General features: G+C 57.4%; 2 long non-coding RNA genes across 4 annotated transcripts; both read right to left on the minus strand.

The window, feature by feature from the left end:
* Nucleotides 1-2,402: 2,402 nt before the first annotated feature.
* Nucleotides 2,403-9,151, minus strand: LOC123479028 (uncharacterized). Of its 3 annotated transcripts, none has more exons than XR_006654483.2 (5): nucleotides 8,441-9,151; nucleotides 7,886-8,266; nucleotides 7,436-7,544; nucleotides 7,028-7,188; nucleotides 2,403-3,093 (listed from the first exon to the last, which is right to left on the minus strand). It is a non-coding gene; the product is annotated as an uncharacterized lncRNA (long non-coding RNA). The 3 variants fall into 3 exon arrangements; XR_006654485.2 differs by lacking the exon at nucleotides 2,403-3,093 and adding an exon at nucleotides 4,340-4,499; XR_006654484.2 differs by lacking the exon at nucleotides 2,403-3,093 and adding an exon at nucleotides 5,337-6,443.
* A 19,582-nt stretch (nucleotides 9,152-28,733) lies between these two features.
* Nucleotides 28,734-30,834, minus strand: LOC123479074 (uncharacterized). Its single transcript, XR_006654571.2, has 3 exons — nucleotides 30,735-30,834; nucleotides 29,467-29,610; nucleotides 28,734-29,014 (listed from the first exon to the last, which is right to left on the minus strand). It is a non-coding gene; the product is annotated as an uncharacterized lncRNA (long non-coding RNA).
* Nucleotides 30,835-69,802: the final 38,968 nt, after the last annotated feature.

The raw sequence follows: 69,802 nt of genomic DNA on the forward strand, positions 1-69,802 counted from the left end.
GATGTCAGCCCTATACGGGAGTGTGTTTGAATTAAAGTAATTACAGCTGAGAGCACAACAGAGCCTCCTCGTCGTCAATCACCCTTCACCAACACCGGAACGCAGCTTGTGAGCTGCCGCCCGTGGGGAGGAGCGAGGAGGTGCTTGCTGTAGATTCCTCTGGAAACCCAGATGTCCCCCCACGAAGAAGCCCCTGTGTGGGACAGGCCTCCGGGGCCACGGCACCTGCTGGACCGCGGGGATGGTCACTCAGTCCGGGGATACATCTCGTCCTCCTCTGGTCAGCCACTCTGATGGAGATGACCTGCTGTTGTAATGACGCTGTAAGAACCCCCAAAGCCAACTTCTTTGTCCCCTGTCCCTTTTGGAACCCTGACTCTGAAATCACAGAGGACCCAGTGCCAGTGTCCCCGCGGTTCAGAGGACGATTAAGGACCCTGCCAGTCCCCGTTCATGCTGGTTCCTGAGGTTTGAGTTTTTCCCGGAACTTGGAACCCATCTAGCCTTGATGGAAGCCCCCAGGATAGGGGGCAGGGTACTGAAAGCACTTACAGGCGCCCAGAGGGGTGGGGACAGAGCAGGAGGAGGGCCTGAGGGGTCACAGAGACCAGGTAGAGGAGGGTTTTCTGGGCCCGGAGCTGGGCCCTGGCCGGCGGGAGCCCCTCTCCCCGACACTGGGCTTCCTGCTGCTGGGTGGGGTGGAGCATCCAGACTGTTCAGAGCCCTCCGAACAAATGCCCCATCCCCCCCGGGCCTCCTCCTTCTGCCCCTGCTCATCCAGCCCCAGTGTGGGACTCAGTTTGGGGCGGTCAGGTGCCCTGCAATGTCTCAGGGTCATGAGGTGCAGAGTGTGGGTCAACCGTCTTGCTGTCCACTGGGCGGGCATTGTGTCTACCGAATTCATGTCCACCTGGAACTTCCGAAGGAGACCCTGTTTGAGAAAAGGGTCACTACAGACGCACTTGAGATAAGGGTTCGAGATGAGATCATCCAGGATTTTGTGGGGGCCCTACATCCAATGACTGGCGTTCTTAGCAGGGAGAGGACAGGGAGACTGGAGACACAGACAGAAGGGAGACGCGGGAAGAAAGGCCATGCGACAGTGGAGCAGAGATCGGAGTGGTGCATCTACCGGCCAAGGGACGTAAGGGCCACAGCTGCCACCAGAAGCTGGGGAACAGGCCTGGAACAGATTCTCAGTCAAGGCCTTGGGAGGGTCCCAGCCTGGCCCACACCTCAACCTGGGGCTTCTGGTCCCCAGAGCCGTGAGGGAATCGTCTTCCGTTGTCCGAAGCCCCTGGTTGGTGGGAATCGGTTACAGCAGCCCCGGCAACTGCCTTGCACAAATATGTACCAAGTGCCTCTCCTGTGTCGGGAGCCCTGGAGGCGATGTTGAGACCAGACCGTGTGTGTTCCCGTCTGGTTATGCGGCTGCTTGGGGCTTCAAAGGCGAGTGTCCCAGGAGCGGGAGATGGAGCTGGAGGCCTCTCCTGACCTGGCCTCAGAAGGCACGCAGCCCCACTTCTGCCACAGGCTGCGGGCCCCTGTGAGTCCTGAGCATGCTCTGAACCGCCCCAACATGGGGGGGGGGCGTCAATTACACACTCTGCTTTAAGGAATGTGGGTGGGTGTTCTTCTCCCTCTGTCTCCCCAACCCCAAACTGTGCCCCGAATGTGAGAGGGGACACATGCTCCAATAGTTCAGAAGCCAGCCAACTTCTGGGGTTATTCCCTGGGCCGAGCGCCCACTAGCGGAGAAGGCCACTCATTCATCCATCCACTCATCCACCCATCCACCTACCCACCCACCCACCCATCCACCCACCCATCCACCCACCTGGAACATGTTTTCTGAGCCTCCTGCACACTGGGTGCTGTCCGAAGCCTGGGGACCTGTGTACACACCCTGTTCTCATCCTGTTGTGATTCCAGCAGCAGAAAGCAGACAAGAAACTAGCAAATAAGACGACTTCAAATAGTAATAAGTACTGGAAAAAAATAAAATGTTGGGGAGCAGCAGGGGCAAGGGGTGCTTCAGTGGGGCCTGCGAGGTGGGTGGCAGCATCTCCTCTAGGGCCCCTGGCGTGGGGTTGGGGTTTTGTCCTAAATGGGATGGTGGATCCCCAGGGTTTCTGCTCAGGAGTGAAGCCCCCACTCTAGGGACCAGGGCTGGGGGTGTAGGGTGGGCACAGCTAGCCCAGGGCCTGGCTCAGAGGGTTGGCGCGGGCGTCTGCGGGGGTGTGTGCTGAGCGATTGGTTTAATTACGGCAGCACCGGGCACAGCTTCCCGTTAATAATGCAGTGAATTTCAGAGGCAGATTAAATTCTATAAAGGAATCAATTGCCTGGGAAGGAGAAGCAACGTCGCGGTGCAGAACAGTCAGTACATTATGGGTCTTTTATTAGGTAGCAGCCCGTGGCGGTGGGCAGGCAGCCTCGCGCGAACGCTTGCACGTGAGACACGCAGGAAGTGCATCCATCAGCGCGTCAGCCACACGCGAGGGCGGGACTGGCCGCAGGAAGGGTGGGGCTGGGCCATGGCCCGTGCCCACCCAGAGTCCCGTGGACATGCCTCTGAAAGCGTTACTTTCTTAGTGGTGTCAGAAGAGGCCACAAAATGAGCTCAGGGGTCCTGCTGGCTGTTTGTCCATCTGTGAGGTGCCTGACCCCAGGCAGGGAGGCCTGCAGAAGGATGTCCCTGGTCCTCCCCAAGGGAGGGGCAGGCCAAGGGACCAGCTGCCCTGGCTGACCTTGCTCTTGGCTTCAGGGGCATAAACCCAGTCCATTGATCCCTCGCCGTGCCGTCTTGGTCTTGGGTTCCAACTTGGCGGGAACTGTAATGAGGTGCTGGGGGTGGGGGACATGGGCTTGGCAGTGCTGCTTGGAGACAGGGAGCTGGCAGGAGGGGGTGCCATGTGGGTGCATCTGGCCTCTGGTGCGAAGAGGTCAGGGGTGCTGCTCGACACCCTCCCACGCACAGAACCGCCCACAGTGGGGACTGTTTCAGCTGCCAAGTGTTGGCCCTGCTGAGCTCGATTCGACCCTGTGGCCCAGGCAGCTGTGTCATGTGTCTCTGTCCCTCACTGTTCACACCTGTAAACAAAGGATAAGCTGGTGCCCACCTGAGTTTCTCATGGCACAAGTGAGCTCACACACGCAGGGCATTTAGAATCAACGTGACCTCGGCAGCTGCATGTGTATCATTTGTAAGTCATTGTGCATGTATTGTGTGTGGTGTTCAAAGATTTTATTCTGATAGGAATCCACCGTAAGAAAACACTGGAAGCGCTGGAATCAATGGATCGATAGAGAGGGAGAGAGCGAACTTAGTAGTGATGGCAGGTAACACTTTTTCAGCGCCAGGCGTCTGCTGAGTGTGCCTTACAGGCCGGAAGCCGGTAACTGTCCGAGGACTCGGAGGGGGGGGGCTGGTATAGGTGCTCCCCACCTGCCTGTGGCTGCGTGCTCAGTACTGCTTGATTGCAGGTGCCTTAGGACTGGCGCAGGCAGGTCTGAAGATCAGGTGGGAGTACTGACCTCACAGGGGGTACTCAGGAGACACCCCCGAGGGAGGCAGGACTGGAGACTGGGTCTGAGTGCCAGAGCCGCCAGAACGCCTGGGGTCGCATGGAGTCCCCAGAGCCAGGGGGCTTCTGAATACTTCCCCGGCTCTCTCAGGGTCCAGGGCATCTGAGTAGAAAATGCGGTCCGTCCACGTTGTCACTCACAAGGCCTCAGTGGAAGCCCGGTCTGCGTGTGCTGTGAGCTCAGGGGCAGGGGCAGGGACGGCGGCAGGGAAGGTGAGGAGCGTGTTCCCCTGCCCAGTGATCCAGAAACTCTAGGAATCCCCCCTGTAAAGCTGATTGCCGCGGGTGGGAGAGCTGCCGGCCTTGCCCAGCCCAACAGGAGGGCCTGTAAGGCGGAAGCTATTGTTACTTTGCCTTCCCCTCACGCTCGGTGAGCGCGCTCACCGAGCTTCCCCTGCAGGTCCCAGCCCTTCTCCTGAACGAAGAGCATGGTCCCCTCAGGTGCCCGTGTCGGAGGGAGACTGACCGGCATTTCACATCCACAGGGGCTGCTCCTGAGACGGGGAGGAGAGGCAGCCAGAGCGGCAAAGGGCTCGCAAAGTGGGGCCTGGGGTCCCCGCCCCGCCTAGGGTGCGTGGGGGCTCTGGGCCCCAGGGTGAGCCGGCTTGGTCTCCTGTTTCAGGTTCTCAGCAGCGGGGCTGGCAAAACTCAGTAAAAGACAAGAGGCCGATGTCAGCCAGCGACGCGTATTCTTGATGTGTGATCAAAGGAAATCACGGGCGGCCCAAGTGGCTGTTTTAACTCAGCGTGGGGACAGACACAACGTGCAGAGGTGGTGGTTTTATACATTCTGCCATCAGAAAGCCCTGCTTTCAAATGTTTGCCTTCCAATTAAGAGACCCGAAGCGTCCCGTTCTATTGGCAGCCACAGAGGATGGAGCCCCCAAGAGGGAAGCAGCTGGCACCTGGGATCTGGGACATAGAGAATCAAGAGAGAAGCGGGAGCTGCTGCTTCCTGTCTCCCCCAGATCCCTCCTGGGGGCGCTGACTCGTTTGTTTGTTCGATCATTAGATGGTCACTGGCTGACCCCCCCCCACGCTCCCCCATTCATCGGCTCGTCCATTCATTCATTCATTCATTCACCCATTCTTCGTGTCGCTGTTGCGCCGACTAATCCAGGGCTGTCCTTACTCACTGTTCCAGCCGACATTTACGAGCTGCTGTGCACCAGACACGGGCAGTGCAGGAGAAAGGCCAAGGTCAAGACCCAGATCCTGCCCTCAGTGAGCACCCTGGTGTGTCCCCTGTTCTCCGCGCCTCCCACGTCCCTGAGTCGGGTTCTGGTCCCGGGCCTGTGCCACACACAGCCACCCAGAACGCTCACGGCTCTGTGTCCCCCGGAACAATTGACAGACGCCCCGCTGGAGTTGCCATCTGAACGTAAGCCCACCCCCTCTTTGTAAATCTTGGAAAACCTTGTAGTCAGGTTGTGTGAGTCCTTTGAATTTGTTCAAGATCGTTCAGGTTTTCTATCTAGGTCCTTGGGCTTCCATATAAATGTTAGAATCAGTTTATCAACTTCTACCAAAAAATTCTCGCTGGGATTTTAATTGGGGTTGAATTTTCTCTATAGAGCCATTTAGAGGGAATTGGTATCATGAATATTAACTCTTCCAACTCAAGATTGTGGTATTTCTCTTCATTTATTTAAGTCGTTTTTATTTTCTCTCAACAATTTTCTTAGTTTTCTATGTAGAGTTCTTATACATCTTTTGTTAAATTTATTCCTAAGTATTTTATTGTTTTGATTCTATTGTAAATGGAATTGTTTTAAATATTTCATTTTTCTACTGCTAACATATAAATATTCAATTGATTTTTATATACTGACTTTATATCCTAACACCTTTATAAATTCATTTAGTTGATCTGGTAGTTTCTTTCAAAATTATTCCTTAGGATGTCCTGTGTAAACAATCACGTCATCTGTTGGTGAAAGACAGTTTTATTTATTCCCTTTAATTGGATACCTTTTATTTCTTTTTCTTGCCTTATGGTGCTGGCTGGGACGCCAGTACAGTGTTGAACTGACGTGATGCGGAGCATCTCTCCCTGTTTCCGTCAGATTTCACTGTTAGGCACAACGTTAGCTGAGGTTTTTTGCAGAAACCTTTTGTGAGATTGATGGCATTTGCTTCTGTTTTCTGTTTTGCTCAGAGTTCTGATTACAGATCGATGGTGAATTTCATCCGGTGCTTCTTCTACAACTGTTGAGATGACCACCTGATTTTCTTTCCTTGTCGTCAATGCGGTGAGTCACACTGATTGATTTTAGGGCCTTCGACCAGCCTTGCATTCCTGGGGTAAAACCCACCCGCTCGGGAGGCATCATCCATCCTGTATATTGATGGATGGATTTTGCTAAATAATTGTAAAGGATTTTTGTACCTGTGTTCATGGAAGGTGTGGGTGTATACATTTCTTTTCTTGTAATGTCATCTGGTTTCAAGGCAATGCTGGCCTCATAACATGAGTTGAGAAGTAGTCCCCCCTCTTAAATTTTTGGGGAAAGTTTGTACAGAATGGGTATTGTTTCTTCCTTAAATGTTTGTCAGAATTCACGAGTGAAGCTGTCTGGCCCTGGATTTGTTCCTGTGGAAAGGTTCTGACTAAGAATTTAACTTCTAAAGTACCTATAGGGTCATTCGGACTATTTCCTCTTGAGTAACCTTTCATAGTTTGCATTTTTCCAGAACTTTGTCGATTGCCTCTACGTCATCAAAGTGATTGGCAGACAGTCACTCATAATATTTCTTTATCATTCTTTAATATCTGTAGAGTCGGCAACGATGGCCCCTCGTTAGTTCCTGCCATTGTTCATCAGTTTTCTCTATTTTTTATCCTAATCGGTCAGGCTAGGATTTAAAAAAAAATAATTTTAATAATCTTTTCCAAAAATTCACTTTTGGTGTCTTTGACTTCTCTTTTTTTTAATTCATCCTCTATTGAAATGGATTGCTCGTAGCTATTGTAATAATTTTGTCTTTCTTTTGGATCCAGTCTGACCGTCTTTGACTTTTAATTGGAGGCTCAGACCCCCATATTTGATGTGGTTATTGATACGGATTCAAGCCTCCGGTCTCGCTGTTCGTTTTCTGTTCCTTCCACCAGCTCTTACGTCTTGCCCCGTTTCCTGACGTAGTAGTGCTTGAGGATCTTGTTACGACTCGATTTCACATCTACTAGTTTACTTGCTTCTCTCTCTTTCCCTCATTTAGTGGCTGCTCTAGTGTTTATAAAATGTGTCTTTAACTCATCACAACTTAACTGCAGAGAGTACTGCCCCCCTTCGCATGTTCTTTAACACTTCATGACTTTCTATTTCCCTCCTCTTATGCTTTGAGTTTTTGTTGCTGCGTGTTTTATTTATGCGTATATGGCAACATCCACAATATAAAATATAAAAGTACAGAAATATTAAACAGTGCTTCATCCTTACCCTCTTGTTCGTCATATCCGAGGCTCTTCGTTCCCTCGTTTCCACCCAAGTTTCCCCTTTTGGGGGGCTCTTATTTTCCTTCTGCCTGAAGGACTTTCGTTAACCGCTCTCGGGGTACAGTTCTGTGGGTGATGAATCATCTCGGTGTCCCTTGCCCTCGTCTGTGAGAGATACAACAGTAAGTACATTCCTGTCGCTTTAACCCGCCCAGGCTGTGACTGACACGTCTTCTGATAACAGACCATTGCGTGGAGCTGGTCTGAGTGAGTCTCTGTCCCTTTTAACCAGAGGGAAATTCTTAGCCATCATGCTCCCTTGCTTCCTTCCCATGCCTTTGGGAGGCTGCTTCCTCCTGACCTGTCAGTCCACCCACGCCTGCTCCCCTCACCAGCCCCCACCCTCTCTCACCTGTGGCCCACTCCCTGGGCATGACCTGCTCCCTGGGCGTGCTGTGACCCTGGGGGACATCGGCTCCTTCTTCCCCCGGCACCAGCATCTGCATCACTACGTCAGCTCCCTGGGAGGAGAGGCAGGTGGGAGTGTAGCCGGGCGCCTCCACAGTAGGTGACGGGCAGACGCCCATCTGGGATGGTGGATGGTTTGGGGAGGGGGCATGGTGACCCTGTCTGTGGGTCCGAAGCCAGTCAACCTGGCTGAGTCTAGAAAGGCCAAGTGGGCCTGGGCCCCAGGGCCCTTCCCCTCCCCCCGCAGCCTCTGCCTTTGGAGCCGAGCCCTTCATCCGCCAAAAGCAAACCCGAAGTGAAGGCCCCCCAGGACTCAGGATTATGGACACTTACAACTAGTGCCGAATAAACAAGACAAAATTATATGCAATTACTCCTAAAGTCATTCACTTACACCGGTAATTGACCCGTGCCCCCTTTAATCTTTTGCTCCTTTGAAATCCAGCCTCAGGGACCGTCGTGGTTATTGATGTTTGTCCCGGTGCGGGCTCTGGGGGTGTGAGGCTTCGGTTAAGACGTCTTCGAAGGGAACAGCCACTTGAGAAAGATGCGACATTCGCACCCAGGGTGATGGGAGGCAGGGTGGGGCCGTGGCGGCCTACATGCTCCTGGGCTGGATAACAAGTGTGGTGATGATGGTGGTGGTGATGGTGACGATGGTGACGATGGCAGTGGCACAGAGAGCTACCAGTGGCTCAGCAGGTGCTACAAATTAATCCTCTTAACAGACTTCAGAGAGGAATGCCGCCCTTGGCCGCCTCCTACTGGAGGGAACCTGCATCAGGAAGAGCAGCCTTTAGGTGCTGAAGCCAAGCGGGACCTCTCGTCTGTGGGAGCCTCAAACCCCACCCTGCTGCCCTCGGCTGGGTGGCCATCGCCTACTCCGTGCAAAGAGGCCCCCCCAAGGATGCCACCTGTGCACGTACCCCTGGATTAGTTATGCCCTTACCCCTTGGTTTTCTCGTCTGCAAAAGGAGGCTCACAGCCCCCACCTCCTTGCGTGCGGTTATAGAGATGTGTGTGCCTCTCCCCCTCCCTTCCACGAGAGCCTGGGATGAAGGGCTTCTGCAGAGGGCGTCCATTCTCCTCCTCACCCCGAAAGGTAGAAATGGGAGAAACTGCTAACTTTTTATCTTACCCCTTTGGGTGTTGCCTCAGCCAGTGCTTCAAAGGTGGTTAAAAAAAAAAAAAGGACAAATAAAGAAAAACAGAACACAGGACTAGTTCTGTGCGGGAGTTACGAATCTTCCTGGGTGCATGGTTGATTTCGCTTCACAGCATGTTCTCAGGTTTCCTCCTTGTTGTCGCACGTGACAGGGTTTCCTTCTTTTTAAAGACTGGATACTATTCCATCGTATGATGGATCACAGTTCCTGTGTGCAAGCACTTCTCCCAAGAAGACATGCAAATGGCCGACACACAGGAAAAGATGCCAAACACCGCTAATCGCCGGGGAATGCAAATCAAAATCTCTGTGAGATCCCAGCTCACACCCAGCAGCATGGCTACTATAAAAAAAAAAAAACCCAAGCAATGGCCAGCGTTGGAGGGGAGGAGGGGAGGCCTCACAGTACTTACGGGAACGTGACCACTCCAGAAAACAGTATGGAGATTCCTCAGAATATTAAAAATGGAAGTACAATGCGGCCCAGCACCAGCTGTAAAGATACTGTGCGACCCCTTCCCCCCCCCCCCCCTTCCGGCAGCCAAGGACAGGCAGAGGCGAAGGTGTGTGCCCTGAGTCCCGACCCTGTTACCGCAAATGAGTCGAGAGTGAGTGGGATTGGAGGGCTGCCTTCTCAGATCTGCCACGGGAGCTGTCCCTGGAGAAAATGAAGGGTCGGCTCCTCCTGCAAGGCTTGCTTTGAAGACGATCAGAAAGGGGAGCTTCCTCCGAGGACGTCCAGCGGATCCTGAGTCTCCAGATCTCAGCGGGGGCCACACCTGCCCTTGGTCCCCCTGCCGTCCTGCTGCGGCTGCCCTTGAGCAGCTCCAGTGAGTGGCTTCTGCTATGATCCCGCCCTCCCCCCCTTCCTAGCCATTAATGCCTGCAGCCCACATTCTTTCTACCCTTGGGGACTCCCCCCTCCTGGAGAGCGCTCACATCCCAACACCTGCCTTTCTCTTAGGCCTCTTGTCTAATCAGGCGCCAAGCCTGCCCATGCTTCCTGCGAATCCCCTCTTGAATCCCTCCCTTCCCCCCCGCCTGATCCGAGACCTGTGCAGGCACCATTCTTGCCCAGATTCAGTGTCAGCTTCCTCCTGGTCCCTAACCTGCCTTTGGGAGGAGCAGCCCAGGCGGGTCCCTTTTCCAAAAGCACGGTGGGCTCTGCGTCCTCCTGGAGGGAGCTGCCACCCACCCACCCCTTCCTTCTCGGCGACCCGGTTGCCTCTTTGCACCTGGTCACTCACCCAACTGCCACTCCCAGGCCAGCCTCCTGCTCCCATCCCTGTCATTTCCTAGCTAACATCCTGTCCTCTGTTTCAAGCTGGGTTGCTCTTCAGCCCCCAGCCCATCCTCCACCCCCCACCCCCCAGGTTCCAGACCACCCACAAGAACCCAGCCGCCCTCCTCCCCCCGGAGTTCCTCACCAGTGCTTCCGGGCCAGGCAGGTAGTCAGCGCTCAGTCCACGCTGGCCTGATACACCAGTTGAATAAATTACCTCCGGCTCGTTTTCTGGCTCCCCTGATTCGGTGAGGAAGTACTGCTTTCTGCTCTGACCTGTGGGCTGGGCCGGTTCAGCCGAGCCTCAGATCCCATTACGTGGAGGGGGAGGGAGGGAGGGGGCGGAGGGCTCAGTCTGGCCGTTTAAGGAGGTTAACACCGAGGGGAATGTTCTGCCTCTAATTGTGCCCGTGTTAGTCACAGCCAGCTGCTGGGGGCTGCCTGTTAGGATGTGTTAATTGGGTAATTACTGAGGAGGGGGAGGCTGCCCTGGAAGCGTTGTCGTTGTTTTTGAACTGAGGTATGAAACAGAAATGGGAGCGGTGAGAAAGACTCCCCGCAGCCGTGGGGTGTGAGCTGCTGTCTCCCAGCCCCCGAGTCTCCCCTCCCCCCAGGGGAGTGGTCCCAGTACCTGGAGGGGCCCGGGGTGGAGGACAACGCCTCTTTCCTGGAGAAACAGGATTGGAGCTTACACTTTCTGAGGACTCTTACGGCAGCCAGAAGATTTCAGACCCCCAGGCCCAAGCCCTGCCAGGAGGCTTCCTCTCCCCTTGGTGCCCCAACTGCTTACCTCGGTTCCGTCTCTCTCCCCTGACTGTGCCCGCCACACACACCGCAGTGACGGCTCAGACACCAGGTGCTGCCCAAGACGAGCGGGGTGCTGTGTGGGCACTGCTGGCTCATTGTATTGGGGTCTGCAACACCAACAACACTGCGGGCGCGGCCCGGGGCTCTACAGACCCACCCAGCAGGCAGGCCGGGGGCTCGGCCCCGTCCGCCTGGGCAGCCCAGCGGGGTCTGTCTTCCCGCCTGCCGATTACCGCTGGCCTCTCCGCTTTTCTCCCGGCGCCCCCAGCGGCAGGGACCCCAGGTGAAGGCTCTGCTCTCTTACCGGGGCCGCTCCAGCAGCCTGATGAAGCCTCTCCCTTCGGCAGGGCTCTGTCCCCTCCAAGCCTCTCCCTCTGCCACCAAGGCCACGGATGTTGGGACCGGACAGACTCAGGTTACCATCCCAGTGGCAAAAGCCGAAGTCCGCCCGGTGGCCCTGCCGGACCTGCACTGACCAGGCCCCCACAGCTCTGGCCTCCCCCTCACTCTGCTCCAAATGGCGGGGCGGGGGTGCTGCTCTGGATGCTAGGGTCTGTGTAAGCTCCCGGGGTTAACGGGTGTCCGATGTGCAGCCAGGCTTGAAAGCCAGAACCTCCAGGCTGAAGTTCAAGGCCATTCTTTGGTACTTCTGTGACCTGGCCGAGGTCTCCCTCCCCATCACTCCTCACTCTCCCCACCCATGCGCTGAAGCCACATCCAGGTGCAATCCCAGCTGTCTCCTCGATGCCTGTGTACTGACTGGTCCTGCAGAAAGAACCTCCGTGGTTACCACTGGGGGTGTTTCCCCCAGCCCTCGCTGCCTCCCTTCTGCCCCTGGGCAAACGCTTACCAGTTCCTTTTGGCTCCCTGTCTCCCTGGTCCTCTAGGCCAATCCCCAGTCTACATTCCAGCCATCCGTTGACAGGCTCTGATTATGAGGCGCCGTGGTGCCCAGGGACCTGGGTTCACGCCTTAGCTTCCCCACTTAGGTCTCCTGACTGTGGGGAAGTCACAGGACAGCCCTGAGCCTCGGTTCCCTCCTCCGTGAGCCCAACCACTCACTCAGCCCGTCTTCACTGAGCACCTACTCTGCGCCATGCATTGCAAACCCACCTTCCCGTTGGCTCCTCACCGAGTGTGAGGCCACGCGTGACACCAGCAGAAGCCCACTCCACCCTCACAAGTCACGGACCTCGTCCAAATTCCTCACACCCCAGCCCCGTGCCCTGCGCCTCAGGTCTGTCTCCGCCCGGCAGGTGTGACGCCTACTGTGTGCAATGTGGGAGGGCCAAGGTAACTTCTACCTGCCCAGCGCTGAGAAGCAGGGAGACCTCCACACACACCAGCTGTCATTGTCATCTGCATCTTATCGAGAATCTCCCTCCGTGGGGAGAGATGGGGTCTTCTACTGCCAGTTTCGTGGGACCCTTGAGAAGGTTAAATGAGACGATGCATGTACAGCTTGGCCCATAATAAATTAATAACTTAGCCCCCCTCCCTCCCCACCTGCTCCCTACCCCACCCCGGGCCAGATTCCTTGGGGGCCGGGTTCCGTGGGGACAAAGAGCACATCTGTCCTGCACCTAGCTGAGTGGCACAGATTTGGGACTCGGTGCCTTTCAGGATGATGAAACCCCCGTTTCCGGTGCTGCCTTCCTATCTCCTGTGAGGCCAGCATCTTCCTCCTCAACTCACCCATCTTTCCATTCGTCTAACTGTTACAGAGCAAGGGGTGGGGGGTGGTTCACGATAAATTATTACAGAAAGGATCTCCCTTTCTGTCTCTGGAGGTTCCTCCCCCCACGCCCACCTGCTAGGTTCGCAATGCCCGCCGCCAGAGGAAAGACATCTCTCAATGCCAGAGACTGGTGAAAAGGAAAGGAATTATTTATGTAAAAGTTATACAGACTTAGAGTAATGACCTAATGTCTTCAATAAGATACTAAAGTCCTCTAGAATACCCACAAATGCACAGTCCTTCCCTCTCCCTGTGCCCAGTCCAGGGTACCGTGTCTCAGGAAAAGAAGTAGAAGTCTGTGGTTCAGGCTCCCGGCACCATCAGCTGTGTGGCTGCTGCAATCTCCAGTTAATCCAAAGCCATGTGGCACCTTCTCATGGCCCACCAGCAAGAGCCCTTTCTCCCGTTTTCTTCTTGGCAAAGTCTTTCCTGCTGCCTAAGCTGTGTGGCAAAAAGAAGCACTCCAAAACCTCGTGGTCCTCTTCCTTTCCCTTCATCAAAACCGCGTGGACCTCTATCTATCTACTTGCTTCAGAACCTCATGGTTCTCTTTTCCCCTCAGAACCTCGTGGTCCTCCTATTCACTCCAGAACCGTGTGGCCCCCTATTTACTTCAGAACCATGTGGTCTTCCCTTCCTATGGCTGCTGGTCTAGGTTTAAATCCCAGTGCCCATCTTCCTTTGCAGCCTCATTTCCGACTCCTCCTACAGTCAGCTACACCTGCCAGCATCCCCGTATTCTTCCAGCTTTACTGGGCTGCCATAGTAAGTCTGGGCAGGTGTGGCCCCATGGCATGGAGCCAATCATCTCCAAGCTCTCACGCAGGCCCTGTAACCAAGGGGAGTTGCTTCCCAGTCCCATCCTGGGTGGAAGTCACTCCCATTCCCCTGGCTCGAAGCATGGCCACAGCTATTTAATATATCCATGAAACCAGTTAAAGGTTATAGATATGTTAAATGACCATGCCAGGGGTTAGCTGCAAAGCTGTTGCTACCCAAAACAGCTCTGAATGACCCTGTTCCATGTGTCCCATCCCCCCTGGCTCAGGCTTGTGGGGGTGAGGACATCCTACATACATTTTTCTAATATTTCCTGGACACCCCGAGTCCTGGACCCCATCACAAATCCCTTCTTGGGGCCCTCCTCTTGGCTGCACCCTGCTTCATAACCACCCACCCGGCCACCCGAACAACCGCGTGTGCCGGGCGCTTTCTGGAGCTGAGCCCGTCCAGTGGGGGGAGGGGGGAGACAGAGACCTGCCTGCAGAGAGAACCCAGGCGGGGAGCACAAATACAGAAGGAGAGGGGCTGCCGTGCTTTCCTCCCCCAGGGGCAGGGGGGGGGCTGCCTCCCGCAGTGTTGAGAAGAGTCCTCTCGGAGAAGGTGACGTTTGATCATTTTGGAAGTAATGTATGTGTCTGTTAACCCTGCAGAACAGAACATTCTCCCATAAGCATCGCTCAGGAACCACGCCGCCCCACAGCCGTCTCTCGTCTTTGTGGTTAGATATACAGACTTGGGTCGTGCTTCTGAAAATGTAACGCTGCACTCCGTCGCTTTGTAGCTCCGTTTATGTTTTTCCATTCCCCGTGTATCCGTATATGTAATAAGAACTTTTAAATATCGGCACCAGAACTATATATGAGGTTTTTCCACCTTTGCAAAGAAAGTGCGTGTTGTTGTACAAATTCTAGAAAATTGTGATAAGGAAAAAAATATATACAAATAATTTATAACCCTACCACTTAACATATTGGTCTATATCTGTTCCATTTTTTCCTTTCTTATTAAAGGCTGGCCACTGTCCAGGAGTTTGCAATTATGCCGGTCGGATGGGTGAAAAGTCACATTTTATTGTCTCCCTTTGTGTGTCTTTAATGACGCCTGAGGCTGAGCATCTTCCCGCACATTTGGCCTTGGGCCTTGATTTTCCTGGGGTGATGTAAGCATTCGTATCGGCAGATGGCAGTGCCATCTCCCGTGGAGTCCTGCGCACACCTCCAGCTGTGCTTCCCCTCCGTGGTGGCAGCGGCGTGAGTGGCGTTAGTGGCGAGAAGGCCCAGTCCCTGCCTCCAGCTGGAGCCCAGGGAGCTGGCGTTCCCTGCCCTCGTAGGGCATTTTCCAACAGGGAACCATCCTTTCCGTGGAAAGAGCAAAGAATTTGAATCAAGAAAACCTACTATATCTCAAGCCACTGTGTCTTCACTGAAAATGCAAAGTGACGCCAGAGAGGCAAGTAAGTTGATTGCGGCAGCATTAGTGTCTGGCCGGCGAGCTCGGTTCTGTGTTTAAAGCGGTGCCTTGGCACTTGGGAAACAGGAAGACGGATGGAGGAAGCGGAGAGCCACCCCGTGCGAGGGGGGCCGTTCCACTGTGTGGGCTTAGCAGTGCCTCCTGGCATGTTTGTTAGTAAAGACAGAGCTGAGGCAGCACACAGCGGTTTTGCTCCCGCCCGTCGCCTCTCTCCAGAGAAATGTTATCGGAATCATAGTGCATTTCCAGGTCTGATGAAGCTGCAGTAACACAAGCATTTTATGCAAATGTGTTGTGGTGGGAAGAAGAGCTTGTCACGTACCATAAATCTTAAGGTAACCGAAGCCCTCGTTACGCCTCGGTTTTAACACATCCTGATCGGAGGCAATTATTTTGGACCAACAGACTGCCTTTCACGGAAGTTTGTCTCTGCTTGAAGCTAGAGTCTGCTTACTAGCACGGATTTGTGGCGTGTGATGATGACCGGCCATCCCAGATGGCCATGAGCATGGCCTTGGAAGGAGCTGAAGGCTCACCCATTCATCATTTATCCATCCAGTTACCCCTCCCTCTACCCATCTATCCCCCATCATCCTCCACCCACCCACCCACCCATCCACCCTCCACCCATCCACCCATCCATCCCCTATCCATCCTCCACCCACCCACCCACCCATCCATCCCCCATCCATCCATCCCCCATCCATCCTCCACCCATCCATCCCCCATCCATCCTCTACCCATCCATCCTCCATCCACCCACCCACCCACCCATCCACCCATCCCCATCCAGCCAGCCAGCCATCTGTGCTTCTGAGAGTCAGGATAGTGGGTGCCATGGATGGGAAGGGGCACTCTGGGCTGAGGCTCTGGGGCTGGAGTGATTGAGATGAGAATCTTTGCTCTGCCACCTACCACCTGGATGACCTTGGGCAGGCTTGTTAACCTCTTTTAGCTCCACTTTGCTCATCGGCAAAATGGCGAAGATAATGTTTGTTGAGAGAATCAAGGGGGAGAGGGCGTGTAAAATGCTTAGCATAGTGCGGGCCGGGCATCACACATAGTCAGTACGTTTTACAGCTTTTGTTTATGTAACAACAAAGCCACAACTGCCTGGTCCTTAGGAAGCCCAGGTGGGAAGGGCCGAGCAGGCGTGTGTGTGTTGGGAGCAGGGATGCCCTGTGGCCTGGAAGGGGCTCGTGGTCCATCGAGTTGGTGTGTGGGTGGCTCTCTCCGTACACAGTCCACAGGGAGCCTGCCGAGACCCTTCAGTGGAACTGTCACCATCCTGGTCCCTCTGTTGTACCTGTGATCCTCCTTTGCTGTGAGGGAGGTGACTCCTTCCTGGAAGGTGGTCTCCCGGGGGTGCTTTCACAGGCCTGCAGCTCTGCATTGCCCCTTGCAGCCCTGCTCCAGCTCACCTTGGCCCCAGGACCCAGGGGGCTGCACTCACAACACTGCAGCCCACCTGGAGATCCCTACTGGCCCCTGGGATGGGACCGGCATGGGGCCGGTGGCAGGGATGGCTCCTGGGCAGACAAGAACAGCCCCTCTGGAATGGGGAGCGGTGCCCCCAGTGACCCTAATGTCTCAGGAGTATGCAGCAAGCTGGGGGCAGTCAGGTGGGAGGCTCACTTTCAGTGGGGAAATCGGGAAGGCTTCCGGGACCTTGAAGGACTGGCTGGTGTTGACTGTACCCGTGAGTGTGGCGCGGCCCAGCCTTCGGCGGCACCTGTCCCATCCTGACCTCTCACATGTCCTCTCCTGCCCCGACAACCAAACCCCACTAGTGTGTCACAGGAGCAGAACGGGACCGCCCCCCCTCACAAGCATTGCCCCAACGATGCTTTCACCTTGCCCCCAGTCCCTCTGCTCTCAGGCACTCTGGAAGTAAAACCAGGAAAGAGGAAGGAAAAGCTCAAGCAGAGACATTTGGAAGGTGAGGGGGGTAGGAAAGAAGTGACAGCAGAGCCATGGGGTAGCCTCCAGCCACACTTTTCAAACTTCTTAAACTCAGACTCACAGGCAGACGCAGGTTCTACAAAGCAGCCCAGGCTCCATAGACACGTCTGCGAACCTGCGAGTCATCTCGTGAAACGCGACCCTTTCCGTGTGGGAGGCACACTGATGCTTTCTGTTCTGTGTTTTAGACTCCGCCCACTGAGGCGATGCCATCGAGGGGCCCCGTGGGTAAGTGGGAGCCCCTCCTGCAGTCACGTGGGCAGAACCGGGTGGGGAGGTGCCGCGGGTGGTCAGGTGCACACACAGCCGTTCCGTGTGGGGGCGCAGCCGAATTCACTTCCAGTTTTCTCTCCAGGCCCCCAGCCCCTCCGGGGCGCCCTTTCCCACCCCTGGCCTGCCTCCTGGGTGGTCCTTTCTTTGGCTGTGAAATATCAGAGCCAAGGAAGGGTCTCAGGAGCCCCTGAGAGGTGGCTTTGCTAACTCCCACAGAGCCAGCTCAGTAGGGCGGACAGTCTGTCCCCTCAGGGGACTGTGTGTCCCCCAGGTAGCACCTTCTGCCCAGGCCTGCAGGCCCTGCCTCAGCTTGGAGCCAGAAGGCAGCCTCCCAGCTCACTGCCCCAAATTCTGGCGGATCTGAGGACCTGCAGTGGGTGGGGCAGGGGACCCTCGCTGTCGCAGCCTCTGCTTGGCTTCTCTCATGGAGCTCTGACAGTTTGGAACCGTTCTTTCAAATCGAGCTGAAACAAGCCGGTTTAACGTGAACGAGCCAGCGGTGTGTAGTGATTCCCAGCAGTGTGCCCCCGCCGCCACCCCCCAGAGACCCCACACCCATGAGCGGCCCCGCCCCGCCCCCTCCCCAGCCCCCAGAACCCACGACGCTCCTGCTTTCTGTTTCTGGACATACTGCGTGAGTAGGTTCACATGCCGTTTGTCTTTCTGCGTCCAGCTTCTTTCGCTCAGCGTCATGTTTCTGAGGCTGATCCACGTTGCAGCCTCACCCTTTCTCACAGCGAGCGACGGTCCAGCCCGCTGAGTGGATCCACGGGTGTCCTTTCTCTCGTTGTCATTTGGGTTGTTTCTGCTTTGGGCCACGGCCCACGGTTCCCATCAGTTTTTAGCAGGACTGATTCTTTGTTTTCCTGTCTGATTGCTCCGCTGGACTGAAGGCTTCTCGATGGCAGGCATGGGGTCAGGGTCACTGCTGTCGTGTGCCTGGGGCTCACAGCTTGCACCCAAGGGCTCACAGGGAGTGTGGGTGGGATGGGAAAGGGAGGAGGGTGCCCCTACCCGAGGGAAGACCCGCTCCAGCCTTGTCCAGCACCCACCCTGCCGGTCCGTCAGCTCCTCCGCCCAACAGCAGCGGCTGGCTAAGGAGGTAACAGTCCACCCAGCCTTCCCCTCACCCTTCCAGAGACAGGAAGGGTCTACCCGCCCACCCTCCTCAGCCCTGGGGGGACAGAGACCCCCTCCCTCCAAAAAGACATCACTGCACTGGACCCCTGGGGAAGGGGCCACATACACGTGGGAAGAGAAGCGCCACGCGCCACGCAGCTTTGCGGTGAGGATGAAATGCATTCGGAGTCCTCTGGAGGGAGAGGGCAGCCACTCCAGGGTGCAGCCCCGGGAGCAGAGGCAGAAATGCCATGGCTGCACCCCAGCCTGCGAGTGGAAGCCGGGGTCTTTCCTTTCAGAGTCTTGCCCTGTCGCCCTCAGAGAGTGCACCTGTTCCAGGCAGGCGGCCGCTGCAGTCTGGAAAAACCAGCAGCCAGTCAGTCCGCCCGCATTTGTGCCACTGTCTGAGCTCCGGGCACCCAGGGTGCGGAGGGCCCAAGGGTGCTCGAGGTTTAGGAGGGACAGGGTGTGAACAGTGGCCCTTACAAGGGCCAGGAGCTGAGAGAGACACTTGGTCTGGGTCCTCCAAGGCCCTTCCTGGGCAACTGTCCCCGTATTGTAGGTGAGGGAACTGAGGCCTAGTGGGTGAGGAATAGCCAAGCCCACACTGCTCCCCAGGGACAGACAGCCTTGAACCCTCCAGAGTGCTGGGGTCAGAGGGAGGAGGCAAGACTTCCCTTTCCTGGGAACCAAGACAGCTGAGTCTGTCACCGCAGCCTGCCCAGCTGGGTGGCTGTCTGCCAGGAAGAGCCCCAGGCATGGGGCAGCCTCACTCCCGCCCCTGCCACCGGGCAGGCGGTGCTGGAGATTCCAAGGTGGCCCCGCCCAGCGGGCTGCAGCTCGGAGCAGTTCAGAGAGGGTTGCAGCCTCTTCTTCCCACTGATTGCAAAGCGCTGCCCCGCCTCCTAGTTGTGCGGAGCTTACACAAATTACCCCACCAGGGCGATTAACTGTTTGTCCAGGCTAATTGTCAGCATTAAATCTCGCTCAGTCACAGTTTTAAAGCTTAATTTAAAATCTCTATCTTTAAGAAATCCATACTCCCTCCCGCCACGGGGGAAAAATAGATTTAATGGGTTTAGTCCACTTCCGTGTGTAGTGGCCCAAGTTACAACGAGGGTTGTGGGGAGCGGCTGTCCTGTAGGCGGTGGGCCAAACGGGGGGGCCCTGGCCTTTGCTCCTGCGTGTGGATCCCTGGATGAGGGGCTACAGTGTGGGCACCCAGAGCCCCTGAGGCTGCCCTTCCCCAGTCACAGAAGAAAGCCTGTCTGTGTGCCAAGGGGCGGGGACAGGTCCACCCCCAAGGTGCAGGAGCTCCGCAGGAGTGAGTGAGCACCAGGAAGGCCCCCCTGCCCCCCACTATAGGCAAGGGCTCCAGGGCAGCCCTGAAGGCGAGCCCGTGCCAGGCCCCGGTCACTGCTGGTGACCAGCCGTCCCTGGTGTTCCTTGGCTTGTGGCCACATCACCTGCTCTCCATCTCCACCTTCACGTGGCGTCTTCTCTGTGCCTTCTTCTCTGTCACAGTGACATTCGTCATTGTATTTAGGGCCCACCCTAAATCCCAGGGATCTCATCTTGATCCCCACCTTCACTGTATCTGCAAAGACCCTTGTTCCAAATAAGCTCACCTTCTCAGATTCTGGGGGGCGGGGGGCACACTACTGAACCCGCTACAGCGGGAGAGGGAATGAAGCAGGGGGGTGGAGTCACGTCCCTGGTGCCAGAGGGTGGATGGGAAGGGAGTGAGCCCAGCGGGGTGTGGCAGGTTCAGAGAGCGGAGGGGACTGAGGCTCCTCTTCTCCCCTGGTGCAGCTGGCTGAGTGCCCCTTTCTGGAGCCTTCCACTGTCCCCATTTACCCATCCGCCCCTGCTTGGAGGACCATGTGACACCTTTCTATTTAATCAAGTTATGAAGAATAAATGATTCAGGAGCAGAGACGAACGCTCTTCAGGAAGGTGATCTGGACCAGCAGGCAGCAGAGAACAAAGGACAATGGGCTGCCACTGCGGGAGGCGCCAGCGTTGGCTGAGCCGTGGGGGGAGGGGCAGGGGAGGGGACTGGAGGCTCTCCCGCTGCCAGCGAGGAGGAGGCTGAGCCTTCCTTTTCTTTCCCTACCCGGGCATCCCGGCCATGATTTAATATGCTAAGGTGGAGAGCTGGCACCGGGGTCATCTCCCGTGGGGGCCACCTTTTAAAGAATGTACAGCAAAGGGCTTGCAGACGCGGGGACCTGTCAGAATTCAGCGATGGGAAAGATTTGGGGAGGCTGAGCCGAGCCGAGGGGCCTGTGACCCCGGGCTCCCGCCCTCCAACGGGAGCAGGCGGCTGTGGGAGACCGACGGGGCGCGGCTGCCATTATCGTTATTGAATACGATGGTCTGAAAGTGTTGGGAGGGGGCGGGAGGAGGCGGCACAAGAGAATTGTTTCTCATTCCAGGAGATGGGAGGAAGATGTAATAGAGGGGACGAGGCAGGAGGGAGGAGGAGGGAGAAGCTGGAGAGATTTCTGAGAGGAAGGAGAGAGAGAGTGAGCGGAGCCTGGGAGAGGCAGCAGGAGGTAAACAAGACAGCGTCCCTCCCTGCCTCCCCTCCCTACTTCTCCCTGCAGGTTCATCCTCCACCCTGCAGGGCACGTGGGTGGCAGGGGGGGTCTGGGCCGAGAGGGCCAGAGCCTGGGGGGAACGGGCCTGTGGGAGTCAGGGTGTGGCAGCTCCAGCAGCTCCCCCTCCTGGCGTCCAGGGCTGCCGGGAAACCTGGTCACCCCGCTCCCAGACGCTGGACCCCGGGGAGGGCCGTGAGCACACACACTTTGGGCTCAGTGAGGACCAAGGTCTGGGAAACAGGCCGGTGGGAGGCAGGGAGCCATGAGGCCCATCCATTGGGTTCCTGAGAAGCAGACCGTGGCCCCTTGTACAGGTTTCCAATCCTGGAAGTGCCAGGCCTGAGATGGGGCACCAGGGACACTTGGGGCTTGGAAGGCGGAGGCTGGCTGGGCCACCTCACTGCCCCCCGAAGCCGAGGGCAGAGTCGGTCGGGGACCAGTCCCGTCTGTATGCCAGGTGTGTGCCAGGTGTCCACAGCCTTCCGGAGCAGAGCAGGGCGCCCCTGGGAATGGCGCGGAAGCCCAGGCGCTTCACTTCCACGGGACTTGTCCTCTTGTGCCATTTGTAACTTCGCTCTCTTTTTCTGACAGCGCCCTCTCCCGAGCTGTCTAAGCCTCAGGTGCAACTGAGGCAGGATCGGGTGGTGGTGGTGTGGTCAGGGCCCACCGAGGCAGAATGGCTGCCATTCTTCCTGGAAGGGGGTCGGGGGCGGCAAGGTGGGGGCTTCAGAGCCAGCTCTGTCCTGGCAGTGGAGCCCCGGGTGGGCCAGACTGGGACCCTGTTCCCTGCCCCGGGGTGCAGCCACGCCGAGCACATTTCACAGGAAAGAGGAGCTGCTCAGGCCTCAGGCCGACTCACACCCCGCCTGGGAAACGAGGGGAGGAAACAGAGAAGCCCAAGCTGGCTGTGCTCCCAAGCACTGGGCAGCTGCTGGGCCCAACCTGGGCCTGCTCAGGTGTGCTCTGGGATGGGGGCGGGTCTGTGCTTTAACAGGTGCCCAGGAGACGGATGCCCCCAGCCCAGCCCCGGGCCAAGGACTGATCTTGGAAGTTCTGCCCGGGGCAGGTGCACCATGATCCTGGGGGTCCCGTGCAGGGCGGATGCGCCCTGAGTCCTCTCTGTAGTAGGTAGTCTGTTCACTCCGGGGTGTGAGCTCATGTCCCGGCAGCAAGAGAGGCTGGGAAGCCACCTGGAGAGAAGAGGCTCCTGTTTCTCTTTCTCCTCCACTCACTGTGGTCGAGCCCCAGGTCAGGTGACAGGAGGGGACCATGTGGACACTCACAGCGCAGGAAATCCGTCTTTAAATGCGCTGGTACTCCAGCTGGGTGGCCCTGGTGGGCTGAAAGCCTCCATGGGATCCAGGAAACCAGCCGGCCGGGACACAGGGCAATGGGGACATGAAGACACTGTAAATGACCAGAAAGTCGCACTCTTGTGCACGAGGGACGTCCAGTGCTTTGGGGGTGGGCGGGGGTGGCAGCAGCGTGGCCTCGTGAAGGGCCAGACTGGAGTCAGAGCAGCTGGACAAGCCACCGTCACTCAAGGTGTGGCCCTGGGCCTCTGTCTCTTCTGGAAAATGGGGGTGAGGACCTGCTCGGGGGGTGATGGTGAGAGTGGGCTGAGGTGAGGGTGGGAGTGGGTTCTGCAGGCGGCAGTGGTCTTGTCACCCCACCCTGTCACTCATTGCCCAGTCTTCGTCTCCAGAGTCAGCACTGGGGGAGCAGCCCTTCTGTCCAAGGGAAGGAAGTCTGGCTGGGGTGGAGGAGGGGCTCACCCAAGGGGAAGCTGTGCCTTGCTTTTTCCTGTGTCACTTTAACCTTTCCAGAGCCCAGGTTCCAAGTCACCAGCACTCCAGGAGGCCCCCTGGGGAGTGGGATTGGCCCCCTGGAGATCTGATTAGAGGTTAAGATGTTTGCTTTTGACAAAACCATTGGTCAGCGTAAGGTTGTCCCTGCATTTGTCTGCATCTCTGTCTCCTCCTCCACTCCCCCATCCCAGCCTCCAGGACACATACGTAAAGCGATTTCTGGGCTCTGACTTTCCTATTATTTGGTCCCTTAGCGGCCAGTGTGACAATTTTCCCTTCCCAGGGACAGATGTCCCCTCCCTGGTTCGGTCTGTCGGTTGGTGGTGAATCGTCCTGTTGCAGGGCACTTGACCAGGTCTGCGACTCTCCCTCCTCTTGGAAAGTCCTTCTTCTCATCTAGCCCACACCCTGCGTGCTGTCGCACCAACTTGTTTCTGGTTCTGCATTTCTCTACCTGACAGACTGTGATCAGTGGGGAATGGTCCTTTATCAATCTCTTAATTCTGTCTCTGGAGCCTTCGGTCTCTTCCGCTGCACAGGGAGCCTGCGTGGAGTCCTCGGCGAGGCTGTCCCGTCCCCGAGCCCAGGGTCCTCCTCCCCTTCGCTCCACGTCATTATTAAGAGAGGGCGCAGGCCTTGGAGCGAGAACCCTTTGGCTCTGGAAAAATTATGTGTGACACTTTACACATGGATCGGGTAATTCACGGATGCCCCGGTTTCCTCCACCAGAACATAAAGAGGGAGGGGATGGCCCTCTAATTCCAGATAATTGAAGAGCGATGGGGAGGAAATATGAGCAAAAACACATCGACTCTGCTTAAAACCATCAATTCACTGTGCCTTGGCCACTAGGGAACGAACCACATCAGGGAGAGACTACGGGTCGTTCTGCACTGGAAGCCAAACCCTCCTGTAGGAGCCGTGTAGCCGAGGGTGCAAGGCCCTGTCTAGGGCGCGATGCCGGGGGTCACCCGGGGCCTCAGCCACAGGTGCGTCGAGTGGTAGGACCCCCCCCTGCCGCCCCCCCCGCTGCCCCGAGCCTCAGTGTCCTCCAGGATGGAAACGGTGCTAGAATCCCAACCACACTTGTGTGGGGCCCCTGTTCTCTGAGCGTGGTCACGCAGAAGAAGTCCTGTGAGTGCAGACTCCAGGAGGAGGGTGGGGGACCTGAGTTCAGACCCTGCCCTGCCTCTTGACAGCACTGTGCCTTTGGGCAAATGACCGACCGCTGCTGGGCCCCCGTTGCCCTCCGCTCGTGAAAATGCGGTGCCTGCAATGCTGGCTACGAGGCCCAGGCTCCTGCGGGTGTTCCGGGGTCCTCATCTCCCTCTGCCTTTGAGAAACAGGGTTTGTGGCAACCAGGCAGAATGGGCGGCACAGGCCCTTCCCAGCCCAGGCTTCCAGTGACTTCTGCAGCCCCGCGTTTTATCTAGAAAACCCGGCAGCTTGGGTTGATGGCGGGACAGCTGAGCTGGCGGCCCCCCGCGAAGCACCAGCCCCTGCTTCACAAGCCACCCCCAGGACTGTCAGCGCTGGTTCCCAGACTCAGGCCACGCCGGGGAGCCCCGGGGCCCCTGAGCCGGCGTCCCGGCGGGGCTCTGCTCTCGCCGGGTCCATTGCAGCACATCTGCTGTGGCTTCGATGAGCCCTGACTGGGAAACCTTCAGGAAAAAGGGAAAAGCCAAAAAAATCTCCGTTCGGTAGAGTCCCTCCTTATTTCAGTCAAGAAGCCTCGGTTGTTTGTGTTTATTTTGTGGTGGGGGTGGGGGCAGCGGGGAGCTGTGGTTTTTCCTCTCAGAAATCAAGCCATCCGACTGCCTCTTTGCGTGGCGGATTTGTTCCAAGGGGAAGAAGGGGCAGCGGAGCCCTGGGACCTGGGCTGGGAGGGCTCGTCTTCCAGGGCGCATCCCAAAGTGGTGGCCAGCCAGGCGGCTCCTGGCTAAGACGGCCTTTGCCTGGGGTGGGGGCCTTGCCCAAGAGCCAGCTGCCCACCCGAGTGCCCTGTGCCACCCCCGGCTCCTACTAATGCTGGAGGCCTGGTGGGGGTAGCCAGCCTTTCTGCACCGGCCCACCTCCTGGGACATGGACAGGCTCTCGGGTTTGATTGGGACCTCCTAGACCTGTGCCCGGACCCTCCCCAGCCCTTCCCTCCACCGCAGGGCTCTGCGGAGGCTGCAGGTGTCGGTTCCTGCCCTCCTCCACCGCTGTACCACCCTCTCCTCCCGCCCTCCCCTCGTTATTGCTGGTGTTGATTTGCATGCCATTTTGCTTGTGGTCTCCATAGCAACAGCTACCAAATGGCCTAAGGATAATAGAGGGGCTCAAGGGGAGCCCGAAGAGGGGTTTTGACTTTCAAAAATGAGCGCGGAGCTTCCACTGTGTACTTGGCGCAGGGTGGCAGCCCCGCCTGGCCTCTTGGTTACTGTGGGCCCCCTAGTGCCCCTCAGCCAAGGGCGTGGTCCCTCCTTCTCAGGGAGGGGAAGCAGCGGGAGGAAAGGAGCTGTGCATGAGGCTCCAGAACAATGGAAAGAGCAGAGGCCAGGGGAGGAGGTCAAGGAGGGGATGGGAGCTCCCCCTCCTCCCACCCCACAGGGGCCACCGGACCCTGCGCCAATGGCCCCATCTTAGGATGGAAATCTCAAGCCCAAGTGTTGTCTCCGTTGTCCATCCTTGTCTCCCATCTCGCCGCAGCTCCTTCCATCCTCCCCAGGCTCCTTCTGCCAGAGAAAATGGAGCGCTACTTCATGTCTCAAGCCCAGAGACCCAGAGAAATACTCCTCTAATTCCTTACATGTGTCCAGCCGGCACTGTTTACATAGTGCATCTGGAGCCGCAAACCACGGCTGGAGAGGCCGGAGGGCCAGGACTGGGGAGCTGTCCCCATTTAAAGGAGAGCACGCTGGCTGGGGCAGAAGAGGCAGGCGGGCGGGGTGGAGAGCAACCTGACCGCCCCCTGCCCGGGGCGTCTGTCCCCAGTGAACTGGAAACCCATTCGCTGTTTCGAACATTGTATGTTTGAGTCGGACGAGACTGGGCCGGTTTCATTTATCATTCGAGCATGTTCCCTGCTAACACCACTTCCTACCCCACAGCCCCGAGTCTCCCAGCTCTGCCCTGGGCGGAGCTCCTGCCACCCCTTGGGCTCTGCAGGACTTGGCGGCTGGCACTGGAGGGCGTGGGGGGAAGGGGAGGAAAGACAAAAGACTGAAACAAAACAAACAGCACTGCTGGGTGGCGGGAATGAACCACATGCTGAGTGGTCCTTAGCAGGTACCGTGAATGCGGCCCAGCAGGCTCAGCCACCTTCTGGAGCATCTGTGCCTGTGTGCTCTCACACACACACGTACACATATGGACATACAAGCACACATGTGCACACAAATATACACACGAACACACATGTGCATGCCCCAGCAAGCAGCAAGCACACAAACAGGTACACGCAGTGCATCTGTTGGGACCAGTTAGCACCGAGGACGGCAGCCTTCTTGCTCTCTCCCCAGGGCACCGGGCCCTCTCCCCGTCTGTCTCCGCACTCACCCTCCCCTGACCCAGTGGCAGCAAAGCTCAGGCTGGTAGTTAAAGTCAAATCTGAGGAGTCACCGTGTGAGGAGTGGGGCATGGTGGTGGGGCTCGAGGCACAGGCGAGTGGATGTCTATAGCCGGACCGGACCGTCAGCTGGGCCATCACCAGGGCGCACCCCGCTGGGCTCCGTTTAGGGCGGGGGAAGGCAAAGCAGGGCCGAGCTGTCCAGCCCGCCCATCCGTGTAGAGGGTTCCCGGAGCACGGCGTGCCTGTTCATGTGCCTGTTTGTCTGCGTGGAGCAGCCTGCTCTCCCGGGCAGGGTGGAAGGGCTGCAGCAGAGACTGCAATGCTCCCAAGGCCTCAAACATCTACTATTCGTCCCTTTAGGAAGAGTTTCCTGGCCCCTGTCGCGGGAGCTCGTTGCAGGACTGTTGTCAGGTTTATTTTTTTCATTCCCATACGACTGGGTCACCTGTTCGATCACTATCTGCCAGTTGCTCTCTGGGGAGACCAGACGCAGGCACGGGGTAGGCTAGAGAAGGTGGCTGGGGGACCCAGGGCAGGCTGGGGGGTGGAGGTAGGTGAGGCGAGGCTGGCAGGCGTTGGGAGAAGCTTTCTGATGGGAGCGACAAGGAGTTCGGTCTCAAAGGACCACTGGCTGGCAGCAGAGGGAGAGAGCCCGAAGACACAGGACTTGGAGACACGCGGGCATCTTCCGACTTGGAGCCTGAGGGGCTGGGGTATGTCCAGTGGAGATGAACCCAACATGGTTGCGTGGATGAGGGTCCAGAGTTCAGGAGAGCGTCTGGGCTGGACATGGATATCGGGGGGCATGACCGGGCAGTTGCTGGGGTGGAGAATGATGCTTTCTCCGTGATAAAAAACCTTCACCTAACAGGGAGAAGTGCTCTTCTCTGGCTATAGGCAATTACAGCACTTACCTTTGCTGGTGGCAGATGTTATGACACGTTGTATTTTTAATATGTATGTACCTGCTGTCTCTCTCCATTAAACTGTAAACAGCGAAGGCTTTGGCCACGATGGAGTGATCATTTCCTCTCCTGCCTTCACTAAAAATAAGCCAAATATTTGAAGCAGCAGTTTCCAGACATTGGACGGCAGGCACCGCAGAGGAGCGACCTCCGAGAGGGGAAACGCAAGGGGATGAGGCCTGCCCGTGCCTCAGCTCACGGCCTGGGGAGAGAGGACAGGAAGGGGGCCACGCAGATCTCGTCGGGGTATAGAGAGAGTGTTCGGAATCCAGGCGGGCCAAGGCGGCGGGCGTCTGTGCAGGAGAGTGCTGAAAGGCAGAGGGCCGCACACTCGCACACACACACACACACACACAGAGTCCCAGAGGTCCTCGGAGATCTGCAGACGGTCTCCCTGAAGCCGTTGACCGGGCACAGACCGGTGTCTGCGAGAGGAGGTAAGGCCTGGGAAGAGGAGCAGCAGACGGAACAATGTTGGGAGCTCACAGGGACCCGGGAGTAGCTCAGTAGAAAGGGCTCCTACTACAGGGATGATGGAGTGGAGTTTCTCGGAAAGGTATTGATTCAGAAGTGGGGGGAGGCTGGGGAGGGGGTAGGGGGGGGCAGCTAAATTAGCCTTAGCGTAAGGCTGTTACAGACCTGTGAAACAAAACTTTAAAATAATCCTTGAGAAAAAGAATCCAGCTCTTTTCCAAAGAACTTAATATGAACCAGAAAAAGAGTCCAAACATATTTAAAGGAATAGGCGCAGGAACTAGCAATGTCTGGCATCTGATAAAAAATGAGCACATGTGCAGAGAAGCAGGGGCCAGGTCTCACGACGTGGGAAAGAGCAGTTAGTAGACACAGCTCCGGCAATTGCACACCTAATGGACTCAGTAGGCAAGGTGTTAAAGCAGCTGCTAAAAATATAATTTATACGTTTAAAAAAGTAAAGGAAAAAGGGCCACAGCCCTGGCTGGTTGTAGCTCAGTGGATTGAGTGCAGGCCTGTGAACCAAAGGGTCGCTGGTTCGATTCCCAGTCTAAGAAAAAAGGAAAGGAAAGCATGAGTATGATGTTGGGGTCGAAATAGAGGATATTTTTTAAGAGGCAAATAGAACTTCTAGAACTGAAAAATGCAATATCTGAGATGAAAAGTACTCGACGGGATGAACAACTGATTGGCCACAGAAGAAGAAAAGAAGAGTGAGCATAAATACAAAGGAATAGCAACTAGTCAAAATGAAACAGAGAAAAGTAACTGGGAAATAATGAAACAAGCATCAGGAGAAGCGGGAGGACACCGTCAGCAGTGGAAGATTTCTGCGACAGGCGAAGAAGGGTTGAGGAAGTGAATGACCAAAAATGTCCAAAATTGAGTGAAAGGCATAAAGCACCAATCCAAGAAGATCCATAAAACCCTAACGAAGAACACATAAACCAAACCAAACCGAGAAGCATGATAATCAAATCGTGGAAAGCCAGTGACCACAAAAGCAACTGGAAAAGGAGCCCGCTGGGCAGGGAGTGGGGGCACCGAGGGTGATGCACGCTGTCCCCAGGCGCAATGTGAGCCGGAGGACACCGGAACGTCATCTTCGAAGCTCACGAAGGAAAAGGAAGTCCCGTCCACTTAGACTTCTGCGTCCTGTGAAAACAGGTTTTTAAAATAAAGATGACATAGTTTTCAAAATTTTTTAAAATCATTTTTAATGCTCACCTGAGGATATGTTTATTGACTTCAGAGAGAGAGAGACATCAATGTGGGACAGAAACATCTATCACTTGCCTCCCGTGTGTGCCCTGACCAGGGATCGAACCCACAACCTTTCTGGTGCTTGGGGCAACACTCTGACCAGCCGAGCCAGCCATCCACGGCAAAATAGTGTTTTTAAATAAAGATGAAATAAAGACTTCTTTTCAGACATACAGAAGCTTAGAGAATTAACTGCCAGCACACATGCAGTACAAGTCCGTCAGGCGACAGGAAATGGTATCAGATGGAAGTCTGGACCTGCACGGAGGAATCAAAAATATCAGGAATGGCACATGTACGCAACACATAAAATAACATAGCTATTTTCTTATGTTTGAAATTTTGTTAAAGGGCACTTGACCACCTAAAACGAAAAGAGTACCAACACACGGAAGGCTTATCACCCGTGCTTTTGAGATGCATACATGTTGCGTGTATCCATATTAATATTCACTATTTTTATTGCTGGCTGGTATTCCACCCTATGAATATACTATATGGGGGAAGCAAAAGTAGGCTTCTAGCTGTTTGTACGGAAAAATAACACAGTAATTAATAAACGGTAAGAGAAGAAGCGGACCCTGTTTCACACGCTCACAACGGCAAGCCCACTTTCGCCCCTGCCTGTAATGTGTCCACTTTCTAGTGGATGGAAATCGGAGCGACCTCCAGCTTGCCGCGGTCATCCGTGAGCTGCTGTAAGTCCTCACCTGCAAAACTTCGCGTGGGTCTCTGTCTTCGTTCCCCCTGAGCAATAGCCGAGGCGTGAAACTGGGGGGCTTCATGGGCGGCATGTGATAACTCTATGAGAGACTGCCCAAGTCACTACCGATGGCTGCTGGCTTTTCATTTCCCTGAGCAGTGAGAGAGAGAGAGAGCTCGGTTTCACATTATCATTCAAATTGATGCGGTCGGTCTTTTGAACTCCAGTCATCCCACTGTACCCGTGAAGTACACGTCTAATAGCTGTTTCAATGTCCTGGTCTCACGGTGGCTTTCACAGGCTGTCCCCTCTTTCCACGGGCTTATTCGCCATTCATGCATCTTCTTTGGTGAAGCGTCTGTGTCAATCACTTCCCCACGTGGCAGAGGAAGAATCTGTCTTATCACTGAGTGTTCTCATGTGCCGGGAGCTTCTACCCATGGGGCCTGGGTCTCCTTCCTCCCGGAAGTGCCTGGAGAGTGCTAGCCGTGGGGACAGACACCCCACCCCTGTTGGGTTAATGGGTGCAGGCAGGCGGAGGGTGAGTCGACCTCCAAACAGCTGGCCCTACTGTCCGAGGAGTCCCATCCCCCATCTCCCACCCTCCCAGGACCTGGCATGTGGGCACCGCATTGGGCACTTGGCACCGACGACCACTTGGCTTGCCAACTCCCACCCGCCTGCCTCCTTCCTCCATAACTGACTCAGCAGCAGCCACTCTGGTTCCCTTTGCCAAGACTGGGGGCCTGGCATGCACCAGTCCTGATGGAGTGGAGGGGAGGGGCCGGCCCAGGACTGGCACGGGCCCTTTTTAGGGGAGGCTCTCCGTGCCACTGTCCCTGTATCCTGCTCCCCCAGAACCTCAGGACCCTGGGGAGCCCCTGGCGAGCCCCTGGCGGGCCAAGGGACAATTCCTGGGCCTGGAGATTTCCGAGTTAGTTAAGTGGTAGGGTGAGTAATTGCTGGGGAGGGGGGTTCTGGCTTCTCCCAGGCCCGGGCTGTTCAGAGAGACGTCTCCATCCCGTGAAGCCTTGGCAGTGCGCCCGTGGGGAAGGGCTGAGCTGCAGAGGCAGCGCGGGGCGGAGGCTTCTGGCCAGCTCAGGCCCCCTCTGTCCCCGTGCTGCCCTCTGCTCTCTGAGGGGCAGAGAAGAGCTGAGGCTCCTCTCCAACCGACAAGGGGGCTTCTGGAGGGTCCTAATACACGGAGCTAGAAGAGAGACTTCTCGCATTTGGGTGTTGCCCTGTTCTGGACGGGCAGTGTGACCTTGGGCTTACCTTTCTCCACACCCTTTTCTCTCCAGGCCTCGGCTACCGGGGCTGTAAAGAACGGGGTGGGCTCAGACACCCTGACATTCGCCTTGACATTCTAGCAATCCAGCCTTCTCGCTGCCGGAAATGGCAAGTGGCTGTTTATGGCATGTGGGCTCCTCCTCCGCTCCCTGAGGAGCCGCTGCCTCCCAGCCTCGCGCAGGCGAGCCTCATCCATAACGACAGGAAGGGATGTCAGGCTGCGTCTGAAGCCACCAGGGGCCCGGCAGCCTGCCACACGCTTTGTCATAAAATATGTTGTCACCTGGGGAAGAATCATCGCCGATGAAGTATTTCAGACGACAAAAACAAGAGGTGCATTGATTTTTCCAGGAGGTCAGACAACTTCTGGGAAGCCTCCTGTAGCTCAGTTGTCACTGCCTCTCCCTGAACATCCACTTGGCTGCGGAGTCAGCAGCCCCTGACCCAGGTGGGCCCCCCACGCTGTCTCAGGCCGCTCTCTGCAGAGGCAGCCCCATCCTCGGCCTTCCTGGACTCTGGGAAGCAGGGGTGACCCAGATCCAAGAAGAATTTCCTCCCCAGAGTCATCCAAACCGGCTTCAAGGATGGTCTGCCTGGGGCTCCCGGATGGGCTCTGCTGACCTGCAGAGCTGGCCATGTGGTCAGTTTGGGACGCGTGCCCAGAGACCTGCCAGGTTCCCTGACCAGCACCCCCCATTTTTACCGGGGTTTCATGACACAGCTCTGAATGATTAAATCATCAACCACATGATTAAAGTCAGTCTCCAGGACCCTCTCCCCTCTGTGGGCCTCGCTCAGGCTACCCCCACGTTTCCACCCTCTGAAGCCAGCTGAGAGGCCGGCCTGGAGTCGCCTCGTTAGCATAACAAAGACCCTCCTGTCACTCAGGAAATTCCAAGACTGTTTGAAGCTCCCTGCCGGGAACTGGAGCAAAGCCGGGCTGTATTCTCTAATGCCCCCCAGAGGGGCCGTCCTGGCCCTCTCCCGGGAACTGGCTGGGGCTGAGAGAGCAGCTCCAACCCAGCAGCTGGTCAGTGACCCAGAGCCAGAGCTGGGGCTCAGGCCTGCGGGCTCACCCCTCACCGACCTGCGGCCCACCTTGTGGAGGGCCTGCGGGAGAAGAGTGCTCAGCTGATTCTCCCGAATAAGCAGAGACGAAGCCCCTATGAAACCCAGAACACCAGGTTCTCTCTGCACTCTGAATGTTAATCCCTTACCAGATACGCGGCTTGCGAACATCTTCTCCTAGTCTCTGGGCTGCCTTTCTACTCTGTCGATAGTATCTCTTGATATACAGAAACTTTGGATTTTCATGAAGTCTGGTTTTTCTACTTTTTCTTTTGTTGTCTGTGCCTTTGGTGTCATAGCCAAGAAATCACTGCCCTGTGCTTTCCTCCAAGAGTGCTGTAGTATCAGCACCTATGTTTGGATTTCTGATCCACTGTGAGTTGATGTTTGTATATGGTGTTAGGTGAGAGTCCAAGTTCATTCCTTTGCGTGTGGACAGCCAGTTTTCCCAGCACCATTTGTTGAAAGGACTGTCCTTTCCCCATCGAACGATCATGGCATCATTGTGGCAAACCATTTGACCATATATGGGAGGGCCTATTCTATTCTAGGCGTTCGGTTCTATGGTGCCACACTGTTCTGATTACTGCGGCTTTGTAGTATGTTTGGAAGTGCAATGGAGCTTCCCGCTTGGGTGCGCCAGGAGATGATGCATCCTGGAAGCTCTGCGTCCAGGACCCTTTATATGAAACTGGTCAAAAGCACCGCCCTAACTTCTGTGAGTCCTTTCGTAAACTGCCAAACCTGAGAGGGTCATAGGGACCCCTGAATTTGCAGCCAGATGGTCACAGATGAGGGTGGCTTGGGGACCCCTGGCTGGCACCTGTGGTGGGGACAGACGCTAACTTGGGGTGCTTAGCGCCAGGATTACGTTGCAGCCCGCCCTGCTGTGCGCTTTGGGTGGAGACAACACTCTCACGAGGCTGCTGTACAGTTAAATGAAGTGGGGAAAGTCAGAGCAGTGCCCTGACTGCCCCCTGCCCCCCGAAGCTCCACAGATGGTGGCTCTTCCAGCCGATTGTTTTAATCAACGTTTTCTGCTGCTTCGGCCAAAGGAAAGCTGAGCAGTAGCACCTGTCCTGGCTTCTCAGTGGCTACAAGGCCTTGAATGGGCCAAGGGACCTCCGTGACGTGAACGGACCAGGCAAGATCACTTCTACGGTGTGCCAAATTCAACCTAAAAGTGTGTTTTTTAAGTCTCAGAAGTATAACGTCCTATGGTACTCCGGGCTTCCTCAGTAATCGAGAACTCTAGTTTAACACAGAGATTTGCTTTCACGGAGAATGGACCTGAGGGGCAGTGCGCTCACCTCCCCTGTACCTGATGTTGACCTTCGAGCCACAGGGGAGACCGCAGCGTGGCCATTGGCTGCATTCTAACAGAGGTGATGCCTGTTCGCACCGAGCGGCCAGGGTGGGAGCAGGAATGTTCAGTGGCCATGAAACGCCGTGCAAATCAGCCGAGAGTGAATGGGGCTCTGCTGCGCATGTTAAATGCATTTCATCCCATTCTGATCCTTTTAAGTCTGTATCTGTGTGCTTTGTGGACATGGAGGCCTGCGTGCGCCCGGGAAGTGCCATCTCCCCAGACGGCTCCAAGCTCCACCCTTCACCCTCTCCCACCCTGCTGCCCGTCTTTGCCACCAGCCCCCACCCCAGACCATCTCTTTCTCTCCTCCAGCTCCCTTGGGCCCAGTGCCTCAGAATGCCCTTGGTTTCCGGGCCACCTCCCCACACGGCCCCAGCTCCGTTCTCTCTGGACTGCTCCGGCCGGACTCTCTTGGCGTCCCCGGAGCCCAGACAGAGCCACATCCCCAGCAGACTGCCAAGAGACAGGAGAGAGGACAGAAAAACACCCCGGGCCAAAATCGGTGCCACAGTCTCATCTTTCTGTGCCAGAAACCTGGGTCACCCTCAGTCTACTCGCTTTATGGACTTACTCAAAGTGTGAGAACAAAGAGTTTGGTTTTACAACCCACAGCCCATTAATGGCAGTGGGGGCGGGGGAGACAGGAGAGAGGGCAGAAGCCTCCATCCTGGCAGCAGCAAGAACTGAGCAGAGAGAGAGGAGGGAAAAAGACATGCAAAATACTTGAGAAACCAAACACCAGTCTGGGTAGGGGTGGAGAGTTCCTTACAGGGGGCGGGGACTCAACACCAGAGGCGTCATTCCGGGAACATCTAGAAGAAGCGAAGTGAGATTGATCGTTACCGAAGGCAAAGCAGCGGACCGTGCGTTTCACAGATAAGATGGCGAACTCGTAGTTCGTGAAAAATTCTTCAGCCCGGAGCATCTAACTTCCCACCAGGGCTGCTTGAGAATATTCATATTTATGCTCTCGTCTCTTAGACATGTCTGCCCTTCTTCCGCCTGCCTCCCTGAGCCCAGACACAAAAGCCACCAAGAACGTGGTTCCTGCCTGCCAGGCCCACTTCTGCCTGGAAGGGCTCCCTCCCCAGGTGGACTGGCCTCATTCCCCTGGACAGTGACTACCGGTGACCTTCAGGGCCTCCTGGGAGCTGCTGGTGGGGTCATGGTGGGGCCTGGAAATGCCCCCTGGTGCTGTGGCCACAGCCCTGGAGACTCATTCTTGGCCAGGCCAGCGGCCAGCAGGAGGGCGGCGGGTTCATGTAGATACTCAGCTCCCAGGAAGAGTGCAGCTGCCCCCGGGGACCGAGCACAGCATTCTCGCCTCCCTCTGAAGTTCTGGGGCTTTGGTTCTGTGAGCCAGACCCAGTGCCCGAGCCCAGGCCAGGGGCAGGCCAGAGAAAGGCAGCCGATGCAGCCAGGACAGGCCACTCCACTTTGCATGGGACAGCAAGCCAGGCTGCCTTTCTCCTGGGGCACGGCCTCGTCCCTGGCTCATGCCTTCCTCCTCCTGGTCTCCAGGAATCCTGTCTGCCGTGTTCCCCTCTTGGGGGGCTGCCTCCAAATGCCCTCGAATCTACCCTGGCCTTGCCCGTGCTGGCCTCTCGGCGCTGGTCCCCCGTTCCATCCACACGACACCCTGACACATGGGCCGTGCGTCCCTCCGCCCGTGTATCCTCAGCCAGTCCCTCTCTTTGGCAATCTCCCTTTCAGCTTGCTATTCTGTCTCATTTAGATCACAGACCGCCGCGAGAATCTGACGGACGTGTTTTATGTGGGGCCTTGGGGAGCCTCCGATCTCCCCCAAGTTCACCCAACAAGCTCCTGGAGGTCTATGGACCCAAGTCAAGGGCAAGAGCCCTGAAGCAGTGCAGACATCCTTTCTACAGGAGGGTCTCTTCGGTCGTGTCCTCATCAGCCAACTCGAAGGGAGAGACTGCTCTCCACAGTTACGTGGAATCAGCTCTCAGGGGTCCTTGGGGACCGCCTTGGGGTCCCGGCCCTCCCAAAGCTCCTGGCTCACGCCCTCGTCAGGGTGCCACTATCTGTACTGCCCTTTAGACGCCGACCTGACTGTTCCCTGAACACACTGCAGAGTCCTTGAGGCCGGCACGCCGGCACCTCCCGAGTCAGAGCTCGGCAGAGGTTTATCAAGGGAATGAACGGCGGCAGTCACGGGAAATGTTCCGTCAGCATGACACCTGCAAGGCTCAGTTCCTTGGAAGGAAATGGCTCTTGGAGGCTGTGACGGCCCCTTGTCTGTCCGACCACCACCTGGACACGAGCGGCCCTCTTCTACAATCGTGGAGGCCTGGCACTCACAGAGGCTTCCTCTCTCACTTGTTTGCTTTACACAAAAATGTTCTGTATTGTTTTTACCTAACAGTGGGTATACTACACGAGGGGGACCCCATCCCCAAAATAGTATTATCTTCTGGAGGCCAGGCCCATTGTAGTACAGACTTCCCCCGCTGGCTGAATGTTCTAGGAATCCATCTGGATCAGTGTACCAGCTGGCGTTGTTGTGAGAGGCTGCATTCGGCTGCAGTGAATTTTTTTTTTTTTTTTGGAAGACTCTTTCAACGCATTTGCCCATTTCATGAGGGGTGATTTACGAGTGCACCTGCCCACACCACGCTGAGAGTTCAGCAGTTTTGGACTAAAAGCAGCATGACTCCTGTGCCCACCCTCCCTATATACCTGATCTCGCCCCAAGCAACTTTTTTTTTCCTCAGATGAAAAATGTCCTCAAAGGGAAACGTTTTGCTGGTGTGGAAGAGGTGAAACAAAAAATGGCAGCAGCACTAAAAGGCATCAAAGTCTACACATTCAGCCCTGGTTGGTGTGGCTCAGTGGACTGAGTGCTGGATTGCAAACCAGAAGGTCCCTGGTTTGATTCCTAGTCAGGGCACGTGCCTGGCTGGGTTGTGGGGCCAGGTCTCTCACACATCAGTATTTCTCTCCTCTTTCTCCCTCCCTTCCCCTCTCTTTAAAAATAAATAAATAAAATCTTTTTAAAAAATCTACGCATTCAAAACTGTTTTGAGCAGGGGGAAAAAGTCTCGGTAGGTGTATTGCATCAGATGGAGAGGGTGTCGACGGTGGCTGAAGATTAAGCACGGGAGAATAAATGCACAATTTTTAATAAATAAATTCCCGGTGTTGGGGGTGGGCCGCCTTCCCTTTGTGTTGCAGTGGAATGAGGACGGCCAGGGGCACTGACTCCTCTCCCCGCTGCTGGCTGTCGCTGTGCCAGTGCTTTGCACGGCAGCACCACAGTTCCGCAAAGCAGCCTCATCCTCACCTCCCAACAGGTTTGTTAGGTAAGTGGGGAGCGGCTCTCATCTCCGCTGGCCCGGGTCTGGTGGTCACTGTGCACCAACCCTGCTGCGCACCACCCGAAGTCCCTGTCCCTATGCTTCGCTCCCAGGCAGCTCTCTGCCCAAGCCCACGAAGCCCCTTTCCCTCATCCTTTGCCCTCACCCCCTCCCTTAGAGAGCTTGCTGATCCTCCAGCTCCCCACTCAAGATTAGACCGAGAGCTGATTCCACGCATCTCCTCCCAACTCCGTGGGCAGCCGCATCATGTTGGTGGTTTGAAACCCGTTGTGTGGGAGCCTTTATCCCCCGGAAGTGGGCGAAGGCCTGCAGCCCACCGCAGCCTTCCATCCGGCCCCTTTACCCACTCCCCTTCTCCCAGCAGGGACTGGTTCGTTCCCTGGAGGACTTTGTCTCTGAGAGAGAAATGCACCCTTTTGAGAGTACCTTGGAGTAGGGGCTGTGCAGGGCTGTGTTGGGCAAGGGGGTCCCCCAGGCTGGGGCAGAAAGAGGGGGGTGGGGTGATGTGAGCTGGGAGCTTAGCTGATGAGGCCTGGAGCTCACTCTCTCCCGGCCGGGCCCCCTTCAGAGCCTCCTTAGCAATGCCAGTCAAGCCTCATGATTCCCTCTTTCATTATTCAGCGAGGGGAAGGCGGATTAAAAATACATGATGGCATTTTCCAGGTCGGATCGCTCAGCGCGGCGAGGGTGTTCATCAGGGGTCCTTGTTCCCGCCGTGACGGGGATAGGAGGCCAGGCATAGGAAGCCGGGCTCCCGCCCCCGCAGCGGGCCCTGGGCCCCTCGGCCCCGCCTCGCTCGGCATCTGCTGTCTGGGAAAAGCAAGCGGGCTCCTGCCAAAAGACGCAAGCCCTTTGTGCTCTATTGAAAGAGACAGGATTTAGTTTCATTTTCCTGGGCCTCCTGTGCTTTGAGGTTCCCTAGAGCCGGGGGATTCGGGAATAAGCAAAGAAGCCAGGTCCTCGCAAACAGTGGTTTCCGGGCTAATTGCCTTGGCGGGGATTAGCTTTGCATCCTCTCCTGCGGTGGGATCTGCTCTCGCACTAGGCCTTCATTGATCCTCAGGCAGGACAACCGCCAGCCCCTTTCGTTTTAGGGACACCTCTAGGAATCGTGCCCTTTCTTTGTACAGGGGTGCAGTGCCGGGGTGGGGGAGGGTGTGCTTCCCCACAGCCCGGCCACGCTGGCTCTGTTCCCGCCTTGGCTCACATTGGCCCCGGCCCTGCTTGGGCCTCCCTGACCAGCAAAGCCAACAGCGCTGGGAGGTGGGACAAAGGCCCCTTGTGCATAAGCAGGGGCCCTGGAGCAGAGTTGCAGGACCGGATACCCCTGCCCTCAGCGCTCGCACAGGCTTCCATGGACCAGTTCTGTTCCTTTCGTCCCAGTTCTGGGTTGAGGGACGTCACGTCGCGGGGGCCAGCGTTTACACCGTGGAAATGGGCACACACCACCCTCGGGCCTTTATTTTCCTGGGGAACCCGGCATTCAGCATGTGCCAGCACACAGCTCCTGCGTGTCGCTCCTCCCCCACCCTAGGGCCAGGCAGCTGAGCAGGGACTGACGGCAGGACAGAGCTGGGGCCAGAAGAGCCAGTGGGTGCATCTGCTTTTCTAGGAAACAGAGCCAGGACTTAAATGTTTCTGGAAGGCGGGCAGGTTCTTCTGCTTACCCAAACGGATGTGGAGGGGCTGCTGAGTAAGGCTAAACCAGAGCCCCCACTCCACGCAGAGGCCCTTCGTGGGGGTGAGACAGAGGACAGGTGAGGCCGTGGAGAGGCTTTTGTTTCCTCCCTGGACCGCAGGTTTTGGTCCAGTCCCCTGTCCCCATGAAGAGAGGCTCTCTGGGGACAGGCAGGGTTTGGAGTAGTGAGGGGAGGGCTGTGATGGGGCGCCTCTGCCAGGGGCTGGAGGTCCCACCTGGGGACACGGGGCAGGATTGAGGGTCCGGCTGCAGTTTCATCTCACCCACCTGGGGACGAGGACCAGGACAGATGGCCTGCCGGGCAGCCAGGGCCTGAGCAGGAACAGGGAGTGTCCAGCCGTCCACGCCCTCTGGCCACACTGACCAGTGGATTAAGCCAGAGCAGCGAGCCACCAGCCATGGCCTGGGCACCGCCGGCAGCCCGGTGCCCACCTGGATGAGAGACCGTTCCTGGCCGGCTGCAATTAAACGGAGGCTGCGGGCTGGCTCCCGGGGGGTGCCGCCTGGCACGGCGATAATGTCTCTAACCTCCTCTGCCAGTCCCCCTCCAAATTAAAGGGGCTCTAAAGTCCAATTATGGCAGGGAACACGCTGCCTCTTCAAACCAGAGAATCTGACTCTGCTCAAGGGATGTTTGCGATTGCCTCCAGCCTCCCCCAAGCTAAAAAATTATCTGCTTTCTCTCTTTGTTAAATTACTGCAGCCTCAGATTGGTGCTGAGGGGTCCCTGCCGGAAAGCCCAAGTGTCAACCTTCTTTGCGAACTCTGAGCCCGTAATTGGTTTGGAAATACCGAGTGAATATCTAAAAAGGCTTCGGGGGGATTAATGTCAAATAACGCGTCCCCTTGATGGTGTGGGGAGCTGTCCTGTGGGCGGTAGGACTGTTAATTTCCACTGTGCCACAGTAACACCATTGGGACTCAGATTGGGGGGGCGCTGCTTCCAGAGCCCCTAACTGGGCTGCGGAGCCAGAGGCGGCTGGGCAGGCAGCTCCCAGCCACTCCAGGGCCTGGTGCTCACCTGCCACCTTTGCCCCAAAGAGTCGGCCCTGAGCGGGGTGGCCATAAGGAACTGAAGCGTGAGATTGTCTTCTCCTGACTTGGGTGGGGCCCACGCATGCAGGGAAGGACGAGTTTTGGGGTCAGACAGAGGGCAAAGTTCTGCCTCAGCTGCTTGTCCGTCAGCCACGTGGCTCAAGGCGAATCGCTGAACCGCTCCAAGCCTTGGTGTGCTCACTTGTAACATGGGAGGAGTGGCAGCAGCAGGTCGTCATGGGGACGAGACGATGCCTCAGACCTCCCCCAGGTCACCCAACCAAAGTACCTGAAAAGTAATAACCCCGACCTGGTCCACCACTGGTGTGCTCCTGGTGGTCTGCGGCTGGAGGACCCTGCCCCTGCAACACTTCACGCGCTCAGTGGCCAGCCACCCGGGCTACCATATTGGATGGCACAGATACGAAGTATTTCATCGCTGTAGAAAGTTCTGTGGCGTGGCCCTGGTCCGAATTGTCTGATGTCACCCAAAGAGAGTGCCTTCCAGAGTCCCTTGCAAGGAGGCTGACCACAAGGTGGCAGACAGAGGTGGACACAGGGAGCAGGGGCAGGTCCCCGCAGCCCACTCCAGGCACGGCCTGCCGGCCTCCCTGCCAGGCAGCCAGGGCCAATGCCAGGCCATCCAGGAAGGGCCACCTGGGTGTGTCAGTCCTGAGAGGCAGGAGCCAAGCATCCAGCAGAGGCTGAGCAGAGGAGACCAGCCCGTCGGGCAGGTGGGCTCGGGGCTCCCAGCACCTCTTCCAGGCTGGAGGCCCCACCAACCCAGTGTGGGAGGCAGGAGGCAGCGGGTCCTGACTGTGGAGGCGCCAACCCCCCCTGGCGCTCTGTGCCTGAGCTCACTTCCAGCTTTGCATGCCAGAGCACTGCCACGGGGGTGTCTCGAACACGAGAGCCTGTGATTCCCTGGGTGAGTACGAGCTAAGGATGAATAACGGTCCTGCCTTGCACACCAACTCTGCCTTTGACTAGAGGGAACACACAGAAACGGTTGATTAAAAATAAATAAAACCAGGCTATTCTAGTACATCCAAACGGAATGGCAGGCCCCGCTCCCTGGGCCGCACTGGGAGCATCCCGGGAGGCGGCAAGAGCTGGCTACGGCTGGTTTTGCAGCCCCTGCCTGATTTACACGCACAGGCAGGCATGGAGCAGACAGACACATTTTTAACCAGTAATTGTCCTGTGTATCGGATCTTTGAGCGTCAGAGAACCGTCTCTCCAGAGGAAGGCGGGTGCTCCAGCCTTTTCCTCGGGGGGCGGTGGGAAGCAGGGAAGAGGGGATGGTTTGCAGGGGGCCAGGACACAAGTGAGCGCCCTCTGGCCTTCCTCGGCTGCTTCTTGGACGGACCTCGTGACAAAGGCCGGAGGCTGCCGCTGCCCCCACCGCACCCTCCAGCCCGCGCCCACACAGGAAAACCACGCACTGCTTTGCCCAAAGTTGCACCTTCAGGATTTGACCTCAGAGCAGACGCACAGCTCACTTGAGTGGCCGCGCTCGGCAAGGGGGTGAGGGGACTAGCGGATGGGGACTCAGGAAGGAGGCTGCTTCCTGCTGCAATAAGACCACCATGTGCTAAGGGGACGCAGGGCCCACGCTCATCAGCTCTCCAGCACCCCCACACCCAACCTCACGATGGCCCCTAAAGCAGGCCCTCCTGCTGCTGCTGCCATGACCCGGCACGGACGCAGCTTTGCAGCCATGAAAGACCGGCCCTCCGCGGAGAATCCCTCTGCGAACGCACAGGCAAGGGCACGCGGACTCACGCCTGTCTCACACTCAGGCCTGTGCGTGCGGCCAAACCAGGAGCTCCCAGAAAGGAGCCATTCCCCACTCCCCACAGCAAGGCCGGTTGGCTGTGCGCGCAGCAGACACCCCGAAAAGGCCTTGGATGGCGACGCTCGCTGTGCTTAGCCCGTTCTCGGTGTCATACTCTCTACTCCATTTCAACCTTGTGGCTGACAGTTCTCCCTGCGACACGCTGTGCAAGCTTGGCCAGGACACGTGGCCTCCCAGGTCCCCCCGCCGTTCTGTCGGCAGGACAAAGGGACTGTAGGATGCCAAGTGACAGAGGCCAGACACTCAAGGTCACAAGTGTAGGCCCCCATCCATAGGAAATGTCCAGGCCAGGCAGACCCACAGAGGCGGAAGGCATCGGTGTTTGAGGATGGAGACCGGGTGTTCTCGGGACAGGACCTCCCTTTGGGGCGACGGAAATGTTTTGGAAGCAGACACGCATGGTGGGCCCACCACACTGGGAGCGCACTGCATGACACCAGCCTGAAATGGTGGCTTTATGTTATGTGGATTTCACCTCCATGCAAGAAGAAAGGGGGGGGGTGAGCAAGACAGGCCCCTCCATTACTTTGTGTGGCCCTCTCGGGGCTCCTCTGCCTCCGCCCACCGCCCGGCATGTCAGCATGGCGCCCGTTGGAGTGACTTTGTCACAACACCTCAGTTACGCGGTCAGAGGGGTCCCGCTGTGCGTTCCGAGGTCAGGAGACTAGGACTCGAGGTGAAAGCCACGCAGGAAGAGGGCACGGTCAGCATGCGGGAGAACGGCGGCGCTGACTTGCTGCGGTCATTGCGGGCCCACTGAGGAGGGCTGCTCTGCGGGGAGGTGGGCCCGTGGGTCAGAGACGTGAGGAGGGGCTGCTCAGTGTATGCCCCTGGGGGCACGGGGCAGCCTTTGGGACCGGGGATCCCAGGAGGGGGCAGGGAGGTGACAGCAGATACCCAGACTGGCCAGCGCCTGGGGAGGGAGGTCGGACACGCCTCGTATTCTGGGTCTTCTATCGCGCCCTGAGCTGCTCTGTGAGAAGCATATTTTCCTTAAAGGTTCAGGGCTCTGTCCCCAGGCCCCCCGGCTCCCCTCGGTGACCCACCCATGTGCTCACAGAACGCGCCTCCCGGATCTACACTAGTGCAGGCCCGCGTGTCCCAAGATGCCTCATGGGGACCTCGTGGTAATTTTCTCCTGTGACTCAGACCTGCAGAAGCAGGAAATGCATCCTCATCAAGCCCCGATTTCCCTCTAAAGCCGTTCAGTAAATGTGCAGGCAAGGAGTCAGGGAGTCGGCGCCGCCGTGCAATTCCCATCCCGAAGGCTCCTAGAGCCACGAGGGGGGTCTGCCGGGAAACCCTGGGAAGGTCAGGTCCTGCCTGGACCGGAGGCAGGTGTCCGTGGGCAGACCCCAAGGAATAATGGCACTGGCCCTGCCCACCCAGCGGCGATGCCCCAGCTGGTCACCTAGGGGGCTGCTCTGTGTCTGAGGGCCGTGCGCCCCCAGGACTCCTGGCTGGGTCTCTGGTACCCGGGTGAGATGGACGGATGAGTGAAGGAAGGAATCCCAGTGCGTTGGCAGGGCCTGAGAGCATCTCACCCACGGCTCTCAAACTCTAGGAGCCCAGGGTGCAGCCCGGTGGGGTGGGAGCTGGGTGTGCCGGGGGGGGGGGGGGGGGGGGGGGGTCATGGTGGGGGAGGGTGCCAGCCCGCCCATCTGCAATCGGAGAAGCTGTGTTTTATCTATTTTATGTAGCTTCAGGTGAGACTCCATTTGATAAAAGGTCCCACCACAAACAACCAGCCACGACAAGCCGGCCTGTTGTCTGCCTTTGCAAATAAAGTTTCACTGGAACACAGACACACCTGCTCACGCGTGGCTTGCCCGTGGCCTCTCGTGTTGCGCAGCGGCCCAGGTGAGAAGTTGCCACAGAGGCTTTCTGGCCGTCGAAGCCTGAAGTGTTTATTATCTGGATATTTACAGAAAAAGTGTGGCAACCCCTGATCTAGTCTAATCCTCCCATTTTATAGCCGAGCCAGCTGAGCTGCCGGTACATGTCCAAGGTCGCAAGTTCAGATGACAAGGGGAGAGCTGGGAACAAGACCTCAGTCCAGGGAATTCCTGTGCCTAGAGATTCCCAAGAACCACCCCCACCCCCCAAGGCTCAGCTCCAGGGAATGGCCCACAGGAAGGTCCTGTTCCTGCCTTTCCCAAACCAGCCGGCGGTCTTCCACTCCAGCCGCTGCCTGGAGAAGACAGGAACGCCGTCTTCCCTGGGTTTGAGGAAAACACAGCAAAGAAAGGAAGGGATGGGGCAAGACTTGCAGCCAGCCAGCCACCTGCCCCTCCCCCTCCTTCTATTTTACAGGGAAACAGCCACAGTCTCTTCGGCTTGGAAATTGGATCTGCCGGGGCCGTGATAAGCACAGGTGAGCGGGGCTCCCGCACCATAAATAATGAGCAGAGCGTGGATTTGCTGATGATGGAGAGGACTTCGGAGAAGCAAAACAACCCAGAGACGAAGGCAGCTCGTCTGCCCCACGATGCAGGATGCAGATGATCAGAGAAAGTGGAGGGGATGGGTCATTAGCACCATCTCGGGAAATTTCACTCTGAGAAACCTGTCAGCAAAAACGGGGCACAGGTGGGAGCTCTGCAGTGCGTGGGGGGAGGCCAAGGCCCCTGGTGTCGGAGAGCAGCCCCCCGGGCAGACCCAGAGGAGGGTCAGGTGGGCGGATGGCTCCGTCCCGGTGAGTGAGCAAACAGCACCAACCTGGGGACAGAGTTGTGCGCAGACCTGTGTGGTTTTGGACTAGTTACTAAACCTCTCTGAGCATCGGTTGACTCCTCTGCGATATCCGTATTTACCCCAGAGTGCGGTGAGCACAAAAAGTTACCATGCACACTTGATGGGAAGGAATGGAAAACTTCAGTTCAAGTTCAAAGGGGTAGGTACCCCTACCAGACATAATCATGCTATAAGGTTTTTTTCATAACCTGCTCGGAAGGAGCGTATTCCCCTCGGTCCGTCCACTGCTGCCAGCTACCCCTCCCAGGGCCAGCGGGGCTCACGGCCTGCAGGGACCGACCTGCGCCTCGGGCCGAGCACACCAGGCCCTCTCTCAGGATTGTGTCTGGGGCGTGGGAAGGGGCCGTCTGCTTTCCTGGTGATTTCTTTGCCCAGCGTCTTCACCGGGCTTGTGAGGGGCCCTGCCTCTCTCTCACACTGTTCCCTCCTCTGGAAACAGTGTTCCCTCCTCTATCTGGCAGAAGCTGCGCAAAATTCAAAACCCAGCACATATGTGTGGCGAGCTCTTCCCTGCCCGTGGGCCGGGGAGGTGAGCTGGCTCCCTCCACCTCCACGTCCTCCCGATGGGTGTGTGCACTCTACCTGGGGGGCGGGGTGTGTGTGGCAAGGATGTAGTCTCGGTGGGGACAGGGACCGTTATCAGGCCATAATTATCACCCCACCACCCAGCACAGCCCTGACACATGACCAGTGCCTGGCGAATATCTGTGGCATGCCTGGATGGATGGATAAATGGGCGGGTGGATGGATGGATGGATGGATGGATGGATGGATGGATGGATGGGTGGATGGGTGGATGGATAAGTGGGCGGGTGGATGGATGGATGGATGGATGGACAGATAGCAGCACCCACTGGGGTCAGTTTCTGGCTCTGGTCACCTCACGTCAGCACATGGGAGCAGGTCGCCCAACCCAAGGAGGCCCTGGGCACATGTGGGGGCCTCTCCCCACAGCCTCTCAGTCCCCACACAGTGCTCTCTGTCCCCTGAAGGCCACGGACACCACCTTGACAGGAGCCCAGAGGGAGCCTGTCTCTCCAGGCCGCAGCTTTCAGAGCCACCTCCCGTCACCAGAGCCCGCAAATAGTCCAGTGACCACAGAGGATCAAAGGCGCCAAGAGAAAAGCAAAAGCAAATTACCCTGGAAGGCAGCAGCCCCTGGAAGAAATATGGCTTGTGAAGCCGAAAGCAGAGAGACGGAGCCCGTGCTCCCCCGCCCCGGTCGCTGGGGGTTTAGAGCCAGGGTTGCAAACCGCTGGGGGAGGCAGGAGAAGCCAGCCCACAAAAGGCTTTGTTTGGCCCATACCATGCTTTTCTTTTCTTTTTTTAATTTTGAAATTTGGGTGCCAACATCTACAATCGCATGCTCTCGTGTGAAAAGCTGGCTTGCATGTCCGGCTCCTCCAGAGAAAGCAGCTGCTCTGGGGGCACCGGGCTCTCTCCCCGGCGACAGCAGTCGGCTAGATCTGAGCAGCCCCTGCCTCTGCACTGTGGCATTCTCCAGGTGACCCCGGCCCCCCCACCTGTGCCTGCATGGCCTCAGAAGGCAGATGGGTATGTGATGTTCACGGAGGACGCTGACGCCCCTGCAGTGTGCATTTTCAAAGCCCCCTCACCCCGTCCGTCCATCAGGGTGTGAAGGGCTCTTCCAGGCCACCACTCTGCTGCTGCTCCTCCTGTCTTTCTCGGGCATCTGAGTATTCTGCAAGGCCCAGACCAGGATCAAGGTGCCCACCCCATGACCTGTGATTTGTCCATCTAAAGAGGGGGGGTCAGCAGGGGCCATTGGGGTTCCTCCTCCACATGTTCTCAGCTTTCAGACTCTGCAGATGTTGAGTCAAGGGCTGTATGAGGCCCCGCTGTGCCTCTCTCCAGTTCAAGGGACGGAAGGGAGACCGACAGGGTCTCCCAGCCACCTCCTGCACCAGCCACTCCCTGCAGGAGGCTCCGAGTCGCTGCCCCCACTGATACTTGGGCTAGTTCCCTGCACTCGAGACCCCCGCCCCAACTCTGCCCATGGGAGACGGTTGTCGAGAAGAGGCAGGTGGAGGAGAGAGGAAGGCGAGGGGCATCCCACCTGTTTGCACTTGGATAACGCAGTGTGGTCTGGGGCAGGGAGGAGCGCCAGTGAGGGCTGTTTGATCTGGGAATGGCTAATCCTTGTTCAAATTTATTTCCTGAATCTTTAATGCGACTGTGTCAATGAGGAGTTGGCTGCGTCACTCTGACCCCGGGCCCGACTTGCAGAGTAATTGACTCCTGCTCGAAGGGTTCTGAGGGACCCGGGGTCACACTGGCATCCCCACCCGATGCGCCCTCACCTCCAGGAGCCCCAGAACCTCCCACTCTCTGGAAGGCAGCCCAGGAAGCAGATGAGAGGAGAGCTGGCAGGGCCTGATTTGGGGGGTGAGTAATACCAACCGGCTCTGTCTCCCATTCACTGCACGAAGAAATCATGTTCCACGACTCCGCTGGGGGCCCTTGTTTTGCGCACTGTCCATGCATTTAGTTTTAAAATAAGTCCTGCTGTTGGCTGGCACTGAGTCATCTCAAGCCAAGTGAGAGCAGTGCAGACCCATGGACAGTCCCCCCCCCGCCCCCCGCCTCCCGCACAAGGGGAGGGGCGGGCTGAAGGAGAAGGTGGGCTCGGTGCAGAGGCAGAAGAACAGGAGGAAAGGCAGCCTGGCCCCCCTGCAAAGTGGCCATGGGAAATGTTACCAACCAGCTGTCCAGGGGGGAAACCCCTGATGTGCCGCTCTTGCCAATTCCCTTGGTGTAAATGCTCCCCCTGTAGCTGATTTCAAGCTACCGATGTGAGGCTGCTCGTCCCGCCCAAGCTGCAGCGTGTGGCTCTGAGCTTTGTTCTCCTTTCTGCTGAGCTGCAGTAGGAAACGTGGAACAATAAACAAGCAACAAAAACTTCTGCCTGCTAGTGAAAGGGCAAGAGGACCGGACAGAAGCCAAGCGCAAGGACGAAAGTAGACGGGAGCCCTCTGAACATCCCCACCCACAGCCAACCAGGCCCCAGCCAAAGGCAGCAGGGCTGGAGGTACTGGCGGAGCCTGGTCAAGGGTGCTTGAGAGCACGGATGTGGGGAGGGAGGAGGTGGGGCAAGGCACCGGGATGCATTCTGGAAGGAGGAATACGAAGCTGGGGCCCCGCCAGAAGAATGCGGAGAGCTCAGTTTCCTCATCTGTAAAATGGGGTGATCACCACACCCCCTGTAGAGGGTGGTCGTGAGGGTTAGATGCGCCAGGGCATCAAATGCTTGAGGAGTAACTAGAAAGTGGGGTTCTGGTGGATGAGACGTGTCCGTAAGTAGCCACAGCGCCCGGCTGGGCGCAGGGGGCATAGGTCACAAGCCATGGGCGTGCACTCCGGCCGCGGAGAGTTTGTGGCCAGCAAGAGGGCAGGAAGGAGGTCAGAGCCTCTTTCCTGAGATGGGGGAACGGGAGGACTGAGACTTGCAAACCCACAGAGGGGATGGCTACCTCGAAGAACCCAAGGAAAGAGAAAAACATGTAAGCAAACACCAGCACCTTGTCAACGCAGTGCTGGGCAGAGTGTGGACCACTTATTGCAGTGGCACATCCCAGGCGGGGATCCTTGTAGACCTGCCGCCCTCAGCAGGGCGATGGGTGTCAACCCAGACGGGTGCCGTGGCTACCACCAGCCCACCTCCTGCACGGTGTCTCCACCTGGTGCCCCAGCCCTTCTGAGTTGCAGATGAGTGACTGCATTACCTGGGCTTCTAATTCTCCCTAGAGTGTTAATGATTGTTAGTGAATGAATGCATTGCTGGTCTCAGATATTATTCTTACGTTTTAAACAGGGTCTCTCAGTGGCCTTTGCAAAAGGAATGATGAGTTGACATTGTCAGGGAGGGTGAAGCTCTGTGACAGGACCCTGTGTGGGGGAAGATTCTTTCCTATCTCTTCAAATTATAACACCCAAGTTGCTAAGAGTATCGCCCAAGGTTGTGAGTTCAGTCCCTGGTCAGGACGCATATAAGAATCAACCAATGAACGCGTGAATAACTGGAACAACCAAATCAATGTCTCTCCCTGCCCCCCTCTCTAAAATCAACAACTACAAATTTTTTTTAAATTATAACACCCACGTCCATGGTCATGTCATCCACTCAGGAGGCTGGTGCCTGCTTGCTCTCTCCCTTTCTCACTCCCCCTCCTCCCTCCTTTCCTTTCCCCGTTTTTCTGGGGACCGGAGGCCACACAGGAACTGAGTGGGCACCTGGGGAGAGTTCGCAGCTCAGGGGCTGGGGGCGGGGTGGGGGTGGAGCTGGCTCAGTCAGCTGGACAACGCTGGGCTGGCCAGGATCCACATGAACACCGAATGGTGGGTCCCCAGGTGCCCGCGTCTCCACCGGAGAGTGGGGTGTCCTCCTCCTACTTGGGGACAGGGCAGTGGCGCAGAGCATTCTCAGGTCTATAATGGCCTCTCCTGGTTTGTGTCTTGTCTCTCTGGGGCCCCAAGCAGAGAACTGGGGAGTTTTCCGTCTGACCCCCCACCCCAAGCAGACCCCACAGGGCTCAGGACAGCACCCCTACCCCTACCCCGTCTTCAACGGTCCAAGGAGGGAGGCCTCCGCAGCACTCCCCTCCAGTCCCTGCATCCTCAGAACTGCAGCTGCCAGGCCCTGTGCTGTCCCCCAGGGACTGGCCTTCGGCAAGTGCGGGAGGAGGCCAGCTCAGTGGTCTTGTTAGCGGGATTCAGTGCTAAACAGTTGGGTTAAATGGGGTTCTCTGGGGCCCAGCTGGAGGTGATAAGCTCCAGCGAGGAATTTGTTTTACCTCAAACTGGGATGTTTAACCCCAGGAAGAAAAAACCCCTGCTCCCTCCCTTCCCCTGATGCGTTTCTCTTGCTGTGTGTGGATGGGCTACACTGATGGGCCATTTGCTGGGATGCTTGGATGGCGCCAGATTCTGTGGTGGAAAATGGCATCTCCTGTGACCACTTAAGAGAAAGTAAAATTCGAGCTAGGCAGGGCTGGCCACCCTCCCCTGTGCGGAGGGCGGCGGGCATGCGAGTCCCGGCGGGGCATCGGCCTGCCCCAGCCACGTGCAGACCTTCGCCGCACTCCCTGGGCATAGGTCGGTCCTGGTCCACAGGCCAGCCTGCATGTCCAGGCATCCTGTCCTCCCCCCGAGATACGCCCCAGCGTGCATGGTGTTGGGGGCAGCAGGGGAGACCTGGGGATGGAAGTATCTGTGCCACCCCACGGGATCTGGGTTTGGCTCTGGCCCTGCTACTTACCAGCTGTGTGACCTCGGGCAAACGACAACCTCTCTGAGCCTCAGGATCCTGGTCTGAGACCTACAACCGTCCTCGCAGCGGCAGTTTGAGAATAGAACGAGAGACACGTGAAGTGCCCGGCACAGCAGCCGGCGTGCAGCCAGGGCTCAGAGAGGAAGGGGGAGGCAGACAGCTCACTCTGGACGGGGGTCTTGCTGCGTGTGACCCAGACAAGCCCCTCTGCTGTGTACGCAGACCCAGGGACACGTACAACATTCTTTGTAGCAACTTAGGTCACAAAAACCACCAGGGAAGTGGGTCCAAACGTCCATCTGTAGGACAATGGACAAACAGATTGCTTTGTGTCTGCTGCAGGGTGTTAGGTGGATGGGACCGTACCCGGCCTCCTGCTGTGTGCCACCGCTGGGGTGACTCGGGGAGGCTGAGCCAGCCCAGAACAGCGCTAACCCCAAATTAAACCCGCTCCCCCCCCCCCCCCCCCCCCCGAACATGCAATTGATCTGCTGATCTTTGTAACAAGACTTAAAAGCAAGCGGGTGGAATGCCACAATGTTGACAAGTGTGCCTGTGCGGATAGAACTGTTTCCGGGAGTGATAAACCCAGAACAGGGGTGTGGCTGCCCTGGGGGCGGGCGGTGGAGGAGACAGGCAGGGCGCACGCAAGGCCGGTGGCCCAGTGAGGCCCCGGCTGTGCGGCCCTGGGGCTGTGCGGGTGTTCGTGTCATTGTTGTGTTCTCCTCTTATATGTGTGCAGCACAATTCCTTTCCATGTGCCAAGCTGTTTGTGTATGATAGTGAGAAAAGATGATTTAAAAAGTGCTCCTTCTGGTTGGCAGATAAGGGGGGCCCAATAGGACCCGGGTGGTGGGTATGCAGGTGGGTCAGCCACTTGACAGGCCCATCGGCCATTTCTTATCAACTATAAGACGTGCTGGTCTATGACTCGGCGACCCCTTTCTTGGTAGGTAGCCAGGAGAAGGCAACGTAAGTTCATACAGAGAATTGTAGTAAATATTGATAGCAGCTTTATAGCCAAGAATGGGGGCCGACCTGGCTGTCCATCAGCTGGGGGAGGGTGGACCGGTGGGGCGCTGCTCAGCAACACAGGCGTGAACTGCCACACGTGCCGTGGTGATGGATGTGAGTGACCGGAGCTGGACTCCGGGGGCTACCTGCCGTAGTATTCCATTCAGAGGAAATTCTGGAAAAGGCAAAGCTGCAGAAGGAGAGACAGCAGAGCAGTGTCACTAGGGTGGACTTCCCAGGGACAGGAAGGAGAGTGGGGGCGGTCCTGGCTGACCTGAGCCCATCCCAGTCCTTCTGTGGGCTCCGTGGGCTTCGTTCCTCCAGGAGACCCAGGGGTTTTCCTTCTGGCTGGAGCTGTCAGTCTACCTGCCCCGCCCCTCTCCTCTCCTCCTCCCAGGAGAGGACTCCGCCCATCCCCAGCACCCCCAGTCTGCCCAGCTGCAGCCCAGCCCCTCTCAATATGCACCTGCAGTGCTGGGGGTCTGCCTCGTATCCAAGCCGACTCAAACCTTCCTGTCCTGTGGGATCCAGGCCCCTTCCCCCACCTCCTCTGTCTCCCTGAGTCGCCCCCACCCCCTGCCCTGGCTCCCGGAGTCCTGTCCAGGGCCTGCAAAACTTCTGGGGGCAGCACCTGGTCCCCAAAGCCCGGGTCCTGCCACATGGGGCCACACCCTATCCTACCTTGTCCCTGCCCAGATCCTGCTGGAGATACTCCACGGGCCACCCCACTCAGCCTCAGCCCTGCCAGTACGTCCCGACACCCTATGCCCACCCATCCCAGAGCTGGGCCAGCCTGGGCCCAGTCAGTCCCCCAGGCTCTCAGCTCTCCCTCCCCCGCCTCCGCTCCAGCCCCACCTGTTCCATCCTTCCTCCTGTCCTCCCCAGGCCTGTGGCTGCTGCCCCCCACCTGGGGCGTGGTACTTCTCTGGTGTCAGGGCTTATGTGGAAGGTTCTGGGGTCAGATGCACAGATCTCAAGGACAACCTGGGTTACCTAGGAGCTGAGTGACCCTGGGTGGACAGGAATTAGGAGGCTCCTGGAGCTGTGACCAAGGGCCTCACGGGTGGTGAGAGTTCAGCGGACTGAGGTCACTCTGATCCCCTGGGGCAGATACATCCCCGACACCACGTTGGGGGTCCCACCAGCTTTCTCCAGAGATGCACGGTGTGGGCGGCCCCTCTGCCGTTCTTGCAGTCACAGTCTGGTTTGTGCGATGTGAGGTCAGCCTCGCCAGCCTCGCTTTCATGCACGGGGCCGCAGAGGGTGCTTGCAGGGGTCCTGGAGGGGAAGTGGGGCACTCGTGAGTGGTGTGGCTGGGCCGCCTGGGTGGGAGGAGCCTCTCGGCAGAACACACCCAGGCTGCTGCCGTGCTAGCCCCTTGGCTTCAGGGAACAGTGTGGCAGTGATGGATGAGACTTTAATTAAAGTAATGAGACGTTTATAACGGTGGTTATCTCCAAAATCAGGCCATTTAGCAATTATTCCTGGGGACTGTTTCCCGGTAGATGACTCCCTTCCTAATACAGGGGTGGGGTGGGGGAGGGGTTCTGCACCTGAGTGGGATTTTCCCAGCATCCCCTGGGCTGTGATGGGTCAGTGATGTGGTTCCCCTGGAGACGAGGACGTGCCTTCTGCCTGAGGTTTCTTCCCAGAGGAGCCAAGGTTGGAAGACCCTCGGGTACTGGCTAGAGGGGATGCAAGGAGATCTCAGAGGGGGTACCTTTGGCCTCAGAACCCAGAGATGAGAGTGCAAGCCTTGCCTTTACAACGCGTACTGGCTCTGGGAGTTTGGGCCGATCCCTGCCACTAGGAGCCTCGTTTGCATCGGTGGAGTGGGGAGAAAACCACATCAACTGCAGGAAAGAACAAGAAATAAGGGGAGTGAGTACTTTGTAACCTCTCAGACACCAGACCTGTGGTTATAATCACCCATTCCAGAACATTCCTAATGAAACTCCAGGTCAGCCCCTGTGCTGGGGCAGGCCTTCCACGTGTTAGCATCGGTGACGTCAGGTCATGTGCGAACCAGCAAACGGGCCTCGTAGACCAAGTACGGGCCAAGTACGAGGGCACAGGGCCGCCGGCCAGAGCTCAGCGATGCGGGTTCTGGCCCTTCTCGGCCAGAAGGTGCGATTCTAGCCAAGCCATTAACTGCCTACCTGGGCCACCGGTTCCTCACGGGAAATGTCAAGCTCACAGTCACCAGCCAGTTTACAGCCCAGAGAAGGCGGAGGGTGAGAGCTAAGTGCTCTTGGAGAGACACACGGAGAGCCTCTGACCTCTCGTCATGTGACCTGGAAAGGTCACAGCACAGAGTCCCCTCCCTCCCTAACTCACTGGGAGGTCATCCAGAAACCAGAGAGACAAGCACGCATCCCAAGATCACAGAGCCAATGGGGCTTTTCTCAACATTCACACTTTGGGTGTTATTACTCGCAACTTTTACTAAAACTTATTTAAAATTTCCCACGTGCCACGTGTGATTTCAAGCACTTCCCATGCCTCACCACACTGAACTCTCATAATAATCTACGAAGCTCATTGTTGCTGCTGCTGCTGTCCCTGTTTAACAGATGAGGAAACAGGCCCAGAGAGGGTGAGAGACCTGCCCAAGGTCACACAGCAATATGGACCCAGGTCTGTGTCCCTGCAACACCATCTCCTACTTGAAGACCCTTGTGGCCCCTCTGGCTGGAGAGGCCCCCTGACAAGGGGGTCACTGCTGATCCAGCCTTTCTAGATTGCTCTGGGGCCAGCTCTCGCACCCCTGCCTTGCCTCGCTCCCCTGCCTCTCTGCCATCCATCTGCCAAAGCAGCTTGGTTTTCCTGCCGTGATGCAGCCTCTTCACCCTGTACTGCCCCTTCTCTCCTGGGGCCCCAGGACCTGTTCCTGCAGGAAGGCAGAAGCTGGCCCGTTCTGGCTGTGGGTTAGGATGTGGTGTGGTCACCTCTCACACCACTTACCTGCTCACCAGGTGCCGTTCTAGGTGCTGGACGTGCAGCCAAGAAGAAGCTAGCCGGGCTAACCCTGGGGACCTGGCGTTCTAGAAGGTGCCCTGTTCCCCACAGCCTGGGACAGACCGTGGCTGTGTGTGGACACTGGGCATGGCACTCCAGGAGACAGGATGGCAGGAGAGCCAGGGCCAGGGTGCTTGCCTGGTCCTCCAGCAGGAGTGGGGCACTGGGAAGGGGCAAGGCCCTGGGTGGGAGAGAGGGGGGCCAGCCCAGCAGGCAGCTGCTGTGGGGAGGCCGACAGAGCAGCAAGGCCAGGCGGGTCCCCTGCTTCGGTTTCTGTTTGGGGCAGGCCAGGATGGCCCTGGGCCCCACGGAGCTGCCTGAGCTGGTGGTCGAGGCCTCCACTGGGCGGCCTCAGTGTTGGAACTGAACCAGCCCCCTGGGAGGGGGCAGCGCTCCCCGCTCTGCCCAGTGGACGGGAAGGGCCAATGGCAGATGTGGGGTGGGTTCTCGCCCAGCAACAGCTGCCAAGACGGAAGCCACCCCTCCCACATCCTCTTGGTGCCCTGACTCTGCAAACGCAGGAAACCGCCAGCGAGGGCTTGGCAGACTCCAGAAGGAGAGCAGGCTCCCTGCCTTGGATGGCCGTGAACGGGCTAGGCACGTGGCTGCCTGCCTCGCTGGGCTCGGGCTCCTAACTCCAGCTGGGAGAGGCCCACTCACCAGTGCCCAGGGGCGGGGGCGGGACAGCAGACTGCTCCCTGAGGGTCCATGACCTGGCTACCTGGCCCCCTGCCGAGACAGGAGTGGTGTCACTGTGTCCAAGCCACAGTGGCAGGGGCCCATCCACAGGGTTCTGCTCAAGACCCTCTTCCAGGATGACCCCTCTACAGGCAGGGCACCCGACTTGAGCCCTTGGGGAGGGGGGCCTGCCCCTGATGCCCCCCTCCAGGACCCTCATTTTCCAGCACACCCCCAAAGGAAACCTCCGTCTCTCCCTTGGAGGGCCTGAGCACACAAAACCCCCATGGGGACCAGAGAGCCGAGACCAAAACCCCAGCACCCACGATGAGGCATCTGGGGCAGCAGACCAGTAAAAGCACTCCCCCCACGCCCCAGGGGCCAGAGGGCAGGTGGGGAGGACAGGCTCGCTGTGGGCGATGGGTGGGGTGGGGAGTGACTCCAGTTCACCCATTACAGAACCTGATCGATCATTGAACCAGGGAGGCTCAGGTTCAGCAAGCCATGAGTTTAGACACCAGAAGCCAATGGCTTCCTTCCCCAGAGCCTCGTGGAACAATCTGGGGTGTATACCGTGCTCAGCATATTTCTGCTCTGGAAGTACATCCACCCCAGATGACCACCAGGGGTCCAGCGTCGGCACACGGGAGCAAGGGGATGTTGTCATGCAGCTGTTGTCACCTGCAGGCCCCTCCACCCCCCACCCCGTCAACATGTCTTTCAGACCAGACACGGGCATGCACACGTCCTTGATCACAGGGTGGGTCCGACATGACAGCGCCTACAGACATTCCAACCCCACCTCTGCGGCCACGCAGGCCATGAAAACTTCCCTGGAAGGAACACCGTTACGTGAGAGAAGGGAGCACGGGAACTCTGCTTCTGGGGTGCCCTCGACACCCGCAGAGGGGATGGGACACACAGCCTCTCTGGGCCGGGACTGATCGGACCCCAGGGAACAGAGCCCTCGACCAAGCCTTCCTTCCTGGCCTCCGTGTAGCCGCTGCCTGAGTCACCTGGGTCGCTAGACACACAGCCCCTTCTCTGCCCCTTCTCTACCGGCAGTGCCCAGGTCGGCCTGGACAAGGCGACAGGAAGTGGAGGTGGCCAAGGGTCCCCCCGGCCTTCACCTGCAATCAGCACCCAGCCCCCTCAATGCGTTCTCACTGACCCCCTTCCCCGCAGAGGATCCGTGGGGCACACCCTGCAGGGAGCCCTGCCGCACCCCTGGTTCCTGGCACCACCCCCCACTCTCCGCGGAGCTCTCCGTCTCCCCAACTTAGAGTGGTAATAGCACAGAGCAGGGGTTTCCCCCTCTCTCTCTTTGAGTCAAAATCAATGACGATGACAGAGTTCTAAGACGAGCCCAGGGAGAGGAAGAAAGCGCCGCGTGTCAAAATTGATGCAGGAGGCAGTGAGAGGAACCTGGTAGGGTTTCAGTCGCCCTAGGGCCTGCAGCTCGGCGCAGAGTGGCGTGACGTCAGCAAAAGCCACCGGCAGCAGGCAGCCTTCTCCCCACACCTGTTATTAACGTAGAAGGGGAAGGCGGGACAGGCAGCTATCATTGGGGAGGAGGCACATGTGGAGCCGTCTCAGTCACAGGAGGGGGCCACACAGCTCCAGCTGGAAAAGGCATCGCCACGAGGGAAAAGTGGGTGCTCAAGGAGCCTCGAGGTGGGGGCTGGAGGTGTCGCTGGATGTCCTGGGGTCTCTGAGGGGCAGAAGGGCTGATGCTTCTGGGTTGAGGGGAGCCTGGAAGGACATAGGTTGGAGAGAGATACCCAGCGGCTGGGGGGATGGGCTCCCTTTGTCTCCTGCCCTGTTTCCTCACTGGCAGGAGGCCAGCACCTGGGACCTGCAGGACTGTCTCCCTCAGCGCTCGCCCGGCCCCGCCCCCCAGCTGCACTGGCTCCCACGTTCCCCTAAAGAGAGGAAGGCTAATGGGGGTGGGGATTGCTGAGCACCCGCCGAGGGTCTAGGAGCCAGCAGAGTAGCACGCGTCCTTGTCACTTTGCCAGAGTCTCTCTTCAGCTTCCACCTGGAAGCAGGGCTGGGCAGACACAGGGATACCTGTCCCTTCCCCGAGAGTGAAACGAACGGGGGGGAGGGTCTCCCTGGCAGGTGAGGCAGCTGAGGTGGCGAAACTCAGAGGGGTTGGACCCTCCTTACCCGACACCCTTGGGCAGGCTCTGAAGGGGGGCTCATATCTGGATGTGGGTTGTCGGCAGCTAAATGCAGGGCTGGCTCTGCCGATGGCAACAGGGACTCGTTGTTCACGGAGTGGCAGGGGCTTCAGGGCGGCAGTTGTTATTAGTAAGTATTTCAAGAGCAAAAAGCCGAGAGCAGAGTCCTTCTAAGCGTGGGGGCCGGATGGGGAGCCCTCCTGATGCAGGCCCTGCGTGGGGTGGGGGTGGGGAGAGGGTCTCACCTGGCTGCTGAGTTCCTTCGCCCCTGCACCCATGCAGGAAAGGAACGAGGGAAAGAATGAAGCTGCATGACTTGGGAAAGGAGCTGAATGCTTTCTGGGGATGGTGGCTGGGAATTGGGGAAGGGACCCCCAGAGCTGAGGCCAGCCCAGGGGCCTGCAGCCTTGACCATGATGGTCCCAGAAAGTGGCCTAGTTTGCCCATCCGGTAGGGCTGGCTGGTACAATGACTGAACTTAGAGATGGAAGCCCCCAGCACCACCACGGAGGGGAGCAGGGGGCATGAGGCAGTGAGTGTTGGTGCAGGCTGGTCCATTGTCCCCAGAGCCCACCTCAGCCCCCTTCATCAGGTGCCTAGTGGAAGCCCCAGCAGGATGCTGGTAACCATGACAACAGATGATTCCATGGTGGCACTATGGCGGTAGCATGTCTCATCAAGTATCGGGGAGTGGGCCCTGCTCCTTGAAGCCCAGGGCATCAGGTAGGCAGAGAGGTGGCCACGTGCCCACCCTGTGCCCAGCACCAGCCAGGTGTCCCTCCCTGACTTGCTGAGTCTTCACAGCTGCCCTGTGAAGAGAGGTCTCTTGTCTCCTCCTCACAGATAATAAAGACATGGGGATGCAGACCAGGTCAAGAACCTGCCCCACATTCAGAGCTCAGAGTCAGTGGCAAAACTGGGATAGGAACTGATGCCGCCCGATGTCACTGTCATCCCAGCAACCATCCTGTCTCAGACCACACGCCGGTCACCCTGCATGAGTCCCCTGTCCAGCCCAACTGGGCCATCGCCCATTCTTCCCACAGGAAAAACGCCTCGGAAGCAGAGAGGGCAGAGGGGCCTTGGTATGGGTTGGCGTGTGGCTAATATTCCCATTAAATAAATACATTTTGCTAATTGGATTACTCAGACAGTATAATATACTACCAGATTTCCAACATGATGCTAATAAATTGTGTGAAGAACTTAATCATGTTAGCATCCGAAAGCTGGTGAGGGATGAAATCAGAAAGCCAGGCAAAGCTGACACCCAGCTTCCCTGAGGACTGCAGCCTGGGAAGCTTCCCTGAGCAATGCTGCACCCGTCTCCGAATTGGAGCTGAGGCCGTGGATTGGGTGTGGGGAGGAGGCAGACGTTGGGGAAGGGGAGGGCCCCTGGACCAAGCCTTGCTTCAGCCCTCAGGCTCTATCCTTATCCAGCCACAGACCCCAGGTGAGGGCAGAGCAGCCCAGGGGCTCTGGTCCCCTTAGTGTCCATGTGGAGGACACCTGGGCCCTGCAAGCCCTTTACACAGCGATACCTAGGCCTGTAGCAGCCAGGCCAGTGGCTGTGGGAAGGGGGTGAGGTTTTGAGGTGGGGGGGGGAGCACAAGTGTTGGGAACCGCCCTGCCTGGTGTCAGAAGCTGTAACCCCCATGGCTGAGGCTCAGTGACAGACCTTGGGACCCTAAGCCACTTAGGAGACAAAGCTTATCTCCCTGGCAGGGGCACCGCCTCTCCCCCCTTTACTTCACCCCGCTTGGCCCTGGGCAGATGACTTGTTAGCCAATGACAGGTAAGATTCCTCAAAGGAGGGACAACCTAAGACAGGCATGGTCGAGAAGGGGCCCTCAGGGAAGGACTTGGGGGGCTATAGAAAAAGGGGGTGATGGACCCTCACCCTTCAGCTTTGACATAGCCTGACTCCTCATTCTGTCTGGGAGAAGTCTCCTAATCTCTTGGCTGCCTTACTTCCCCTGCCTGACTTAAGCCTGAAACAATGCTGGAGGTGGGTGCGGCCCTGTGCTGGAAAGGGCAGGTTCCCTGGGGCGATCAGGCCTAAGAAAGAATGCATAAAATCCTGTGAAACCTGCGTTGCTAAGAATGTCCTCAATTTAAATGATAAGGGTCCAAGCACAGAATGAGTTTGTTCCACAAAATTTTATGGCCCTTTAGCTAACTGACTCTGACTCAGAATAAGCCCTCCTAGTTCTTTGAATGTTATCTATTGTTTGATCCTTACTGCCTGACAATGACTGATGAGCTTTACCTGTATTCCCCAGTGCAAACTGAACCCAATCAAAGCCCACTGAGGAACAGGCTCCTGGCCCTTCTCCTTTAAGAGATCAGCCACCTTTCCTCCCCAAGCAGGTCATGTCCTGGTAGACTTATTCTCATCTGTGGGGGAGGGGGGAGTGCTCTGTGGGCGGAGCCGCTCCACAGGTGAGGGCCGAGACAAGGGCCTGTGCCTTCAGTATCATCCTCGTCCTGGGAACTTCGCAGAGACAGGCGCCCTGTTCGCTTCCCAGCCTGGAATGGAAAGGCTGGTGTCTGATTCATGTCCATATAGACTCGACAAGGGGGACCGGGATCGGAGGGCTCACTACTCCTCCAGCCTCAGGTCTTGACTGTGGCTACGTGGGAAGGGGGGAGGGATGAGGGTTATTGCCAGAGAGGCCGTGACACTGACAGGGGACTGAAGAGTTGGAGAATTTTAGTTTAAGGTAAATAGTCACAAGCCTAGCAAGTAAGGTATATGTTAAAGCTTTTGTTTCAGGAACTACAGATAAGGCCCGCCCTGGCTTCTGGGAAAACAGCCGACCTCCCGGGGCACTGCTAAAGATCACCGCCTGGGGACAAGTGGATGCATCTGGGCCTTTGTGTTCCAGGGAGGGGCAGATGACCACCCGCCCCTGGGAACAGCTAACCGCCCAGGACAGGAATGCTGCAGTTTCTTCTACCTGACCCTCCCTGAACTTCAAAACCCCTCACCGCACCTGGTTTATTCCGTTATAAAAATGTTGGCCTGGAAAGAAAAGACAAGATGGTCTGTTAAGGTGCAAACCCACCAGCTTCTCAGATCACTGCCATCTGAGTAAAGCGCCCATAGAGATCCAGTCGCTGTCATTGCTTGTTGGGTTTGGTAGTGACAGGCAGCCCGAACTCCAGTGTCTTTTCTCGTTTCAAAATTTGCCATCCCGCCAAGCCTGCAAGCAAGGGTCAGACACTTCAAACAGCATGTGGATGCGTGCACAGACATGCATCAACACACATGTCTGCACACTGTCACATGCTCACAAGCATGTGCACACACACCTGTCTTTGGTGACCAGAACCTCATTAATATAATAAATAACTTCCACGGCAGCTTCCCAGGTATGAATGCAAATGTTCCTCTAACTCTCCAGGTTCAAGAGCAACCACTTACAGAATTCTAGTGAGCAAAACAAAGTCCAGTTGAAGAGTAGGAAAGAAATCTCTTGTTTGGTGCCTTCTGGGCATGAAAAGAACAGTTGGTGCTGCGAGGAGAGATCGGTGATTGGCTTTGGTTTTGGACGATGGTTCAAGGTGGACAGTAGACCAAAGGCCACCGGCAAGCAGGCAGGGACACCAGTGAGGAGGCCATGAAGGTGCCCGTGCGTGTGCAGCAGGGATGGGGTGAGTGGGTGAGGATGCGGGGCACACACAGCTGGGAAGTCAGGAGCAAAGCCCTCCCCAAGGGGCCTGGCCTGCAGCCTAATTCCCTGCGCTCCTTCGCACCGGTCTCCAGGAGCGCGAGCCGTTCTCCCGGCTGACCAGACTCCTGCCCTGCGTGGCTGAGACCCAGGGTCGACCTTACCTGGACGGCGCTCCCAGAGCTCCCTGCTCAGGGCATTCCACAGCGTGCGCGTGTCTCTGCTCTGCTCAGGTCGACCAGTTGTCTCGTCATCTGCCTTCCATGCTCTCAAAGTCATTCTCTCATTCAATTCCCACTTATCAAGGAGACAGAGCCACTTCTGAATCCCTGTGGAGGCCACACAGTCGTCAGAGGGCCAGCTCCAGGCTGGGCAGCGGGGGCCTGCCGGGAGCTCTCCTCCCTCCTGACCCCAGCCCGACAGAGGAGACCCCCCCCAAAGCCATCCAGAGGAAATCAAAGCAGGCGGGAGCAGCTGCTCATGTTCAGAAGGACTTTCTTTTCCTGGCTTCTTTCCACAGGCTGTGGGGCCCCGTGCCCTGTGCCCCAGACACAGCGAGAGGCCGGCAGCCGACTCACTGCATTGTCTGAAGCCCCTGCGTGGTGCCATTGCCGGGTCCTTTCATCCCCTTCGGCAGAGCACCTGCGCCCTGGGTCCTCTGAAGCGTGGGAGACGGATCGCTGACCCGCCGAGGAGTCGTGCTCTGCAAGGTTAAGCGTGTTTGCCCAAGAAATACGGATGATGCTTTTATCGTGTGTGACCTTTCGTACATGTGGAACAGCGTCCGCTACAAATATGCCGTTTTTTAAGTGGTTTTCACACCAGGGTATCCAGCCGTTCATCACGATGCGTGTGGATGGCTGCCGGCGCTGCCTAGGAGATCCTGGAGTCCCGCGCAGAGATTCTGGGCCGGCTGCTGGTGGTGGGTGCGGCCTGGCGCCACCCCGGGCCCGGCTCTCCTGGACGGCCCAGGGCAAGTCTGCACTCCCAGCGTCCTCGGCAGCAAAGTCCATGGGGTCCTTATTTGAAGGTATCTTTGCACCCCAGACCCGATAAATAACTCATTCTCCACGCATCTGCTGAGGCTACCTATTGAGTGCACACCACATACTTAGACACAGGGGTGTCCACACCCCTCTCCCCATTCCCCTGCCACGGCCTCCTATCCTTCGGTTCAGTGAGGAATGGCTGAGGCCGGCCTGCCCCCACCCCCCTCCCCTCCGTGCCTAATTGGGGGAAGGGTGAGCGATAAAAGTCAGGATATGTGCTCCCACAAGGGTGTTTTCAAAGGTCAGCCCGTGGACAAACACCTGCACTGTCCGACTCGGTGGCCCCCGGCCCACGTGGCTCGTGAGCACTCGGGAGGAGGCTGGTCCGCGCTGAGAGGGGCTGCGGGTGTCGAGTTTGGCTGGGTCTAATTTAAGTATTCGAATGTAATGGTTCAGTAAGTAAAACTGCCTTGATTGTTTGGAATGGTTCGTGCCATAATTTATGGGCTCGGACACACTCCCGTGACGGAAGGTCAGGGTGCGTGAGGACAGGTGTGGAGCAGGCGTGCGCTGCCCGGTGGGTCCAGAGGGCAGCTTGGCCGGCAGCCTCCCCACGCTGGGAGGTTCCACCATCAGGCCTCAGCCCTCTCCCTCCCAAAGCCCCGCCTGCTGTGACCACCTCCCGCTTTTCCACGGCCGAGTGTCCACTCCATGGAGCATATGAAGCCAATGTTTGCTCCCAGAGCAGCATCCTGCCCCACCCCCCGCCTGAGTGGGGTCACTCACAGAGGGAGCCTGCTCCTCCCTGATCTTGCGTCAGAAAACGCCTTTGGGAGGGTGCCGTCCTCCTGAGATAAAGCCCAGGCTGAGCCTCGTCAACAGACTGAGAAAACTGCACCAGAATGAGGCTGCTTCCATGTTGGTTTCCAGCTCCCTTCTCCCCATGGGGAGATGGCGCCCCAAAGTAGACCGATAGTTACAAACTGCGACTGTCCATTGGTTCCCCTTGAGAGGTCACCACGTGCCCAGCACCAGGTGGGCGCCAGTGGGCCCGTCCCCACAGGCCAGGGCTGGGCCCCAGGAAGCAGACTGAGGCCAGAATCCTCCTGCAACATTGTGAGCGGACGAAGTGCCCCTGAACTGTATCTGCGGTAGTTCAAACGGGGCACTTGGTGGAGTGTGTACTTTACCACAATAAAAAAGGAGCCCCGCCCTGGAAGAAGGGGGACGGACATTGAGATTATAAACAGTTACCACACACAATTCGAAAGGGGCCCTTGCGAAACCCGAGAAATCGCGACTGTCACTCAGGCCCAAAGCGGAGGCTGCAGACAAACCCTAGCCAAGAACAATGAACAGCAAGCGCGACGAGCTGAGAGAGTGGAATCAGTCGTCCCCTCGCTCACACGCGGACAATCGAGAGTTAACTCTTAATAAGATGATAAAATGCAGGAGCAGTGAGAATAAAGATTACCTCCTTAGCCAACTGCCAGAGACCATATTCATGAAATAATGACTCCCTCTTTTTATTTCCCTCGTTTTATTGTGCAAGATGTAATTGTAACCCGGCTGTTCCCCAACTTCCAGGGGAAGGTAATTGTCAATCAGAATGAAAAATGTCATAACTTCAGTCCGGCCCAGCCTTGCTGCAAGGTCCATACGGTCTTTAAGTGAAGCATGTGGAGGGACTTACACAGTCACGAGCAGCTTTCTCCGTGACATTCAGGGACTGCGTGGGCTGGATGGCCACTTGCAACGGCCGAGGCCACCAGGCCACACTCCACTCTCCACTGTGGACCGCATTCCTACCCAGCGGCTGCCTGACACTTGGCTGTTTAGAGGAAAGAATACAGACTGCCAGTCTGGGGTCAGTGGGTCTGGTTTGCTGGTTGCTCCGTTGCTACATTTTATCGTCTTGTACTTGGAGGTTTTGTTTCCTCTGCCAGAGGCTTACGTGGGACTGAGGGAGGTAAAGGGGTGTATGCTATTAAGGTTGCCCTTGTACCTGCACCCCCTTGTGCCCAAGGGGTGTGTCGGTTCCATCGGGCACCTGGGCGTGGAGGGAGCCTTGCAGCAGGACCAGCCCGGAACCTCTGCCGTCCAGCCTTGCACAAGATTCGACTCTCCTTTGCCCTTTCCTGGACCACTGGGGCTGGGGTCCTGGCTCCTCCTCCTTATCAGCCTGCCACCTCCCCCCTCCCAGACTGTTGTTGTTTAAAGATTTTTTGTTTATTTATTTTTAGAGAGAGGGGAAGGGACGGAGAAAGAGAGGGAAAGAAACATCAATGTGTGGTTCCCTCTGTGCGCCCCCAGCTGGGCACCTGGCAGGCAACCCAGGCACGTGCCCTGACCGGGAATCAAACCAGAGACGGAGGGTGACGCCCAACCCACTGAGCCACACCCATCAGGGTGCTGCTGTGTTTTCATTTTAAACCAACACCAACTGAACCTTGATGCAGACGCCCAGTGGGCGCAGCAGCCATCTCCCCACACTGTTTCGGGGACCCCCCCCACCCCCGGGCGCAGGGGGAGGGAGTTTCTCCCAGGAAATCAGGAGGCTGGAGAGCTCCAGGAATTTCTGAGGACAGCTGAGAGTGAGTGCCCAACACCCACACTCACACACACACTCACCCCCCCACACACACACAGGCTCACACATGCACGCACAGACACACCCATGCACAGCGCTCTCACACACATATGCTCACACATGCTCATTCACACACACATGCTCACACACGCTCACTCTCACATACACGCTCACACACATGTTCACACATGCCCCACTCTCAAACACACATGTGTGCTCACACACACTCGCGGACTCTCCCTACTCTCGGGAGCCCCCGCACAGCTCACTGGCACCGAGTCCCACTAACTGACAGTGTCTCCCACCCTCATAATATTCTCGGCTGTTCAGCAAACCTTTGTTTCTGCTCCCCCGCCACCCTCTTGAGAGGGACCTGTTTTGATTAATATTAATGCTCTGTCTGAACCTCTTTCCCAGCCATTTTAAAGGGCAATTCCTCCTCTCGGCAGAGGCATTGATCAGCGGGTACACAGCACGGGCCGGGATCAATGCGGAGGGTGGCGGGGGCTGATCCCCGTGCTCCCACGGCCAGGACTGGATCTCTGTTTCCTCCTCCTGCTGCCCAGACTGAGCTTCCAGCGCAGCTGGAGGAGCTTCTTGGACTCATTACTGTGTCCGGAGCCACCAAATTACCTCTGAAACAATGTGATAATTAGCTGGGCAGGGTACGGCCGCCTCCGGCACCATCCTGCTAATCCACCGTGGCGGCCTCCTCCCCTCTCCTCCCCGCTGCTCAAGCCCCCCGCTCCTGGTGGCAGCCCCTCATTCAAGGAGCCAGCCTCCCTGCCCACTCGCTCGCCTGGGCCAGGGCACCAGCCTGGGCTGGGCGTGGGGTGAGCCCCTCGGTTCCCCCGCCCCCCTCCCCCCTCTCTCCTCCCAGCCCTCTTTCCTCTCCCCCCAGATCTGCTGTAACTGACATTTTCCATCTGACAGGTTCTGTTTCCCCTGCCTCCGGTTGCCAGGGAAACTCGCAGAGAGGACCGGCAGCCAGGGAGCCGTCAGCCGCCTTTTTAAGGCGCCCTGGACATAAACAGCACTTTCCATAACGGGAGCTGGGCACAGAGGGTTAAAAAAACAAAGCAATGCAGAAGAGGGGGCGAAAGTGGAAAAAAGTCACGGAAGGGCCACCCACCAGGTTGGTGGGAGACAAGGAAGAAAGGCAGAGCAGAGAAGCCTCACACTCTCTGGTCAAAACCAGCAGCGCCCTGGAAGCACAGACTCTCCTTGACCCTGCACCTGGCCCGCAGCCCTCAGGGGCCGGCGCCACCCACGGTCTTCAGTGAGACTGGGGTCCGAAGGCAAGCCCCAGCCCCATCCCCCAACTTGGGGCTTTGGCCTCATTGAGCTGCAGAGGGCTGTTGGGGTTGAAGCTACCTGGAGGTGGAAGGACGCTCCTCCTGCAGTGACAGAGACGGGGCTGGCCTACCCGCTCCCACCCCTGCACACCCACCAGACAGCACAAGTCCAGACTCTGCCTCTGGAGTGTTCCACCCCTCCCCCACCTCCACCTCCTGCCAGGTGGCGCCACCGTTTCCCCTGAGCTGAGGGATGGCCCCCATCAGTCACCCCCACCCCACCCCACATTCTCTCCCATCACCAGGCTGCCCCCAGCAGGGCCCTCTCCTTGCACAAACCTGTCCCTCTGGGGACCCTCGGTGATTCCAGCTGGGAGTACCTGACGCCAGGTGTGTGGCCTGGAGCCCGATACCTGGTCCCGTCTGATCTTGACTTAGCTTTCTAGCTCTTTCTCCTATCTGCCCCCTGCCCCCTGACCTCTGACTTCTGACCCAGGAAACCTGCACTTGAGTGTTCCCACCTTTGTTTCCTCAGCCTGGAAGGTTCTTCTTCCTTATCCCTGTTCAGGTTAGCAAAGGCCCACCCAGGACCTAGTTGAAATATCTCCTCCGGGCAGAAGCCCCGCACCCGCCTTCCCTGGCCAAATGGCATCCCTCCACTGTGCCCTCACCTCTCCTGCGGAGCAATCACGCGGGGCTCGGTGACTGCTCTGCTGCCCTTGCAGGTCCTAGGACTCCGTGGGGACTGAGGACTTCCCGGTACCTGGCAGTCCATTGCACACAGCAGGTGCTCGGTAAGCACTGTTTCTCTGTCCCCACGAGGGCCCCCGTGAGAGGAAAGACAGACCTTGTAATAGAGAGGACCCGTGGTCCCGCCCTGCGCCCGTCACCCCGGACCATTCCCACCTGCACGCACCTGGCCACAGGCAGGACGGCCTCCCCGTGTGACGGAAGGACCTGCTTTAAATGGTCTGGTGAAAATCAAAAAGGATTAAACATGGATTCAACTTTATTTAATAATGAAGGATAAAGAGGAAAATAAGAGGGGCCCAGAGACCCATTTCTGATGTTTTCAAACTCACACAGCTGAGCACTTCCCCATCACTGACTCACAGAACGGGTTAGGAGGTGGCCAGTCCCCCGAGGTTGTCTGGGCAGCTCCCCTGAGGACGGCACGTTGGGGCTGGACCCCTGAGGTGGGGGTCAGAGGAGGCCAGAGGGCAGTGTCCACAAACAGCAAGCTGGCTAGGTCTGGAAGGAGCAGGGTCCAAGTGTGGAGAGCAGATCCCCTTCGGGAGACCTGGGCGCTAAGGTTCTCTCACATCAGAGGGGCAGCAGCTGGGACAGCCCGGGTGTCCTGCACCCCACCCACTTGACCACGGTGGGGACAGGGTTGCACGTGGCCTTCAACGCACAGCCATCAGTCCCCACCTCGTTGTCCCCTCTGGGATCCAGGCCACGCCTGGCCATGCGGCAGGCAATGGACAGCCGCGCCTGCGGTGCCCAATACAATTGAATAAGAGAGTGAATGGACTTTGGGTTGGTGGCTTGGGGTAACCAGTGGGCCTCTGGGGCCACAGCCATCCTGTCCAGGTGGCCTGCTCCTTGAGCGAACGCCAGCTGCGGGCGTCCGGCCCGCGTGTGGAGCACGCTCCTTGCTCAGGTGCAGCTGGTGTCTGCAAGGGGGCACCTCGGCACCAGGCCTGCCCCCCTTCTGTCGGTTTGGGGTTGTCAGCCCCACCCCCAGGAGTAGCAGGTGGGCAGCGAGAGTGTGGGGCAGCTCTGAGCTGCCAAAACCAGGACCCGCCTGTCTGCGTGACCCCAACTTTCAGGAACCTGCTTTTCTTTTTTTGTTTTTTAAAATTATTTTGTTGTTGTTTAAGTATAGTTGTCTGCATTTACCCCCACCACTCCCTCCGACCCAGCCATCCCCACCTCCCTCCCCTGCTTCCACCCCCCTTGGTTTTGTCCATGTGTCCTTTATAGATGTTCCTGAAAACCCTCTGCCCCATCATCCCCTCCCACCTCCCCTGTGGTTACTGTCAGATTGTTCTTAAATTCAATGTCCCTGGTTACATTTTGTTTGCTTGTTTGTTTTGTTGATTAGGTTCCACTTAAAGGTGAGATCATATGGTATTTGTCCCTCACCGCCTGGCTCATTTCACTTAGCATAATGCTCTCCAGTTCCATCCATGCTGTCACAAAGGGTAGGAGCTCCTCCTTTCTCTCTGCTGCGTAGAATTCCACTGTGTAAATGGACCATAGTTTTTTGATCCACTCATTTACTCATGGGCACCTAGGTTGCTTCTAGCACTTGGCTATTGTAAATTGTGCTGCTATGAACATTGGGGTGCATAGGTTCTTTTGGATTGGTGTTTCAGGGTTCTTAGGATATAATCCCAGCAGTGGAGAATTGCTGGGTCAAAAGGCAGTTCCATTTTTAGTTTTCTGAGGAAATTCCGTACAGTTTTCCACAATGGCCGCACCAGTCTGCATTCCCACCAACAGTGCACTAGGGTTCCCTTTTCTCCACAGCCTCACCAGCACTTGTTGTTTGTTGCTTTGTTTATGATGGCCATTCTGACCTGCGTGAGGTGGTATCTCATTGCGGTTTTAATTTGCATCTCTCTGATGGCTAGTGAAGCTGAGCATCTATTCTTATGTCTCCGGGCGAGAAACCTGCTTTTCTGCCCGGGAGCAAAGGGGACTGGTCTGTCATGAAGGACAGGCTCATCTCCGGGGCTTCAGGCCCGCACAGCGTCCAGGTGGCCAAGCCCCAGGGATGAGAATCATCATGCACTTCCGTGGTGTCCTGCTTGTTAAGTTCCCAGCGTGCTTTCCCGCCCTCACATCCTCTGCCTCGGTGCTGCCTCCCGTTCTCAGGATTATCCTCTTTGCGGTCCCCTTGGTGTCAGACCCAAATCTCTTCGGTCTTCAGTTCACTCATCCGTAAGATGGGACTATTTTAGTAGCTACTTCCCAGGACTGTCACGAGGGATAAATTCAACGAGCTAGTGTGTGCGACTGTTTGACAGGGCGCCTTGGACACGCCACGCTCTCCATGGATGCCAACGGCGGTAGTGGTGATGGGTGTGAAGGGGGCTGGACAGTAGGAGGCCATGCGGCTAGTGTGAGAGGACGCAACAGACAGTCTGACCTTTCCAGGAGGTGCAGGCTTGCCCCGAGCCTGCCCAGCAGCCCCCACGCCCGGGGCTCCAGCGCCCAGCCTGCCTACAGGGGCAGCCCCACAGTGCTGCCCCGGGAAAGCCTTGGGGTCGCTGGCCCCACCCAGCCACCCTTCTATCTTCCCTCCCGGACCAGAGCACGGCCTGGCCAGCTCCCGGCCGGCTCCAGCCCAGTGTGGGAGCGAATTGCCTTTGTTACGTTAACTGTGCCAGTGTCCCCCCTCCGATTCCTTAATTCCTTTCCATACAGCAGAATCTTGCGTGTTGCTAAAAATACAAACACATGACTCACAGCTTCTAAGGACGGAAAGGAGAGAGAACCCAGCATGGCTGTTCTGCATTTTGGAGTCAGGCCAGGGTGCCAAGGCCTGAGAGGCTGGGAACGGGCACCCAGCTTGTGCCTAGCTGCAAGGGGCAGAGAGGGGGCACAGCCAGGGCTGGGGGCTCCCAGCTCTGGCTGAGTCTTCGCGGCACGACGCTATAGTTGTCAAGAACTGCTTTGCACCCCATCTCTGAGCCGTTCCTCTGCTCTGCTGTTGGGGGTGTTTCTTGTGAAAAGCAGAGATTTGGGGTCTTGTTTATGGTCATCTGTAGCCCACCCGCCTCCTGCTCATGCCAGCCTCAGGGAGGCCATGCGAATCTCCCCTCCCCGGTCTGCCCGGAGGCCCTGCAACCCTGGGTCCTCCACAACCTCACGCCCACGGAGGGCAGGCTGCTGCATAGCACTGTGGAGCGCCAGCTTCACTGAAGTGAGCAAGACGAACCCCTCTCACTCCTTCCCTCTGGTGCCCTGCCACCCTGCCCTGGGGGTGCTTCATGTGGTCTCCCCACGCTCCTCGAGGCCAGCCTTCATTGGCTTCAAGGGCAGACCCTGGGGATAAGAGAGCATGTAGTGATCTTGGTGACATGGGACTCTGGGGTCGGAGACTCTGACTCAGACCACCTCTGCTTCCCCCTGGGGCATTTGCAGATGCCCCTGTGAAGACAATATGACCGCGGTCGAAGCCCTGACCCGATGCTGGGCCCAGAGGAGGGATCAGTGCCCATCGTCACGGTGAGCATGCGTTGTCAGTTCACTCTGCTCTCCCAGACAGGGGGCCCGCGCCAACCCCACCGGCCCCACCCCTTCCTGGGCGCCTCAGCCTGAGTCAGAGACAGCTGGCCGAAAAGCGAGCACTGAGCGTCCCAGACCCTGGGAAGCAGCCTGGAGAAAAGGAAGCCTTCCAGAGAATTCGCTTGGCAGCCAAGCCCCTCCGACCAATCAGGGCTCTTCTCCAATTACTTACTTTATTCCAGGCGACCTGTCCAGTCACCCCCACCCCGCCTTGGGGTATAGACTGGGCGGGAGAGGAAAAGAGCTGGATCTGGGCCCAGGCCCCGAGGGAAACCCGTCCCGCTGTGGCGGGAGCCCAGTGCACGAAGCCTTCCTTGTCCCTGAAGGCTCCCTTCTCAAAATCTCAGCCCCCACCCTGACAGTCTCGTATCCAGCTGCGGTCAGTGTGGAGCGCGGGATGCAGGAAGGGGTTTGGAGTGGAGTGGAGTGGGGCAACTTTAAAATGAGAAGACCACTCAAGGTCTGGGACAGATGATTGGTGACTCTTCCCCGCCGGGGGCCAGGACACTATGAGGGCCAGCCGACTCTGCTCAGAGCCCAGGGACCCTCCAGCCCCAAGTGGGCAGACACGGGAGCATCCAGGCCTCAGGCCAGCGCCCGCCGCCAGGACTACGCCCGCACCTGGCCCTCCTTGTTCTCCATGCTCAGTGTCTGCAGGGCGTAGGACAGCGGTGAAGGGTGGCCTCCGCACCACAGGGGTGCCTGGGCACTGGGGCTCAGTCATGGCAGAGATTAAGGACCAGCTACTTCCTGACACCTCCAAAGGCGCTGGAAGGCCTGACGGTGCCGTCAGCAGCAAACCACATTAAACAGCAAAAGGGCGCAGAGGGAGACGGGGTCGAGTTCTCTCTGTGCCCCTAACCCTGCTACCTGCACCCCCTTTATGAGCCCCGGTCACAGCCACA

This window comes from Desmodus rotundus, chromosome 9, assembly GCF_022682495.2.
Source record: "Desmodus rotundus isolate HL8 chromosome 9, HLdesRot8A.1, whole genome shotgun sequence".
Classification (NCBI taxonomy): domain Eukaryota; kingdom Metazoa; phylum Chordata; class Mammalia; order Chiroptera; family Phyllostomidae; genus Desmodus; species Desmodus rotundus.